The sequence below is a fragment of the Fundulus heteroclitus genome, chromosome 22 (genome assembly GCF_011125445.2).
Source record: "Fundulus heteroclitus isolate FHET01 chromosome 22, MU-UCD_Fhet_4.1, whole genome shotgun sequence".
Classification (NCBI taxonomy): Eukaryota; Metazoa; Chordata; class Actinopteri; order Cyprinodontiformes; family Fundulidae; genus Fundulus; species Fundulus heteroclitus.
Window position 1 is genome coordinate 26,823,249 of NC_046382.1, and position 72,089 is coordinate 26,895,337.

General features: G+C 39.3%; 2 protein-coding genes across 4 annotated transcripts in view; one reads left to right on the plus strand and one right to left on the minus strand.

Annotated features, from left to right (window-relative positions):
• Positions 1–6,089, plus strand: part of LOC105940229 (SH3 and PX domain-containing protein 2A) — a 121,642-nt gene extending 115,553 nt beyond the window's left edge. For all 3 annotated transcript variants that reach the window (XM_012882718.3, XM_036126096.1, XM_036126097.1), the window contains 5 exons: positions 1,764–1,881; positions 1,967–2,295; positions 2,651–2,700; positions 3,621–3,740; positions 3,905–6,089. In XM_012882718.3, coding sequence (XP_012738172.2) covers positions 1,764–1,881; positions 1,967–2,295; positions 2,651–2,700; positions 3,621–3,740; positions 3,905–5,818 — 2,531 coding nt within the window. In that variant the 3' untranslated portion in view covers positions 5,819–6,089. The remainder of the gene's footprint in view (positions 1–1,763; positions 1,882–1,966; positions 2,296–2,650; positions 2,701–3,620; positions 3,741–3,904) is intronic.
• Positions 6,090–14,732: 8,643 nt separating this feature from the next.
• LOC105940235 (E3 ubiquitin-protein ligase NEURL1) lies at positions 14,733–57,937 on the minus strand. The gene is made up of 6 exons (XM_012882724.3): positions 57,626–57,937; positions 49,880–50,121; positions 46,879–47,200; positions 26,659–27,381; positions 20,897–21,076; positions 14,733–15,955 (listed from the first exon to the last, which is right to left on the minus strand). Exons 1-6 carry the CDS (start codon positions 57,657–57,659, stop codon positions 15,711–15,713), a joined length of 1,746 nt encoding a protein of 581 aa, XP_012738178.2. The 5' UTR covers positions 57,660–57,937; the 3' UTR covers positions 14,733–15,710.
• Between the last annotated feature and the right edge of the window lie 14,152 nt (positions 57,938–72,089).

The following is a 72,089-nucleotide window of genomic DNA, read 5'->3' on the forward strand; positions in this document are numbered from 1 at the left end:
TCTTATAAATACAAACCTGAAAATTGTAGTGTAGATTTCTATTCAGCCACGTCTTCTCAAATGATTTAGTTCTGGGCTTTGACTAAGCCATTCTAAGGATGCTTTTGCTCTAAAACTGATCCATTGTCACCCTGTTTAGTGTCACCCTGCTGGAAGGTCAACTTCCACCTCAGTTTTGTGTGTTTTGCAGCCTCTTACAAGTTTTCTTCCAGGGTTCCCCTTTATTTGCAATGACTAGTACTGACCCTGTCAATCTTGTTGCCTGGGCTGAGGATCTCTGCAGCCCCTCTGGAGTTGCCCTTTAGGCTGCTTCTCTCATTAATTCTCTCCTTACAAGGGCTGCCAGTTTACATGGACAGCCAGGAACTGGTAGGACTCCAGTGCTTCTTCGTTTTCTGATGATCGATTGAACAGTGCTCAGTAAGATGTTCACACCTAGAGGTGTTGTTTTATCATATAGTCCCGCATTAAGCTGACTTCTGAAAAGAAACCGTGTGCTCTCAATTTTATTTCCTGATGTTATAGTAAAGGGGCTGAATATAAATGTGCCCCACTCTTTTCTGATTTTACTTCTCAGGAAATAAGGAAACCATGTATACTCTTTCTACCACTTCACAATTCTGCTCTGGTTTGTTTTGATCTATCACATAAATCCCAGCAAAATTCATTGAAGTTTGTGGTGTAATGTGACAAAATGTATGAATACCTGTGAGGCATCATAAGTGAACAAACAGATGAAATTAGGCTGGATCGTCAAATTATGTATTTTTTTGCGGGACGGGGACACCGGACCTTCAAGATGTAGCTAATCAGAGAACCTTTTCATTACACAGCTTTCCTTTCCACAGAAAGGAAATTTCTTGTCCACCAACCTCTCTTAATGGAGTAATAATAATAATTAAAAAAAATCTGAGAGACAGCCTGCTTTGTTTTTGCACCATTTATTTAGTTTAGCAAAAAAACAAAACAAAAAAACAACAACCCATATTTAAGCCAGTTCATCTCTCTATTCCTTCCACTGAACATTATTTTGTTGGTCAGAGCATCAGTTAGAAAACAACAAACCGTTTGAAGGGATAAATATGTTATTCCACCACCACCAACATGGTGCCTCAGCGCTCTTTATGAGTGTTAAACAACAGACTGGAGCTCAGTGTACAGTGATTACAGTCCTCATGCGGCGTGTTGTACCTATTAATTATTTTCTAATGTTATGGAAGTCATTGCTAAACTATTACCTTAATACCACAGCACACGCCATCTGTATAATGCCAGTGGACATTTTACTGCTGCAATGGCGAAACAATCTTCTTAAATGCATACATTTATAGTGTCTTGTAGTTTTTTTCTGCATTAAAAAGTCCGTTTGGCTTTATAAAAAAAACGCAATAAAAACTGACAACACGTGCCAGAGAGCATTTTGACACATGCACTAAGCACATCAATGCAACTCTCAACTAATGCCAAATTAGATTCAGTTGAAGGCGAGGCAAGGCAAGGCAAATTTATTTGTATAGCACATTTCAGTACAGCGACAATGCAAAGTGCTTTACATGATTAAAATACAGGGGGGAAAAAAAGAAGGAAAAAAAAGCAATGGATCACTGTATCCATGTTTTTTGTCATTATGCTAAAACTTGTGCAAGCATTTCACGAACACTCCCTCCTCCACTTTCTCTTTCTTTGCCAATTTCTGTATTGTTTTCAGATTTATGACATCTGCCAGATCTTTGCTATCTGTTTGTCATTCCCTTGTTTGACAGAGGAGAAGTACATCACAGTACAGCCTTACTCCAGTGAGGGTAAAGATGAAATTGCTTTTGAGAAAGGAGTCATTGTTGAGGTCCTTCAGAAGAACCTTGAAGGCTGGTGGTTCATCAGGTATGCCTCTGCTCTTTTGCTTTGGACATTTTTGCAAGCCTTTATATAGAAGCTGCCAATTTTACGGTTGTCTCGTCTCTTGCAGATACCAAGATAAAGAGGGCTGGGCTCCAGCGTCCTACCTCAAGAAAGTGAAGGATGATTTGTCTCCCCGTAAGAAGACCGTAACAGGCCCAGTGGAGATCATCGGAAATATCATGGAGATCAGCAACCTGTTAAACAAGAAGGCCTTAAGCGAGAAGAACGTGCAGACTGAAGGTGTCCCTGCGAGTCCACAGGTTGCCAGAAAGGAGATCAGCTTGCCTATCCCCTGCACTGAATCCAGCCCAGTTCATGCCCCACTGGAGGGAAAAGGCAAAATAGAGCCAGCCTCACCAGCTGTAGCCCGGATTGCCCCGCAACGTGTGGAAATAGGTCAGTAATGACAATTTTAATCCATTATTTACTTAAATAACTGGAAATTTTGTCTCTCTAATGATAAATTATGTCTTTTAAATCTGTGAAAGGTCTACAGATCACATTATTTAACACACATTACATTATATTTAAGTATTAATACATCAAATGCTTTTATACACTCTCTCTCTCTCTCTCTCTCTCACTCTCTCTCTCTCACTCACACACACACACACACACACACACACACACACACACACACACACACACACACACACACACACACACACACACACACACACACACACACACACACACATGGATGAATACAGGAACCAAATCCCTGTTTTGACTCAAATTTTTCTTTTTACAGGTTCCCCTGTTCTCAGACAAAAACCTCCCCCTCGACGAGATGCGACCCTGGTAAGAACAGTGAGCATCCCTTCGTTTCCAGTTTTTATTAGTTGGGTACTGTAAGCTCTTTCTGTTACTTTAAATTAAATAATAAAGAGGGGGAATTGACTAAGACTTCAAAAGCAAAATTGTATTCTCAAAACCGAATATCTCAGGACTTTTTTCTGCATGCTGTAAAAAATAAAAAAAAAACTGATTTTCTTTTTGTTTTTGCTTTCTGTCCTTTTTTAATGTTAAGCTCATAAAACCCCTGTATATTAAAATGCATTTTTTTAAATGATAATTTCATGTATTAAGCAAAAAAAAAAAAAAAAAAAGCTACACAAACCAAGCTGGCTGTATGTGTTAAACTGTGATCACTCCCTAAACCTAATAACTGGTTGCCCCACACTCCACCTATGTGCTAATTGATAATCAGCCTTCAATTTCCTGAGGAATTTCTTTCTGTGTTACCTCACTGAATTGTTTTCACATTGGAGAAATCTTTACAATAACATGGCCTTAATATGATTATTGTACTTAGGTTTTCAAAAAATTTGGTTTTCATTTTTTATGATATAGGATATAGGAAGTTGTGTCGAGTTGGGCCACTTTTTCGTGAATGGCCAGCTTATTTTTGGATAATTTTTTACATAATAAATGTAACCAACATTTGAAAAAGGTTTTTAATATTGCAAAAAACAAAACAAACAAAAAAAAAAAAAACATCGAAAATGTTTTAGGTCAAAAGTCCTCCAATAAAGAAGATGTAGTAAAATCAAAAACTGTAGAACAGGATAATTTCGAAATGATACAACAAGGACATATGAAAATAAAAATTAACTGTTTAAAGTTTTGAGTAAAGTAATTCTCCAAACGAACAGTAGTGTGCATGTAATAGGCCTTTCACCCATGTTGAGTAGGTTTAAAAGTCTCTTTTCATCATGTAGGGATTTCAGTTGCCCTCCCCTCCAGAGCCCCCTGCAGTTGAAGCAGAGTATTACACCATTGCAGAGTTCCAGTCTTGCATATCGGATGGCATCAGTTTTAATGGTGGACAGAAAGCTGAGGTAAGTACAAATTTAAATCTATGGAACAAGATAATCATAAATTTCACCAGCATATATGCACAAATCTTCTGCTTCATCTATTTAGATATCACATAGCTTATCATCACTTCTAGATCAGGATCACTCTACTGAAAGAGTAAACTTTGTTATCTGTGTTACTTTAGGTGATTGAAAAGAATGCTGGTGGATGGTGGTATGTCCAGATTGGCGAGAAGGAAGGCTGGGCTCCATGTTCCTACATTGACAAACGTAAAAAGCCCAACTTGAATCGAAGAACAAGCACTCTGTGTCGGCCAAAAGTTCCCCCTCCTGCTCCGCCTGTCAAAAAACAGGATTCAGTGGAGACAGGACCTCCCAGCAGCCCAGGATCAGAGGCCCCAGAGTCTCCTGTATCTCCTGGGAGGCCGGTTTATGAAGAGCCCGAATATGACGTACCTGCCATTGGAGACCTGGACATGGAGTCTGAGTTTGAGTTTCTGAGGGGGGGAAGTTCCCTGGTGGATTTAAAGAATGAAGAAACTTCCTCTGAGAAGGGATCTCATTTGTCTTCAAAGCCATCCCCTGCTTCATCTCTCCACAGTGCCTCTTTTAAATTGGGTGAATCATTTGAGGATGGCCAAGAAGCGGAAGGAGAACCTGAGGGAGAGGAGGAGTGTATCTATGAAAATGATGGCTTCCTGCCCTTCAGGGAAACCCCAGAGAGGCAGTGCAGCAGAGACTCAAACTCATCCAAGACAAGTGTGTTGTCAGAAAATGGCAAGACTGCAAACCAGGCATCAGGAGGATGGAGAACTGCCGGTAACAGGCTCAAGATTGACTTGAATGGGAGCCCACTTTCAAACAAATCTGAAGAAGCATCAAGTCCCAAATCTGCTTCGTCCGAGTCGACCCCAGATCTGTCCAGACCAAATAAGGATCACGAAGAGAGCAAGATGACATCCTTCACCAAGCCTTCCTCTAAGCTAAGGCCTGTGGTGAGACCTAAGCCACTGGTAGCCAAAGCATCTAGTGCAGAGAAGATGGACATCAGCACCTTAAGGAGACAGCTGCGGCCTACAGGTCAGCTGAAGAATGGCACAAAAAGCAAAGGTGAAGATTCTGAGACAGCTTCCGTCATTTCCTCAGAAGATTCCTTTTCCTCTCAAAGTACCTCCGACCTGTCATCCATCTACTCCAAAGGCAGTCGAGGAGAGTCTGACATGGAAGGGTGCAATCTGTATCGCACAACAGATCCCTACGAGAAAGTTCAAGACTCTGAGGTCAGCTTCCCTGCTGGGGTTGTAGTGGAAGTCCTTGAGAAGCAGGAAAGTGGCTGGTGGTATATCCGTTGGGGAGATGCAGAGGGTTGGGCTCCAACATACTTCTTGGAGCCTACCAGACAACAAGATGACATGGGAGAGTATGAATCCTATGGTACCCCAACCAAACCCGGATGCCTCAGCAAGTCCAACAGTCTAGAAAAGAATGAGCAAAGGGTGCGGGTGTTGAACAGCATCAACCAGAATCTAAAGAAGGTTGTGCCACCCATTCCTGCCAAACCTCCAGGTGGTTTGTCCAAACCTACAAGCTTGTTCAGCTCACTTAAACAAAATAGCACCAAACAACAGCAGGTTGTCAGACCTCAGTCTGTCTTCATCTCCGTGCCAATCAGAGATGCTTCCAACCCTGTTGTGTCCCTCAGGAGAAATGAGTCTCTCAACTCAACAGACAACCCACGTGTCAGCCCCACAGTCCGACGCAATGCCTCTTTTGGTGCTGTCCCTCGCAGCCTGCCGTCGAACAATAGGAACAGATCTGGTACCGGTAGCTCAGAGTCTTTGGGTCTGAGCTTTCAGAAGAATGCCCTCCCACTGTCCCCAGTGAAACCTAAACCCCACATCATCCACAATAACCTCAGGGAGGTGTACATCTCCATTGCAGATTACCACGGTGACGAGGAGACCATGGGGTTTCCTGAGGGAACAAGTCTGGAGGTTCTTGAAAGAAACCCTAATGGCTGGTGGTATTGCAAGGTTCTGGACAACGGCAGGCCAAGGAAAGGATGGGTTCCCTCTAATTACCTTGAAATGAAGCACTAAGACTTCCTCTTGGGCTGACAGTGCCATAGACATGCATGCCAAGTCTCACAGACGAATTGCTTTACTCTAAAAGGGTAATCCAATGCCTACATCAATGCAAGCATCAAGGTGAAACAGTAACCAAGGAACGGATTACATCTGGTAAAATGAGTCAACATGTTAAAGTACCTGAGACCTTGCATTAAAAACTTGGGGTTTGGTGACAAAACCAAAGAGCAGCGGATTTACTAAATATTTGCCAGCAGTTGCAGCGTCTTGCAGAAATCTTTACAGCCCAACAAAGTAGCACTCTACTTTGTTGAGTCTTTATCTGATAGACCAACACAAAATAGTGCATAGAAGTAAAGAAAATACAATGTTTTAGAGATAAAAAACAAAACAAAAAGTGCAGCTTCCATTTTTTATTCTTCTGCTTTTGTTCTGCCACCCTAAAGTAATATTAAACACAACCAGTAAGTTGTGTACTCCATATATCTGGCTTTTATGAAAGAGTTGCAAGAAGAAAGCCATTATTTAAAGAAAACACTTTTGCAGTTTGCAACAAACCATGCATTGCATCAGGGGAAATTAAAAATGACAAATGCAAGCCACACTTGTCAGATGTTTAATACACTCCCTTTCACTTCACAATTTTGCACTACTTTTTTGTTTGTTTAGTACATATAATTCTAATACGATCCACTGAAGATCGATGTTTAACATGACAATATGTGCAAAAGATCAAGTCCTGCAAATGCTTTTGCATGATGTTGTACCTTTAACTTGAAGGTTGACTTTATTTTTCTAACCCTTGAACCATTTTCTGTAACTTTTAAAAGCATTTCTTAACTCTTATTAAGAAATTAAGGCTTACTGCATGTTTAAAAGGATTCATTATATCAACCACATCTTTTACTCATTTTAAGAAAATCTGTTGTCTAAGCTGCTTTGTGTTTGGTGCTGCATGTTTTATATAAATATATATATATATACATTTATACTGTATGTCTTCCTTATGTGAAGCATTTTGTCTTTGTTTTGTAACATTGCTCCAAAGAGAAAAAAACAAATCCTGAGAGCATCTCAGATTTTCAGTATTCTGTTAAAGGCGTCTATGAATGAACTTACAACATCTCTTTTTATCTGTATTTTCTCTGCAAAAGTCAAATCTTGCATCAGTGAAAAAAATTATTTATTCATTTTTTAAACCTGTAAGAAATAAAATCACAGCTTTAAACTGCTCTATCAAAGACAATAACATTTGAATTTCTGCTGGGCAGTAAATTTGACATAACTCTTCTTTTGGGGATGCTCCTTTTTTGTTTTATGCTAAATGTGTGACCAGTTAAAATAAGTGAAGTGCCAAAAATGACGCTAATAAATGCACTTTTTAACATGTGTTTGATTTTATTTATTTATTTTTTGTTGCACAAAAGATGTGTTTTGCATAATTTAGAAACATTTAGATCACAGGTTTGGACATAGAAATTCTTTCAAAGATAACTATTTGAATGAAAAAAAAGTTAGAGCAAGTGAATTATTAGTCTTTCTTTCTTGAAAAACTTGACAAGAGGAGAACAAAAATGAATCTTTCAAAATATAATCAAAGGCAGGGATTTCATTTAGCGTAAAAATGGTGATTAAAAGAAGTAATTATCTAAAATAATTGCAAATTAATGTCCTAAATAATGAACAATATAATGGCAAGTTATTACAAGACTTAATCACTGAGATGATCAAACAACAGAGTTGTTTTGAAGCATGAAAAAGGGAAATGATTCTAATGCAGAGTGTGTTTATATAAATAATAATTGCAGCAAGATGTAGACTATTAAATACAGCAAATAATAAGATTAGATGTGTTTGTGAAACAGATCATGTTTGATTACTTGGCATATATATCCCCTGTTTTAACCCACAGCCCTTAATCGGCTTTAGATTTAGGAAAACCAGCGTGTTTTGCTTACCAAGCTTCTTAATTTATCTCCAAATGAGAAATAAACTGGTGATGTTACTAGAGTGGCATCTTTAATGCTGCATTCTGTAATACTACAACCCACAGCTATGAACAGATTAACAGGAAATGTCAACATTGGGGTAGCTTTACGGAGACAGTATTACATATTAGATTAGGTGCCCCCAGCATAATAAAACTAACTTGAAAATAGAAATATGTATATCGGTATATTAGATCACTTGTGCTCATCTTGAATTTTTCCACATAAAAATTATAATTCACCAAGAAAGAAACAGCAAAAAATGGCATGCATACAGTGTTGGAGATATACAAATCAGAAATGTGGGGAATGTTTTTCTTCTAATTGGTGAGTTTCCTGATACCAACCTGGTTTAAAAGCTATGTTGAGTAGTCAGATTTCCGATATTGTTGAGGTCAGAACCATTTCAGAAGCTAAATGATACACTAGCTAAATGATTTCTTTTCCCATTAGGTATTAGTGTGTGTATGTGTGGTTGTTTGTCCCATGTATCTCTTTTTAGCCCAGTGATGGACTGGGAACCTGTCCAGGGTGTGCCCCGTTCTTGCTCAATGCCTGCTGGAGACAGGCACTAGACACCGCGTCACTCTGCAATATTGTCCTTAAGCCACTTTATAACTAATTTTGTGTGGTATCGTTGGAGCCATTCTCTAAAGGAAGACCCATTTGTAGCCAAGCTTAAACTTCCTTGTTGGTTGTCTTAAAATGTTGCTTCAACACTCCCTTATAGTGTTCTTCTCTCATGACTTAGTTTATTTGGGAAGTGTACCAGTCATTCCTGCAGCAAAACACACCTATACAACGTGACTCTTCCAAAATCGTACTTCAAAAATAAAATGGTGTTATGGCCAAACACATGAAATTGTATTTCAACAGAAGCTAAAGTCTTTGTACCTGAGTGCACATTTATATTGTAATTGGCTTTTTATATTACCATTTGACTACTGAATTCTTCCTTGCTGAGTGGCCTTTCAGGACTTCTTTCTCTCTAAGGGTATAATTACACCAGGAAAGTCATTTTGTCCACTTGTTATGGTCCAGACCATGGGCACACTTTATTTTTGTAGTTTGGTGCTTTTAGTTTTTACATTGTACTTTTTGCAAGTGAACTACCACTCATAACAAAGCCACACGTGTGACGATTGTTGCTCCAGCTGGACAGAAATGACAAGGGTGGGACGCAGCACAGATCAGGAAATGGAGGAAAACAGTTATAGAAATACTGTGTGCAGCACCTCTGTTTTGCCTGTGTCTTTCTTTATTACAGCTCCTAAATCATTAGTAGTGTCAGCAGCAGCTCATTCAATGCAGTTTTCAGGACATTGCATTTCTAATTTTAAAACGGTGACGGAAAATGCGAGCAGAAGAGGTCCCACAGCACGCTGACAGGAGCATCTTGCGTGCTAAGAATAAGGTACCATGTTCACCGCTATGGTTGCTTGTTCAAAGTCCAAAGAGACACATGTTTTCTGTAGCTGGGTCAGATCGAGCCCGTATTACATTCACACCAGAAGCAAACCACAATGGATTCCTATTTGAAGTGGACCAAAACCATCTCAAAAAGTGGGTCTCAGTCCAGTTGTTTGGTCCAGACCTGGGTTCGATTGAGGGAATTCACACCTGCATAAAAGACCCAGATCAAAGGGGGTAAACAAACCCTGGTCCTTTTAAAGCAGGCCAAGGTCTTTTGATGTTATACCGGGGTCTCTGGGATGCAAACATTTCTATGGTGTTTTTACTTGATAATTGGTAATCATTTGAATAAATGAAAGCGAGACCTTCAGGCATCTGAACAATTTACCCAAGGATGACCAAGACTTCTGGAGGTCCACATTTCTCTTCCTGAAATTTTGGCTTATTTCCTTTTATTCCATTATGTCACACAACAAAACATTGACCGAGGTATTGACCGAAAATGCTAATATGAACAATAAAAACAAAAAAACAAGCAAAAACACAGCAGCTTAATAATACACTCCTGATCAAAATCTTAAGACCTGTTAATTTTTTTTAATTATTATTTACATTTTGCACTGCTGGATCTTAAAAAGGTTCTAAGTAGTTTCTTATTTCTGCATTTTAAAATGCAAAAAGAAGAAATGGGAGCAAGAGACCAAAAGTTGTGAGCAGGCAGTTTATTCACTCATCAGCTGATCAGACGTTTAAGACCACAAAATAAAAAAAACCTCCTAAAACAGAAATTAAAGTGTCAAAAACTGACTCAGTAATGAGTAGCTCCACCTTTATTGTTGATCATTTAACAAATTATTTTTTTCATGCTTGATGCAAGTGTTTCCAAAAGGCTAGTGGGAATGTTGCTCCAAGTGGTGAAGATGACTTCATGAAGGGCATCCACTGTCTGGAACTCAAGATTCAAGAAACTTTATTGTCATTGCATCACATTTTAGAAACATGAGATGAATGAAATAAATAATTTAAAACTTTTTGTTTAAACTTTTGATCAGCTGATGAACAGCCGAGTTGAGTTAAGTTGTTGGTTTCAATAAATTGCCTGCTCACAACTTTTGGTCTCTTGTTCCCATTTCTTCTTTTTTAATTTTGAAGCTCTACTTAGAACCTTCTAGTGATCCAACAGTGCAAAATGCAAACTTTTCAGCCAAAAGATTGGCTTCATCCAATTGTTTAAAATGTTTCACACATCTGGACGATTTAGGTCAAAGTGATCTTTTAATTTTACCAACATGTTCTTTTTTTTTTGACTTGAAGTAATATCAACATTATGGAGTGGCCAAGCAGGAGTCCTGACTTGCATCTGATAGAGGATCTGTGGAGGAAGCTGAAGATAAGGGTGAAGGTAAGGGGGCTTTACAATCTTGAAGATTTCTGAGCTGATCACCAAAGATAAGTTATCAAAATACCAGTAGGAGCACCAAAAAGCTGTCATTGAATTGTGTATCAGAGAGAGGACAATGATTTTTTTGACATCCTGTTTTTGACCAAACATAAACTGAAGCAGTGTTCTTTCTAAATTATTTTTATCCCAAGAAATTAAACATGTTTCCATTAGCAGTGAGCAGACAATTGTCATAATTAAGAGAAATAAAGGCTTGAAAAGATCAGTTTGTGTGTAACTAATCTATATGATGTGTTTTTCTAAGTGCATCGAGTTACTGAAATCAATGAACTTTTCAATAAAATTTAAATGTATTTAAAATTACTATTTTCAGACGTGCATAGTGCAGGACAAACTGTTGACCACTGGAGGGCAACATTGCACAGCACCTTGGTAGGGATTAAACACACTATCAGAGCAATTTATGGGGGAACTTCATCAACCCAGTAATTGAATAGGGTGCAAATGACAACAATCAATTGCCGCTTTTTAACATAATTATGCTTGATCTTACAGTTTGTCCCTCCGTGACATAAATCGGACAGAGGAAACGATTTTACATCCCACTCAACACCAAAGACCAACTCACTGGCACAACAAGAAGAGGAGCAAACAAACTCGGGCCCTCTGATGTCTGGTTAAAATTCAAAATCAATACTGCCTACTATTTTTTTTTTTTTTTAAATCCAAACTTAATACCTTAATAGATGGTGTTTGTGTTTGGCCAAGCAGCTGTCTGGCAAAGATAGTACAACTCAGCCTGAACGTGTCTGGCAAGCCCTTTGAGCCTTTAGAAGGCTGGCGGCCAGGTTCACTCAGAGGTCTTAGTGGAAATTCTGTGTGTACACACACACCGGCGGAATACGATGCCTTCGTGACATTTTCACAAACTTTACCTGCACAATTTTCTCTTCTCCCTGAGAATACTCAGCCACCGCTGCCCTGTTTAGTGTCTGGACGTCATGGGCTGTGTGCTGGTGCCTGTTGGATTGGGCCATAAGACAGTGCTGCGGCAGAAGCTAACAGACAGGCCCGTAAATAACAGATGATGTTCACTGCGGCCAGGTCTACATACCACCAATGTAAACACTTTGTCTGTGAGTTATGGTCGTTTACTAAAAGCTCTTGCCTTTGTTATGCGTATAGTATATGGCGCAATGTTATACAAGTACACTTGTGAGAAGAAGGATTGTGCAGAGCAGAGTGCCTTTTTGTGTCTCCAGTTCTTTCCCAACTCCTGATTTTCTGCTAAGTGTTGCCATCAAACATTTTTAATGCAGATTTAGGGAAAACATAATGACATTGATCCGGTCACATACCCTGTTGTTGCCAAATCGACTTCATATTCATGCTGTGCAGAAGAGCTGCAGTAGTGATATCACAGGTTTCCCCTGTTTATTGCAATTTAAACCAAAAGGTTGGACCTAAGTAAAGAATGACTGCTTTGGCAAGAGCTTTAGCCACATCACCAGCTGTTGTCCGTTGGGATTGCGATCACCTGCCGATGTAAGAATGCCTCTGTTTGACACAGAACTAGATGAACAGAGTAGGGTTACCCAGGCCCACTTTACAAGGAACTGATCATTGTACCGATCCGGAGGAATTTCAACCAAATCCTAAGAGAATTCTCAAAGTTGCCTGGGCACAGCCTCTTTTTATGAGGAGTTCAGACAAAACCTCGGACTCCTGTCGTCACTTAAGAATCAACTCTGACAAAGGGATATCTCTATATAATATTTCATGATGTTAATGTTATCCCACATGCCCGTAGGGCCAGATCTTCTCGATTAGTTTGGACATACTTTATCTAGTCAAAGGACCTCAGATTTACTGTGTTATGGAACAATATCTCTTAAGAGCAACCAGACATCTGCTTCTCTGGGCGAACACATCCTCCCTTTCTCCTAAGAGAAGAAAATAAGTCCATGATGAATGGACTTATTTTAATTTCTTAGGATGTATGATTAAGACACTATTTATAACATTTCTAATGCATATTTAGGAGAAAATTTAATGACATTCGTCCAATCTTTTACCCTACTGGTGCTAAATTGGCTTCATGTTGATGCTGTGCAGAAAAGTCACAGCAGTGAAATCACAACTTACCCCCTTTTATTGGAGTTTAAGCAAAATGGCTGGACCTGAGTAAAAATGACTTTCCTATGCAACAGCAAGAGCTGTAGGCTTATATACTTCTCTTGCAAATGATGTGTGATAATTTGAACAAAATTAACCGCACAAATGGCAGTGTTACAGACTTTATTTAGCAAACAGAACATAATTCATATTCAGATACCATTGCATTACTTTAACAGCTTCTAGAAATATAACAGCAGACCAAACACATTTTCTTGTCCCGCACACACTTTGTAACTTATTCGCTGGTATTTGAAGCTGAAAATATTTGGTCATATCTGCTCGATGAATCTAATTTTTAGATGTCAGATTTGGGGAAAACATGCAAAGGTTTATCCCTTAAAGTGGTGCAGCTATGGCTCATAATCCCTTAGGAGAAATGCAGATGGGGAAAAACACCTGGCTCTTTGCAAGCGAAAATTATTCACGTTACTATTTTTATTGCGATGCACATGATTCAAATCTAAATTTATATACAAAAACCGCACTATCTTACTAGAGCGTATATGCAACACTTTGAATATTTTGTATTCAGTTTTGTTAATTTTATTTATTTATCATTTACTAGTTTTATTTTTTGGTTTGTAGCCATAATAATGAAGTTGTACACTATATAGCAATATGATTTTATTACAGAGACCTGAAACAGATTATTTTTTCTGCAGGCTTTCCCTGAACTGATTGGAATTGGGAAATTTTAGTAAACTATTTCTATAACTAACAACGCTGTAGACCTGTTGTAGCATATTTCTGTTCTAAACCAAAACTTATGAAGATTTATAGATACATTTCCTAACTTAGCCACACATTATAAAACACACAGTGATGATTCTTTATAAATAGCATCCAAAAAATGAATATGCTTTCAAATGTACAAGCAAGGTTCCAATCCTAACAAGTTGTTTCTTTGACTATTACAAATACTCCACAATGTTTTATTTCTGCGCTGCTATGTTTGGTCAGGAGGGGAAAATGAACCAAAATGAAAAAGCTGAGCATCTGCTGACGTTCAGAACAGCACTTTGGCCACAACATAATGTTTATTCTCCAACAGGATTCCTACACAGACGAGGAACTCCATGCATGGATGTGTCTTTCATCTGCTATCCATCCAGTCATTCTCGATTTTTCCATGTTCCACATGTAAATACCACTGTAGAGATGTCTGCTGTAAAGTGATAATTATAGGCTGAAATTGGAGAAAAACAACTGTCCTCGAAAAGTATTGAATTTTGACAATAAAACAAGCAGGAACTCCAGATGGAGGATAAAAAACACAATGTACACCACTACCAAGGACATTCATATGTGTTCAGTTAGACATAAAACATAAATGTGTATAAATATATATATATATATATATATATATATATATATATATATATATATATATATATATATCCTGTATGTGTGTGTGTCAATCAGCTCATGTCTTGAAAGCTAGAGCCACAAAAGCCGGACTTTATGAACTGCCCAACACAAAACTCGGAAATCTAATTTGAATGTTACGCAACCTACTTGTAACAGGTAATGCTCCTCCTGCAGTGATGAGATGACAAGTTTTAAAAACACAAATCAATATCCTACATGATAAATGATGGATGTAACATTTCAGAAAGAACCAGAAAACCTTCTTACCTATTGAAATATCTGTATATATTACAAAAGTAGACATGTGAAAACAGCTTCTATATATGGAGAGCAGCACTTGGAAAATGATATGCAAATGAATTTCTCACAGTTGTTGCATCCTTTATACTGATTGCACACTTGGACCAGCTTAAAGATGAAATGCACATAAATACAACAATATGGAATCAAATATTGCTGCTTTGATCTCTCACAGGAACAAACTGATTGACCTGAAAGAAGTATAGAGGGCCACAAGCTTTTAAGTTATCCTTACAACGAAGAATAGCTTGGTTCAACACCTTCATGGAAAAACAACTCCAGCACCCACCACTCTTTATTTGGATGATGTTTTGTGCAATTACAGAATCCTGCAGAGTTACAGGACAGCCACAGAGAGGAGGGTATGACAGCTAAGAACCAGAACACGGATCTCAACACGCGAGTGATCTAACACTTTGTCTTCACCATGACAGGCTTACACAGCTAACCCCCCCCCCCCCTCTCAAACGTACACCATCATCCTTCCTCGTCAGCCTCCATCTTTACTGAGTCACATCCTCGATCCAAATCAGGCGTGACCTTTTCCAGTGACATCAGTCTCACTTTTTGCACCCTTTGGACAGTCCCGCTCTGCCTGGAGTTCAGAGAACCTCAGGAGGGGTGATATTCTGCAGAACACTTTACTTATCCCACATTACAGTTCCTTTAAGGTTCTTTGTACCTTTAAAGCTTAGGTTTTATTGTCCTATTATTGCTAAAGGAAGGTTTTCTCAGTCTTTACACTTATCTTCTTCTACTGGAATCTCAAAATAAAACTATCTTCCCTTGATTTTCCCTCCATTTTAGAAGAGAATTGATTCTTCCCTCTAAACAACTCTCTGACTCAATGCTTCCTGACAAGCAGTGGAGTAGCAGCTGGTCGAGCCACAGATTGATACTGGTTGTTGTTATCCTCGGCTCTGGACAATCGCTGTTTGGATAGAGAGATCATGAAGGGGTATTCTGCATGAAGTGGGATGTGTGCCTCTTCAGAAAGCTCTTCCTCTTCAGCAAGGAGTAAGTCGAGGTGTGCTGCCATGTTGTTTTTGCCATAACAATCACATCTTTAGCTTTTCTTGATCACACTGCCTTTCTAATGGTGGTTTTATGATTGCTCCAACTATTTGAACTAAAGGTTTTAACAAACAAGCATAAAGTCCTGCTGTAGAGTACCTGAGCCGGATTATCATTTGTGCTGTCTAATAAAAAGTTACACATGGCTTTCACGACGTCTTGAGCAATGGTTGACGTGAACCTATTTGCTTCGGTAGGTCTTGATGATGTCTTTGATTGTCCGTCGGCAAATGGGGCAGCAGGCGTTGGCCATCTTCTTGAGCTTCAGGCCGCAGGCGTAGCAGAGACACATGTGGCCGCAGGCATAGAGAACGGTGTCCACCATGTTCTCGTAGCAGATGGTGCATTCGTCACTCCACGAGCTGGAACAAGACGGGAAGGTAGGGGACTGTGGGTGGCTGGAAAACGGTGAGCTCGGGGTCGTACCTGAGAAGGGGGAGAGGAGAGAAAAAAAACGAGTTGTGATGCGAGAAACCTTCCAGCAAGTGCAGACAGAAAGGTCTAAACTGACAGATAGAGCGAGCTGTTTTCCCCCGTCTAGTTAGAACCCAGAGTGTTTCTGGGAAAACATTCTTGCTGAAGCTAAAATGCCACCTGCCACCTGCTGAGACAGTTTTGCTGATCAATGACACCCGCCACATCGCAGCAACACTTCCTGCCACTGTAAACAGCTTACACATAGCTTAGGAATGGACCACAAGAAGAAAGAACACAAAGACGAGTCTGAAATGTTCATAAACTCCCCTGGATGAAAGTCAGATGGCTCCGTTCTCACCCAAACACAAAAGAACCCCATCAGATAAACCACACAGCCTTATAGTTTATGTGGAGAGACTTGGCAGAAGATCTCTCGTTCTTTCTCCTTGACCTGACTAGTTAGGACTACTGTGATGGCAAATCTAACTGTGACCATCACATCTTTCCTGTTTTAGTGCTCCAGAGACCTAACATCTGACCTTCCTCCAAGGCCCTTCAAAATATCTTTGACATATTATAGCTCTTGTCACAACAACCTCTTATGCCAGTGGCATCCCAAAATCTGTATGTTCCCTTGTAGACTATTGCTGTGAATTCCCCTAAAACCACCCATCAGCCATGCATATGTATCCCTCATTGGGCCTTGTATTGGAAGCACATTGCAAACGTCTAGTGGTCAGATTTACGCCCGATTATGCTGAATTTGGTTAACATGGCAACTGAATTCATATCTGTTGTTCATGCTAAGTGAGCTAATATTAAATTTATTTCAGTAAAAGAAGATTACTGTGATGAAAACTGTGACTGTGGTAATGATAAGCTCTAGTTCATAAAGTCTGGTGGTATGGCTTGGACTGTTACTTATTCGATTTTTTTATTTTTTTAGAGCAGTTTTTGTGTTTGTAGGGTACTAATGTATGCAGTAAAGACTAGTAGTCAAACGATTGCAATTTTATATACGTTTATATCATTATTTCAAAAGATACTATAAATACCAAAATTCATCCATCCCTAGTATTTGCTAGGCTCAACAGAGTGTATTTTATTTAAAAAACACCTATAATATATATTTGTTAAACTATCGTAAATACATTCAGCCAGTAAGGAGTTTAAAATATAATTGTTTATATGATCTTGATAGTTTAAAAAATATATATTTTCTCAACTGACAGCAATACGCTTCCGTAGTATACCATTACAGTAAACTCGTTTTTTTATTGAATACCATTACATGTTTGAAACCTTGCATGTAGAGAATCACAGCTTGAGCCAGCAGATGGTGCTTTATCTACAATTATAACACTTTTTGGTTTCCCTCAAGTCTACACAATGTGGTCGGAAATATATGGCCGTGAACGTGATGTATCCGTCACCTTTCCTTAAATACATAACACATACAAGTCTTCTTTTTATTGGGTGATCAGTTCTCTTCACAATCGGCATCTTGACTGGTGTTGAAAGATCTGAAGGTAATCACACCCCCTGCTGGGGCCCTGCAGTTTGCTTAGCAGGCAAACAGGTTGGCAGATGTTGCAGTCAACCTGGGACCACACTTCATCCTCCTCCACTTTGACCACCAAGGGATGTACACCAGGATCTTGTTTGTGGTTTTTATATTAGCGTGCTACACCATCAGCCCAGACATCCTCCATGAGGAGGTCAACCAGCTCACAGTGCCGACTTTCACCTGTCAGTGGATCACTAGCTTCCTGACTGACCAGCAGATGCAAGTGAGGCTGGGGAGCATCTTGCCCCGCACAAGCACCATTAGCAACGGTCTTTCCTATGTTCATCCATCACTGTGTGGTTTGGCTCATCCACAAAACAGGACAAGTCCAAACTACAATAAACAATTAGGTCTGCAGAGACGTTCATTAGGGTTACCTTCCCTCCATCCAGGACCTGGACAGGTCCAGGGCTAGGAAAAGGGTAGCTAAGATCTTCACAGAGCCCACACATCCTGCATACAAACCATTTGAAGCAGTCGTCTCAAAGTCCAGTCCTCGAGGGCCAGTGTCCTGCAACTTTTAGATGTGTCTCTGCTTCAAAACACCTGACTCCAATATGAGCTCATTAGCAGAGCTCTGCAGAGCTTGACTCCGCCACTAGTTTAGTGGTTTAGTGTGTAGGGAAGGTATATCTTATATCTAAACGCTGCAGGACACCGGCCTTGAGGATTTGAGTTTGAGACCACTGGATTAGATCTTTATCTTCAGGTCTCCACTATAAAACGCTCTTTGCAAAAAACAGCTGCCACAGACACAGTTACTTGCTCCAGGCTGTCAATCTGATGAACAAAAAGGAAAACTTACAGACTGAGCAGTCAGCTAACCAGCTGTGAAATAAAATAAGCATATTTGCAGGACCACAACCTGCCTTTTCTTTATACATAAGAAATGTCTGTACATACACACACATGTACATGCTGCTGCTTTTATTCTTATGTTTATTTTCTTCAAAATATATATACTGACACTTATATGCTGTAAAAGCTTAAAAAATGAAATCAAATTTCTTGTTTTTGCACACAGTCTTGGCCAATAAAGCTGATTCTAAATATTTCCTGGACGTTCCAGCTCCCAGAGAACAACTGGAGTTCAGAGACAAAACCCAGAACCATTAAAACCAGCAACGTGTGCTCAACCGGATCAAAGAGAAGGTTGATCTGCTTTTTGAGATTTGTGTATAATAAATATTTTTGTTAACCTTGAATACAAGCTGACTTCTCATGGTACTTGCGCGTTCTCAAACACACGAGAATCCATCTTGTCCCACTGCCGTTTCAACCGTTCGGGACAGAACCAAAAACGGTTCAAGCCAATCATGTTGCAGTATTATACCAGCTGTGATGAAAGCAACAGGTGCCAACACCAAAACAAATGGAGTGCACATCTGTTTTGTCAGAATCCATGATTGTCACGAGTATCACATCCCAATAAGCACGCCTTGACCAGAGCAACTTGTTGTGGTTTCTCACGGCGTCCGCTGCTTACGACATATGCATTTAGCACCGTGATTGGCTAAAACAAACCTTTGGTAGGCGGGCACTAAGTGTTACTTCAGCCAATCAGCTCGGAAAGTTCTGCTGGATGTCTGTCCTTTCCCCGAACAAATTAGATGAGAGCAGACCCAGATTGATAATGTGCAGAACGTAGAGTGCTACAAATTAACAATCTGGCTTGCCAGGCTATATTTTTGGCATGCATTGCAAAAAAAAAAGAAAAAAGAAAAAAAAGATATGATATTAGCAATACTTTTATTTAACCTGTGAGCGAAGCTGCTGCAAAGATCTTTGTTGTGTTTTTTCTATGAGCTTGGGTATACACATTACATGGTCCTGAATCCAGACACTTAAAAATGGATGTCCAAATCCAGGAAAGTTGAAATCCCTTCAGCGAACTGACAGAGTTGGCATGACCTCTAAGCTGACACGCACATTCAGATAAATATGCAATAAATGTGCCGTGTTTTAAGTAACTAAAAAAGCACTAAGACAGTTGATTGCAGAAGCACTAAGGTTGCCCAGATGTGTCACATTTTTTGTCATTTCGCCTTGCTCCTGAGACAACAAAGACACCACAGACGACTACATCATATCACCAGGGCAAATATTTCTAAAACATGCCTGTTCTCTTTTTGCTGCTCAGTTCCAGTTCAGTTAGTTTTATTGTGCTCCTGAACACCACTGCCTGTTAATATATATATATATTTTACATGACCAAACAAATTACACAATTGTTGAAAAAACATGGGGGCAAAAATGAGAAGACTGTACAGTGCCTTGCAAAAGTATTCATACTTGTTTACGTGGCAACAAGAAACCACATGTCATTTATGGTAATTTAGATTATGTTGACACAAAGCAGTGCGTAATTATGAAGAGGAGACAAAGTTGTGGTTTTGCTGTGGGATATTTTTACAAATAAAAATGTAAACATTATTTTTTTTTTTTTGGGCTACGTCTCCCTAAAGTATGGACATCCAGCTCAAGTTATGCAAAACAACTCGGGTTTGATCGGACTATGGAGTCTGAGCATCTTTGAACTGCATTTCTCAAGTCTTGCCACACCTTTTTAATTGGATTTTGGGGAAGACTTTGACTTGGCCTTTGTAACAAATTAACATGCTTTGAAGAAACACCTTCACAACACCTTTGTAACTATGGCTTTGTATTTAGTTTGTGAAACGTATTTTCCTAACTGAGCTGTGAATCTCTGCAGCCTCTCCAGAGTCACCTTGGGTCTCTGTTTCTGTGATAAATGCTCTTGTTGTCTGACCTGTCAGTTTATGTCCAGGATCATGTCCTGGAAGTTATTCAGCTGGACCAGACTTTTTCTGTTCTGGTTATAGATGCAGTTTGCTCAGAAATATTCACAATTTTTTTATGAGCGCTTTACAAGAAAGCCACATTCATTTCAGAATAAATTAATCACATGTGTAATATATTTACTAAATCGGTGCCTTGAGGCAATTGGTTGTATTGCACTGTATTTTCCCTTCTCTTCGTGTTGGTGTGTCACAAAAAATCTTATAAAATGCAGGTTTATGCTTCTAATGTGGCAAAATATAAAAAAATCTCAATGGTTATGAATACTTAAAGCTTGAACTAATGAGACAATCAGAGCAAGAAAAATCTTTTATATAAAAATGTCTGTTACTGTGAAAAAAAATCAAATTTATTTAGTTACTGGAGCAATTTTAGTTTTGACAGTTTCACAAGAAGAGGAAGCAGAGAACATAAAATTATCTCTGAAACTGTTTTTGGATTTTTGAACCGACTTGCATGAAGGGTTTTAAGGAGATGTTCAGATTTGGAGCTAAAACTTGGACAATTGGACATTAAAAAGAGACCCAAAGAGAATTATGCATTCCAGAGAACCTTGGACCAACCTGTGGAAGTAGAAAATAGTGTGTGATAGTTGGAGTTAAGGCTTGAATTCAGACTGATGTTCAGTGTGGTGTTGAGGTTCATCCCAGAGTGGCCACTGAAGAGCATTGTTGGGGAGCCGGGTGTGCACGATGGGGAGCTGGGCACAGATTGGCCTTGATAGTCTGGAGGCAAAGATGAGCCTGGGGAAAGAGAGAAGTCACCCGAGTTAACAGCTGCTTACAAATAACCCGTCAAAATAACAGTTTTGGAGGCACTAAATGCAGCGGATTAACAGACATACAGGCAAATGTAGCAGCCGCGTTTTGTTTATCTAACTGCCTCGTACTGTCCTCCTATTTCTTTCACGCACATTAACTCGGCTCTATCACCAAGCAGATGACTAGTGAGTCCACAGTGTATGTGTGTGGGTGTAAAAGAGTGAGTCACGAGCTCACATGGCCCCCTCCCTTCCTTCCTCCTTCACGAACCCATGATCCCTCTGGGTGAGGTACAAAACAACTTCCACAGACTATCTGTTGTCTGATCCATACAATCCATCCCCATCTGCACCCCGTAACCACGGGCGCTGGCGTCGCTTCTCATCCTGGCATATCATCTCTCCTCAAACACGAAAATATTGACCCAGTTCTCCCATTGTCTTTCAGCCGACCACGGCTGACACACACCGTCACACCCTGACTGATCGTTTAAATGGCACCGCAGCCATGAAAGTGATGCCTTACCTCTTTGCAAACATTTTGTTTATTCTAAGTGTTCACATGCACGTTCCCATGTGCTTATGGCGAGAAACCACGGGAGGAAAAAAACTACATGAGGCTTAAAGTTTTATACGCGGTCTCTCAATGCTTTCTGCAGGCTCTGATGTATCGCTCTGAACTCTTGTGCCTTTTCTTTAGTCAATTTTTTACGCTGCTCTCTCGGTTCGAGCTTGCATAAACAAATTATGGTCGGTTTTTATGCAACAACCAGTTCGTTGCTTAAAAAGGTCAGCGCTGAAAGACAACAGGAACATAAGTCTTTCAGTAATTTCTTTGTCTTTGGGGTCAGATTGATGATTGCACCAATTTGCTGACACGCCATCTTTTAGGATCGTATATTGATTATATTGTATTCCACAGGGGACAGAGGTGCACACGTGTTTGCAGAACGCTTACATTGCCGCCTTAAACTGACCTTTTGAACGCTAATACGGTAAGAATGGATAACCTTCATGTCTATTCGCGCACCCTCTCATCAAGGGTACCTTTCATCTTCACTTGGATGAATTTAATGCGGGTGTCGCTGGCATTCGTTGGCTGTAGCTGTCGGAGGTTTCAAGGAGACGTATTCGTGTCTGAGCTTTTTGTGCTTAGTGGCTTCAAGCTGTTGTTTATTAAAAACGCAGCAACATATCATATTGTCAGCTTATATGGCAAACTGCTTGTCTACACATTGAGTAGTTATAGTGCACGTCTGGCGCTGGTAAATTGGACATTTACCCTCTTGCTGCCCGTAGCCAGCTTCTGGAAGACAGATGTTGCATAAACGCATAAAGGTTGTCTTAAGAAGTCCCCAGCGTAGCAAATAACAATAAAAATGCGGACATTCTCTGAAGGCCAAAAGAAATTTGTTAGAGAACATTAGAGATAGATCTTGGGAAAGTTGAAAGAATAAAACAAATTATGCAAATTAGCCGGAAAATACCCTCTCCACAATGAAATAAGCTGGTGACAGCATCATGGCAGCATCTGGGGGAGGCTTTTCTTCAGTACCTGGGAAGCCGGTCAGAGTGGAACTAAATACTGGGCAGTACTGGACGACTATCGGTTATAAACTCGACTTGATTAAGAAAGACTTGATAATTGATGTCCACAGACCCTCTTCATCAAATCTTATTCAAAAACTTGCCATTTAGCAGAAATGAGTGGGTAGTGAACTCAAACTCTTAAAGTCCAAAGATCTTCCCAAAGCACTTGCAGCTGTAATTGTACTGAAAGGTGTTTCTATATGGTCTCATCTCTGGGTGGCCTGAATACATAAACACTCTTTTCAGATTTTGATCTGTAAACAAATTTCATATCATGTACAATTTTACTTTCATACAACCATACACTTCTTTGTGTTTGTCTGTCACAAAATCACGATAAGATACGCACTTTGGAGGTTACACCTGTAACATGACAACATGTTGGAAAGATCATATGGGTATGAAAGATTTTTGCAAGCGACTGTAAATAGTGGCCTGGTAATGCAAAACTTTAGTCTTTTTACTCGCAAATCAAATTTTCATTTCAATTATTTGGAGAGATTTTCTGCAGCTGATTGGAGTCTTTTGCTTCACATCCAGGGGTACGGGGAGATCCAGAGAGCGGCACAGAGAAGGCTGCACAGCTTAAGGTATCCCACTTTATGCAGGTCCTGGATATCAGGTTATTAAGCATCTCCACCGTGTCACTGGAAGGTTTGGCACTTTGCATCATCAACACATGTTGCTAATGCTACCATTAAATGATAAAAGCCAAGTGAAGACCTCAGGCTCTGTAGGGTTCTTTGTTTTTTCTCCCCAAAGACTTTTCTGGAACCCCGTTTTTATTCTTCAGAGACAAGTGTGCTACTTTACGGGCCGGTATTGCCCTGCAGGGGGGGTGATTGGTCTTTTTAAATGCTTAGTTTGATGGCAGGTGTCTAAGAAACAGCCCCATGAATGCCAGAATGTTGCTTTTTCTCGGTACAGCCAAATACTGTGTCAAGATCAGTGTTATGTGTTACCTATCTGTGTCGCTAACAATTGCATTGCGATACATAAATACATATCATAGCAGCTTCGAGATAGCGCCTGAGCTGAAAAATGAGGGAGCCAGACTAAGTCATGGTGATGGGAACACATGACAACACTAGGCCATTACAGATTTTAAATGTCTAACATAAACTAGTTAAATCTTAGTTTCTAAGATAAAACAGAAAGTGACCATGTGACAGCAGCAGACTCCCATCTGTTCCACCTCACAGGCTTGACAGCACCCAGCCATGACAAACTGTCACTTGCCTCAGTGGCTAGATGTCTCCATGGTAACTTATAGCCTGCAACTGCAGTGGGTGTGGGTGAGTTTAGACATCCCGTCACAAATGCATCACCCCCCAAACGAGTGGAGTGGGTAACGACTCGAGGAACGTACCCCCAGAGAATCAAAATAGGATGGTTTGGTGGTGGTGGTGGTGGTGGGGGGGGGGGGGGTGCAAAATAAAATGCAAAAGAGGAAAAGAGGGAGTACAGATGTGAAACTAGTGTCAGTGGAAGTGGCTGTGGGTGGGAAACCCAGCACGGCAAATCTCTATGCAATTACATTTTAATAATGCATCAGGAGGGCATCATAAGAAGCTATCAGAGGCTCCCTACTGCTACATAACGCTGGCTGCTGGGAGCCCACGCAGGACAGAAATAACCTCCCCACTTCTCGGTCTGGCTGACTACATAGCAGAGTGGAGAGGAGAGCAGAGTACCCATGGGTTGTTTGTAGAAGAAAATTAGGAGAAATGATCAATTTTTAGTACACTTTAACTTTCAGTAAAAGGTCATCTCCAATTATTGATTTCCTGTGAGGAGATGCCTGTTCTGTTCAGATGCATACATTACCCGTTTACAACCCAAGCAAGCAACAGGGCAATATGGGCAATATGGGGCTTCAACAAATATATATATATATATATATATATATATATAAATATATTACCAGCAATGGCAATAAACAAATTGAAAAAGCCCACATTTGTTCTTGCATCAGTATCTAGATTGCTACACACCATTGAAAAGGTAGAAATAGCAGAGAATTTTCCATATCTGCATAATAAATAAATAATAATTTTTTTTCAGAATTCATCTTCTTTTTTTCGTTGTCTAAAAGACAAAAATCTTATAATGCCTTATGCATGAAACAGTTTTGGATTTACAAACCATGCCTCATGTTTGATTTGCCACACTATTTCTTACATGTTGAACATCAGTTGTTTTAGTTTTTGCCGTATTGACTCATACTCAAAAGCAAAATAGTGATTTGACTTTATAAACCTAGGTTGAACTGAGCCTGTTCTTTAAACACCTGGCATGGTTAAAACTCTAAACGAAGCACTAAAACTTATATATTTTCCTTTGAGAATCCTTTCAACTAGAACATAGACAAATTCAGCAAAATTCAACAAAATTCAGCAAATTCAGCAACAAAATTCAGCAAATATGATACATTCTGTACTTCAATCTTTTCAGAAGTCCAGAAGGTGTAGCTTTTGAAATGTAGCTGACCTAAACGAGTCCAACAAAGCAGCCAACTGTCCCTTTAGTGCACTGAACATAAAAAATCAATTTCAACATTGTAGTTTCTAGGTTCATAGACCAGTGAAGACCTGACACAATGGAAGGGTAGACTTTAGGGGTCTTAAACAGTTGTGGTTATTAACAATTATTTCCATGTGTAATACTTTTTCAGGAGGGATTAAGTGTACTTAAACTAAATGTTATATGTTATCATTTTTAATTGTGACAATTTGCTACTCTCATTAAATCTGAGGCTTTTACACATCATTGACAGAGGTCCCAGTAATTGTGGAGGGTGTGACCAAATTCAAAATATCTACAAAACCCTGGACAAGTAACTTTATTGAAAAATGCTTGGAGAGAGAACAAAGTGCCTCTGTTTATTCAGTTTGCAGTACCAGGTGTAGGAGAAGAGACCCAGAACAGAAAATACAATGTGCCTTCATGTAAAGCCTAACTCAATATGTGAGATCGGCTGGAATAAAACAAAACTGTTTAACGGATGGCTCCAAGCTGACAGTGATATTCAAATTACTTTAACTCCATTCAAATTACTTGGTGATTTTTGGGTTGATAAAACGTCACAGTGCAGCCCAGCCAACAAAAGATGAGGAACCATTTTTTTTTATGATTTGAAAAGGGCAGGAATTAGGCCTCCTAAAGGTCACCTAACAGTCTCCGAGTGCATTAACTTCGAAATGAAAAACTGTAAATGACATCCTTTGTAGATCTTTGGAAGACAGCAGAGGAATTAAAAGCTAGCCTGTTGATAAAACCACAACTTACCGTTCAAGTCAAATCTTTTTGACTGAAATCCAATTATACCTTTTTCACCCCACGGCAAGCAGGTTTGCTCTTAAATCTTCGTTTTTAAGCTTCTCCTCTCAGAGTGTACGGACACCAGGAGTGTCACGTGTGACTATAGTGTATGTAAGTTGAAACTATAAAACCTTTAAGTGTGATACAAGTCACAGCGCTTGGCTTAACGCCTAGATCAGATAATTTTCTGAAAGACTGTTGATTACTTTCTCATTTTTACTTAATGAACTGAGCTCATTAAAACATTGACTCTTGTTATTATGGGTTCAGAATACCATATCATATCAGTGATACTACTACCTTCAATAAAATGTCATTACTAGTAAAAGTATTTGTAGTAGTTGTAGGTGTATTATTAGTATTATTATTAATAATCTGTTACAAACTACAAGTTTGGTTTTGACTTCAAGTAAGTTCCTGAAACCCTGAGTTACTTTAAATCAAGGTTAAACGCCTACTTGTTTAGAGTCGCCTTTGGATGTTAATGTTGAAGTCCAACTTGTCTTATAGCTTGTCCTGCAGCTACTATACCACTGTATCGTACTTTCTTCTGTAATGTTCTCTTGTCATATGTTCTGTTCATGTACAGTACTATAGTTTAAACAGCATAACTAACTAAATGATAAGCATGAAAACAAGGGAAGATGACTGTACCTAAAATTCTGAGTTGTGTGATGGAGCCATGCAGACCGTAGAACATCCAGAGAGGCCTTGAGTTATCAACACACAGCTGCATTCCTGCACTGTTCCCATTATGGCTCATCATAAGCTCCCCCTCTGAATTCACCACGAAGCTCAAAATATCCCCGCTGTGGAGCTGGACAGCCGCCCTGCACACGGCCCAGAATTCCTTGCGATCAACCAGGGACTCGGGGTTTGACGGCAGGTCACTGGGCCTGAGGGCGGCCGGGTCGCAGGATGTCACGCCGTAGGAAAGTGACCCCGCCCGGACGGCTCCTGCCTTCACCTTCACGAACACAGTCTCTGAACAGTGCATGGGGCGGCTGGTGAACACCAGCGTCCTCTCGTCGCCGCGGTGATCTGGCCGGGCCACCGTGTGTTTATCCAGCGCGGTGACGTGGAGGCCGTGGACCGTGTGGAACTGCAGATCGGTGTCCAGGTGGCTGGGCAGCAGCGAGCACTGCTGCGAGTTCTGAGAGTTCTGGGGAACGTGGCACGAGGTGGAGCTTAAGGGCTGGAGTCGCTCCTCTTCCTCCCCCTCGTCCTCTTCCTCCAGCTGCATCTCTTGATGCTGCAGGCTCAGGTCACACAGACTAATGGTGAGGCGAGGGTCGTGACTGTTTCGCCGAACTGAAGACCGATGGGTGGCAGCAAAGGAGCGAGGACGCAGGCAGTCCAAGGGGACCATCTCACTGTCTGTTAAAATATAAAACACACACACACACACACACACAGCGTTATGTAATCATCTTTGTGGCCTTTACAAGTAAAACACTCATTTGGTTTTTACCTGTTTTAAAACTTTATTAGACAAGATCATAGTTTAATCTGCATTTTGGCTACAAGAAAAATAACCACTTTTTGCAAATATTTATTTTAAATTAGAATGAAAAAAATTGAGTAATTTATTCAAATCATGCTCCCAGTTAGTTTTATGCAGATTCTCATATAGTAAAACAGTTTAGCTGTCTATTCTCTGTACGCTGCTCATTCCTCATACCTGCCTTTGTAAACATGTTGCTTCCAGCCTCTGCGTTTTATAACATATTCATTCTGAGGCACCCTCTGCAGCAAAGATTAAAACCCAGCCAGACAAAAAAAAATTAAATAAAAAAATGCATCAGCGTTTACATGCTTAGAAACACATCAGGACTTTAAGTGGGGGCCAACTGTAGCTGCAGGCCCAGCACTGCATGGTAAGAATAATAAAAAGACGTAACAGGTTTATGTAACAAAGAATAAAAGATTCTGCTTTTCAGTCCACCTCTCCTGTCTGTACCGCAGGGTCCTGTTGTTAAACTATATAAAACATGTTCAAGCCTACAGTGCCTCACCAAAGTATTCATGCCCCTTAAAACTTTTACATTTTGGATGAAATTTTAATGCATTTTATTCCGTGTGCAGAGTGAACAAAGGTTGTGAACATAGTTGTGAAGTAAAAGAAAAATGGCACATGTAAAAATGCTGTAAATACTATGAGCGCCCATGAATTAAAGGGTCGGTTCGGATCTTTTTAGGTGACGTTCTGTGAAGTTATTATTGGTAATACGTGTGTGCGTCAGTGTGCTGTAGCTTCACCAAGAATGCAGTAAACCTTTAGATTTTATGTCAGATGTGCAGTAGCATCAAAGATTGCATGATAATATGACATCTCTTTACTTCAGCCATTGGATCTAAAAACTTCACAGAACCTCACTTCAAATATGAACTAAGCTGCTGTAGAACCACCTTTCACTAGCATTGCGATTACTATGCCAATATAACATAGTAGTTAGAGTTACAACGATATTTTCACATCTCATTCCTCAAACAAAAACAGTTTACAAGGTATGTTTATACACTGCTTGGTGAGTTTTGTACTAAGCTCTCCAAGCAGCTGTGACTTTATGTAACCCTTTGCAATTTTATGATCTCTAGTTATGCGTCCAGATGCTAAAGTCACCTATTCTCTGATGATCTAAAGGGAACGGCACTCTAAAAACTGCATCTATGCTGTGTGACCCCCTGCAGACACTCATCCCTATGGTAATCCAGATGGGTGTAAAATAGAAGCCACATGGGAACGTCTGTGCCAAAGGAAAACAGGGAGGCAACGTGATTTCTACGCACACGGCCAGTTCAAGCAGATCCACACAGTGGCACGCTTAGAAACTCTACGCCAAACCTACGGCCGGCTAAAATTAGTCCAATTGGACATCTGAGGAGAGTGGGGAAGGGGTGAGGCTGAGGGTGACTGACACGAAGGCTCTCAGCCTCGACCCGCTTTGGGCTTCCCCTGTGTGGAGTGAAAGAAGAACAAGTGAAAGTCAGGGGGAGATTAGATGAAAAATAGCGTTGGGTGGACACTTGAGAGAAAGGGCATACCTCACCACAACTCCTCTTTATCACTCCAAAGAGAGCAAATCTCCAGCCGACCACTGATAAACTGCTGGAACTTAATTACTTCCTCTGTCAAGAGTGAGCACAAGCAGCTATGGGGCTCTTATTATTAGCAGCCTTATCATCTTCAAGGCAAAGCTTGTCGACGATGGAAGGCAAGAGATCATTTCTATTCTTGTACTGACGGTTTCCTACAGTTCATGGTTTCTGTGTTTTGTGAGAGTGGTGAAGGGGAATAGTGAATTTACAAAGGCATATCAATCCGCTGTGTAGAGAAAGGCAATCATATAATGAGACTAAACAAAAAGAAAAAAGCTGAGTGTCACATAAAAATGTTTGGTTTAGTCTCAGACGGTAATAATTCACGCACTTTTTGCATTTGGAAATGCATAAAAAGTCAATAATGTTGTTTTTACTGCCAACAGTCGTGTCTAAAATTTCTACTCATGGCACGTTAAGATTTAAAAGTATTCTTTTAGTTTTACCAACTTTTTTTCTTCTGACTGGAATATTAAAGTGTTACCGTAGCCTGGCTAGAGACCAACCTTTAATCTAATTTATCATTCAGACGGGTGTAAATCACTTTTCACATACCATTTCTTAAATAAAATGTAAATTAAAAAATCTATTGTTCATTTTTCAAAACTGATACTACCTTTAGATTGTTTTGTTGTCTTTTGAGAGATGGCAATCTAGCTTCCTATTAAAAACAAATTTTTTGGTTGAATAAAGATTATTTGAAATCCATACCAGCTAGGGGTGTAACAAATTTTGTCCTTAACTGTATATAAAGTTGAAAAACAAATGTTAACATAGTTACACTATATACATACATAATGTTTAACCTTTTTTCCTCAATGTCTGGCATAAAAAAACTTTTTAAAATTTAATTTTACATGCGAATGTGAATTAGGCATGCTTCCACTGACTGCTTTGGAGTGAATTAACCAGGCTATACAAAGTGCAATTTTGACAAAAGTTGATGTTCCGTTATAATAAACAGGAAGTAGAGGTTGCAAACTAGCATTGGCCACACATCAGAGGTAAAAGGAGAGAGGTTTTTAAGAATGTGTTGCTATCGGGCAAGTTGTAATTGTTCTGTCATGTCAACTAGTCAAGCGATGTTACATGCAGTCCGGAGATGTAGAGAAAGAAGCGCAACACTATGCGTGTTATGGGAATATCCGGCAAGACGGCAACAGTGGAAACAGCTGATTGATCATGTGAGGTAAATGTTCACTACATCAGAACTTACTTAGCAAATGTGTTTCCATCTCTTGTTTTGCGCATTAACTATTTTTCCAAAAAGCCAAAAACCACCTCAAGCAAATGTCACATCTGACCTTTCAACCACATGTGCCTTCAAAATATTCAGGCCCTTAAATTAAAAAGAACACAGAAAATCTGAAAATTCAGACTTGACAAACATTTGCAGCAACAACTACATTGGTATGATGGCTAATGGTCTTGAAAATTGGCTTGCCCTGATTTGGTTTTAAACTTGATCTTGCTTCCCATAAAGCTATTCTCTAGACTGGGTCTCTGATTAGGTGGACCTGACAACAGCACTACCTTTAAAGTCAGCCATAATCACCACTTTTCTTTTATTCAGCAGTAACCTAGAATCTTCAAAATGTGACGTTTTCTAAATCCCTGCCAATACTCAAAGTTTCTTTAATACAAATGATCTTGTTCTGTTAATTTAGGAATTCTGATTCTTTTACTATAATCCATAATAAGTTAACGTTAAAATAAAATCTCTCTCTCTGCACCCAAATCCCATACCTGGAACTGAAATGAGACATGTTGAGTTACAATATACACACTTGGTGTAGGGTGCAGGATACCGATGATTTAATGGCGAATCGGCCCCAAAAATTAAGCAAATGGGTAAAATTAGGATATTCTGTCACTAGGCGAGTTTTTAACACAGCCAAAACTAGACCTAGTGTAATGCATTTACTTTTGACTGGAGACTGTAGACATTACACTTAGCAGTTTAGTTTTATGCCAGGATTGTTTGTGTGAGGTTTAAAAAGTGGTAATGTTCTACATTTTTCAGTTGGTAACCAACACCAACAGTGCAGCATTGTCAGTCTCTAGATGAAAACAAACACCGCTTTCTGGCAACAGACCAACACTCTGTATAGTATATCTGTGTGAGTGTTTGTGTGTGTAGGGTAGACATTACACATCCGTCTCCTTCTCATACCATCACTGGTTGATGTCTGAGACTCCTACCCAAACATTCCAGCCCAAAATGAATGTCCCAGTTTTTGACTCTTTGTTATTGTACTTAACAAACAGCAATTTGCGCAATTTACTTTCTCAATGAAAAGCCAGAGACCCAAGCACGCACGCAAGTATGCACGTACGCAGGTTTGGACTTTTTTTTTTTTGTTCTCTTTAACGACGTTAGAAAATTAAAGAATGTTGGCATGTAGATTTCACAGCAGATTCTCATCACACATCTTTAGAGCTTCAAGGATTGGGAACAACCCAGCTTTTTAATAACATTTTCTAAACATATTAGTAATTATATTTTACTTTGACATTTTAAAGTTCATGTCCTTGAAGCTTTACAAATAACAACCTGAATATATTTTTTTCCCTTCTAGGGTTTAAAACAATACTTATGTGATTAAGTGCACTGTTGAAATTGCCCTGCTAACATTAAGTGGTCCTTAAACAGCTCCAGCCACTCATTCTCAAGAGAAAAAATATTGAAATAGAGGAACGCATACCAGACTGACACTTGCAGGGTCAAAGACTGCCTGTTTGGCTTTGGCTCTTAATATTACCTTTTCTGAAAGGCAGTCTGAAACCGGACCCTTTGTAGACACTGTGGGGAAATGTTTTCAGTTCAGTGAAGGAAGAACATACAAACTGCAGGAGCAAGAACAGAGACAAACATTCATACACCTGCTTTGGTTCCCCAACCCTAACAAACAAGTCCCTGCCTCTGGGACACAGGAACTCCTCCAATAATCTGGAAAGACCAGTTCCAGGAAAGTCAAAGGGCGACGACAGATAGAACCTGGGAACCTGTTTTAAAGTGAGCGTGTGCCAAGATCAACTGCTGCAGTTTAGAAACACATTTTTAAACACCGCCAAGACATTCAATCCAACTCCATCCGGAGCACCAAACAGACACCAGTATGTCTAATGGCGTCAACAACAGTACCGCAGAAAGAGGTTACTCTTTATCCCTTATCCCCAGAGGACCAGGATTAAGAGGCATTTGGGAGTTTAATAGTGCTACAATCTCTATACAAGGTCAACTACGATGACTGTCTGCATGAGCATGTTGTATATGCGAGTTTGGGGATTGGTCCTCCTAAGTATAGATAAGGAGGAGGTGGGGGTGTCCAGAGCGCTGTCTGAACTGAAAGAGTGAAGTCATCTGTCATGTGAGAGACAACTCTGGGGGTTATGTGATGATCCCTAAAGGACAGCATAGGCTTTTGTTCGCAGACAAAGACAAAGAAGATGGACAAAGCATTGAAACTCCAGAAAACAACTATCAAATAAAAAAATAAATGCGTGAGTGTGGAGTTAGTGAACGTAAATGACTAAATAAGGCTGGTTCAGTGCCTGGTGCAGAGCAGTTGTGTTGTTTTCGATAGACCAGGTCAAAGAGGTGTTGGGGGGGGGGGGGGGGTGCTGCTGCTTGTTTTCTAATTACGGATGGAAAAGTGGGAAGATGTTATTATTTTTTTTATTTTTTTTGCATATCGCAGTACAGAAAGTGACATTCAGATGTAATAATGGGCTTAATTACAGGTCAACACCATGCAACGGTTTAAAAAAATAAGAGTAATGCACAGAGTAATTCAGTGCTACCCCCTTCTTACATGTCGGTGAGCACTGCTGATCAGCTGGCCGAAAGGAGGTAACTACACTTTTACCCTTCGAACTGACTCTTCAATCATATTTCTTGGCGTTAAAAACACAGACCCTTATGGTATAAAAACTACAGTCGCACCACTCAGCAATTATATGCACGCGGGGTCATTTATCAGCCAAGCAATTTGGTTAAATGACCAGCAAATTTCATGTTGTTACATTTTCTATAAGGACTAGAACATTTGAAAAGAAAAAAAAATAGTATACGCAAGAGGCATTTGAAAACTGCTAATACATTTAGGAAGTATTGCTTTTATGTTTAGATAAGGGTAATAACATATACATTGCTGTTTTAAATCTTTGTGTTGGCACTGCAAAACTAGCATTTTACTGTAGAATATAAGGGCAGCCAGTGCCTTCTGAGATCTAGGAAAGCCTTTTTTGTCAGTCAGTTCCAACCTGAGTGCCTCAACATGCACTTTCACACATCCATTCTTGCTTTCAGCAATCCTAGAATGAGTTCGATGGTTGATGTAGCATCTAAACCTGATCTCAATTTAAAACATATTTCTCCCATTATAATGCAGCATTCATCTGAGCGTTCTGGTGAAAGTTATATCGGTGAAAACTTCACAGATGGACATTTTTGCTTACTCACATACATTCTCCGCTTTCTCTTGGAGCGGAGTCCGTTCATCTGAAAGTGATTAGCCCTCTCTCCGTAGGGTTCCCCCTGACCGCTGCAGCTCCCAGGATCCAAACCTGACAGGCTCCATTACCATTTCTATTTTGATTTTCTGCAAATCTGTTTGATTCCACGAGGGCCGATTAAATTCCAGCTGAGCCACAATAGCCTGCCCGGCCGCTTTTATTTTTGTTCCGCAAATCAATTGAATTCCAAGCCCTGAGATCACTAGAGACAGAACGCTCATAAATCCAAGGACTTATCATGTGTGCATGGTTTCAGATGTTTGCTCTGTGGACAGTCTTCCAATATCTTGCTCATATAGGGTGTCTCGCTTTATTTCAGCCAACCGTCTGACAGACTCAATTTTATTCGGCTTAAAAGGAGGGCAAAAAAGCCCCCCAAAACTGATTAGCGAGGTTAGTTCTGTATAAAGTAGAGACTTTTGGCACCTTTCTTACGACTGTGTTATGTGACGAGGAGAAGGATATTCTGCCTTAATGCAATTTCAATGTGCCTCATAGTAAAGTACAGCTCTGTCTGTCTCTTTAGGAGCGTGGATATACGTCCATACTTCAGTGTTATGTGATCCTCAAGTGTGCTGCATATCTTAAGGATGAATTTGACTCTTCCCTGCATGTATCTAACCTTTAGGTCTCGTAATGCCACTCAACATGCAACCCTTACTATGCATTGCACTTTACATGCCACATAGCAATGCGCTTTCTGATATAAAATCCATTTTTTGTGCGTAAAAAAGTCTGACTGAGTTTTAAGATGAATAAAATTGCAATAGTCGGCTGCAGACAATATGGTGCAATGTTAATTATGTGTCTTAAAAGTAATCACTTGAAGACACATGGCAATAAAAGAAAAAGTAATTAAGAAAATACTTCAGAGGTACTGTGCAGAAACATTTCTGAGATAAGGTGGAAGAAAGTGTTTTGGTCAGATGAGAAAATGATTGCCCTGCAAAATTCAGTGGAATTAGTAAAATAATACAGCACAACATCCAGAGTACACTATGCCCAGAGCGAAACATGGTGATGGTTTTCTTTAGCAGAAAGTTGCTCAGAACTAATGGGTAGCTGGATGGAGCTGAATGCGGTCCAATCCTGGAAGAAAACCTTTTACAAGCTGCTAAAGACTTGAGACTGGGACGAAAGTTAGACTTCCGGCAGGACGACGACCCCAAACATACAGCCAGAGCTACAATAAAGTGTTTTCTAGAAAAGCCTAGACACTTGTTACAATGGCTCAAACTAAATCCAAAGTTACACCAGACTTGAGCACGGAAGTGCATAGTAGCTGTCTATGCAACCTCTCTATTATTTACTCAAAGATGAACGGGGAAAATGTTTTGTTGTTTGATGTGCAAAACTGGGAGGGACATTCCCCAAAAGACGAGCGAAAGGTTCTACAAAGTATTGATTCAGGGGATCTGAATACAGATTCATTGCCATACTTTTTAGATCGTATTCATGTGCAAAACGTTTTGAAACATATGCAAAACCATTGTGAGCTACCCTGAACATTTCTATTACACGCTATCCTGTTGAAATACATAGAAGTGTTCCAGCTTGTTGTCAGTGAGATTTTAGTTGCATTTCATCAAAGTGAAACTAAAACCTACCCTATTAAATCATGAATAAAATATATATAAAAAATAAAAACAACGGAAAGAGAATAGCCATGCAGCACTTGGAAAAGTGCTGCAAGCACAACTGGAAAGGTTTCTAGATGCTCAGCTGCAGCTATTGCACCAATACTTCTAAGGTTAGAAATATTATAAATATTAGTAAAGAAAAAAAAAAAAAAAAACATTTTACCCCAGACTTTCCACACTATCCTCTAGCTTTATAATTTTCAGGCCAAGTGGTTGTACATGGAAATAGCTTGTCGTCTTGACCTGGACTGAAGCTACAAGCTGCAGTACTTTCCATAATTGGAAAATGTGGGACAGGGCAGAGCATATTCTTGACTGTAATCAGGTTTAATAGCAAGTCCCTTAAAACAGGATCATTTGCATGATTTATTGGTGTTATCATTAAACGGAGAGAGGAAAGGTTAACGTAAAACAGGGAGCGAAACAGGGAAAATGGTGAAAGGCTGCAGTATGATACATGGTTTTAGGCTTTTTGTGCCAAAAGATTTCAGTGAAAGGAAATTACTAAATGTTTATAGTGCGGAGACGTTTAGCATTTCTCTCTGCCTCTCTCTCTCTCTCTCTCTCTCTCTCTATCCCTCTGTTTGCCTTTGGCTCCAAACAGACTTTTGATGAATGATTTTGCATATTGTGATTACTGAGCCGAATTTTCAGTATATTGTTTTTGGAGGATTTGGCAAACTCCTCAGGCCTATCGCATGACTTCATTCATCAAAATTAACCGAGTTTTGCTCGCCTCGAACATGAAGCCCAGAAAAATAGGTAAATCCTGCATCTACATGGTGTGATACACTTATTACAATCTGACTTCTAATATAAGTCTGAATTTTAAGTTTTTCTCCTCCAGCATTTTGTTTTAATCCACTTTCAGCACTGCCTAGGGCTTTCTATTGTATGTGGCCTCTATTTTTATCTTTAAATAAAACCTTTAAATCCACAAATCAAACCTGGTGAGAGGCCACCTAATCTATGCTGACAAGTGAAACAATAAGTGTCGTAGCAAGTGGTATGAGTGTTTGGCACACAAAGACAAAGGACAAAAATAGACACAATGAGAGGAAACAAGAACAGTCAGGTTTGAACGGTACTAAACAGGTGCACAGCAATTAACTTTTTGTCATTTATTCAAATTTTTATCTGGACAAAAAACAGGTATGAGGCATGGGAAACGAACACAGACATCAACAGTTTCAGTTCTCGGTTGAGTTAGATCAGATTCTTGCAATTACAATGGTGCAAGAAGATTTCAGATGAAAAGAACGCACATTCAAAGAGGGTGAATTCATCGGGAACATGCCTCAACCAGTCTAAACATGTTGCGTGGTTGTTTGAAGAAGTGGGTCAGACCCAGGCGCGGAGCCAGTGTTACATTACAGAGGGGGCGGGGACTTGTAGTGTGGGCCCTTATAGCTTTATGACTATTTCACTTGTTAACAATTCACATTATGTGAATTAGCTGGTACTTTCCACGCAAAAGCTGGGATCTATAAAAAAAAAAAAAAAGTAAAATGTAGATGGGGAAATTGCCGACGTAGATGGTAAAGTGGTGAATCGCAGTCAAACTGCTTCATGGTTCTTTTCAAACTTCAATTTCACTCCATGTCAGGCTTTGATCATAGACTGACTTCATCATAAGTATTCAAAAATGCAGGTTTATTCATGCTGGCGCTGGTGACACATAACTATACAAAATGACCTTTCAAATAAATAAAAGTCCATAAGCCATCTTGAATCTTAAAAGTCCATACAACATTATATCGGGGTTTTCTACCGTAATGTCTTCCGGTAATCACCAGGGTGACGTGTTCCAGAGATTAACAGATTATTGTGACAAGGTGTGAGACGATTACTTTATCTGCTGTAAATGGCCAAATCCACTCGTGCGTAATGCTGCGCGGTGGAAGCATTGGCACTGTTGGAAGACCTTGTAATGGAGAATTAGCAGGAACACAGTTTCAGTGATCAAATATTTCTTGGCCAATGATGATGACTGGCCGATATGTTGCTTTAGACTCCAAGCATTGCATTCTGCTGTAACCTGTAGGGAAGACTGGCTACACCTCCCTCTCAGGTGCTGAAAGGCTGCTCTCCAACCCCCAGAGCGCATGTGGGCCTACATTCACACCCATACAGCTCTCAGCGACCATCAGCTTCATGAAATGTTTTTTTGCAGGTTTTTTTTTCTTTTGGTGGTGGGGAAATCCTAGATAAAATACGTTTGCTCGTACAGCTTGTGGCGTCCAGTCAACAGCAATCACACCACACACGAACAGATTTCACTTAGGATCATTTTGATGTCAGACGGGAAGTCCTTCGAATCTTCTCAAGATTAAACGTGAGTTCAGAGTAAATAAACATGGATGACGGGGAAGAACAATGGCAATAGTTGGTAGACTGATTTTAAAACACATCACAAAAAGAAAAGGGCGACGTCGAAAATGAGTGAACAGGGGATCTTCGATTGATGCACTGTGAGCTGTGAGTTTTTTTTTTTCTCCCAACACAGATTGAATGTGCAATAGCTGGTTACCATGGACATTGAATGTGGCCTGATGAACGGCAGTTTGTTCTTATAATTATCTAAATGAATACTCTGTGTCATCAATATCCTCCAGAAGAGGACAGTATATATTCTGATGTGTGTAATACTGTATATTATTTAGGAGTGAAATAGTACCACTGGCTCTCTTTGGTGAGTGCTCTTTACCATGGAGACTGAATGCAGGCCAGAGAAGACATATTGCTAACCAAGGTGTCGCAACACCTCTTAGTCAAGTTCTCCTGCTGCTCTGACTGCTTCCTTAAAAAGGTTGTCTGATCTTCAATGTCTGAAGAGAAACACTACATTGTAGTCCTCCACCAAAACTATATACTTTTGATATATGAAATAAAAAAAATTTATATTTTTAAGTTGCTTTTTACATTTAGTCTGGTATTTTTTTAATCTACCTGGCAATACCTGTAAAATGAAACATATGATAATATTTCTGCCATTGGAGACTATTGCACACGATTTCTGGAAACAGCAGAAGACTTCTATATACTGGAAAGACTTCTATATACCGTGTGTTATCTGTGTTTCTTTCATTTCACCTAAAATCTGTTCACGCTGAACGCGGATGGGATAAATAAAATTGGTGATTTACTTGTTATCTCTATGGAAAGGCACGTTCAGGAGCAAATTAATGATCCGCGATGCTAAGATCAAACTAAGTGTTTTGAGCGAAGTAAATAGGAAAGCAAATCTACACATAGAGCAAAGCAAAAATTTGCTTGATTTCAAGGATGGATTTCCTGACTGATGACGTCTGTAGTTTTACGGAGGGATCTGCACCCCTGCGCAGGCCAAAGTTCCTCATACCTGAAAAGACAGAAGTACCACTGGATGTGACCATCATTCAGACGCAACTACAGGTGGTGGTACTCGGCTAGCTGGTGTGTCTCTGGTAGACCCAGGGATGCCGACGCTGTTGTTTGGCTTTCCACATTACATAAAGTGACTCACTTAGTAAAATCAAGTGAAAAATTCTCCTTGATCGCGTTCGGTGTTAACATACCATTATACTTTCTTTTCTTAACCTTTAATTGCCAGTGTCACGTTCAATCAAATTGAGAATTTCTTTTGTTGGAGAAAAATATGGAATCAGTAAAACAAGTTCCAAAAGGGCTCAATTTTGACCAAATATTAAAAAAGAGAAGAATTAGTGGTTTGAAAAATCCATCAACAAATCCATTCAATGATTCCAAAAAAGCTCAAAACCATCCATTGGAAATGTACATATAAGAGCCTTCCCTCTTTATCTCTGACCCTCAGAACGGTGATAAACATGAAAAGCGTAAAGCGAGAGATTTTTCCCCCTGCTGATGCTCTACAGGTCTATTGCAAAGGGAATGTAGATGATTTATGTTGAAGCCCGTCTCTTAATCACTTGAAAGCGACACGGCTTTGTGACACTCTGGCAGATATTTTGGATTTCTCTTTAATGACTAGAGAGACAAGTTGCAGATGATTCCAGCAGACACCGTCTTACGGATCACTACAGTTCTGTCAGTGATTAAATGACTCATCTACCCCTGGTAAACAAAGCCCCAGTAGAGCATCTTGCATCCATAAAAAAAAAAATGTCTTTGAATTTCTGGACCAAGAAGAAATCTATCATACCTGTAAGAAACGTAGGAGGCTGTCTGGTCTCTGTGCAAACCGTCGCAGCATGTTCGTCCAGGAGAAGTGAAGGCTAAATCTGCTAGATTTCCTCACGTAGAAAACTTTTTTTGCCAATCTGCCTGATATGATTAGATATAATTGACTTTCTGAAGTGCTTTTGAGTTGACATGTGTTGTGAATTTGTGCAATTGAATTGAAACCTAAATACATACAGTCATGGAAAAAATTAGAATACCACCCCATGTTTTCTTTAATTTCTTGTTCATTTTAATGTCCTGTACAACTGCAGGTACATTTGTTTGGACATATATAATGATAACAACAAACATATCAGAAGAGTTTATTTTCAAAGCTGATGTCTAGCCATTTCCCCTGTTTCTTGATAAAAACCAGAATCACCTTAATTCATACATCAATAGCTATGGCATTCTACTGCCCAAAATAGTCATTTTAGGCAATGTATGTTTTCTTTTTGGACTGTTTTAGTACTTGATTGCGTAACCATTGTTTTTGATACCTGCAGACCGGAAATTGAACAAAACAAGTGTGGACTAACCATTTTTGTCATGACGGTATATATTCAGCAGCCATTTTACTAGGTACACTTGTTTAAGTGTTTGTTAACACAAACTGCGAATCACATGGTAGCAACTTCACAATTTTAATCATCTAAAAGTGGTGGTGAAGATAACTTGCAGGAGTTTAAACTACTACTGCAATTTCCTCTCAGGTGCAATTCTCTCAGGTTCACAGAGAATGTTCCGATAAACAAGAACGTCAGATGTCAGAGTTCGAAGGGGAATGGGTAGACTGCTTTGAGATGACAAGCATCAGTAGGTAATAAAAAAAAAAAACCTTGTTACAGCAGTAACAACGTGTAATTGGAATACCGTCTCTGAATGCACAACTTGTCCAATCTTGAAGTCGATGAGCAACAGCAGCTGCTGGTTGCCACTCCTGGCTGTGAAGTACAGGAAACTCAGACTAAAGGTGTTCATTCTGGCAGGACAGTATCAAATTGGAGAAACATTGCCTGGTCCAATGAGTCATTCAGATGGTAGGGTCTGAATAGAGTAAACAGCATAAAAGAATGGATACATCCTGCTTTGCATCAATAATTCTGAGTGCTGTGGCGTAAGGGTGTGGTAGAAACTTTCTTGGTACATTTGAGACATTGTTTATAAACCAAAAGCCTGCAAAAGTATTGCTACTGAGCATATTTATCCTTTTATGTTGTCCTGTTACGTGTCCTCTTTTTTGCACTTCCAAACACACACACAAAAAAAATGCAACAGATGCAAACGCTCAAATCATTTAACACTGGTTTCTTAAACATGACAATGAGTTCCCTTGTACTCAAGCCACCTCCACAGTCAACAGATTTCAATCTAATAGAGTCCTTTTGTGATGTGCTGGAATGAATGATTTGCATTATGGGTGTGCAGATAAATGTGCAGCAACAGCCTGATGTTGGCATGTTAAATACGTTCCTAAACCTTGGAGGAATGTTTCCGATAACTGGAGGAATCTCTGCCTTGAACAAAGGTCTGAAAGCGAAACTAATCAAGTGTCCAGTAAGCGCATAAAAAAACCCAAATACTTCCGATTTCCAGTTTGTTTTTGACTGCATGCTGTAAGCGTCAGACACCAGTGAGTTTGTTTTGCTGAACCTACTTCCTGGAGATCATTTTCTCATAAAGCTGAAATATATCCACATCACCAAGAACAACATATAAAAACCGGAAAGATTTAGGTGAAGGAAACAGCCTTGAAAAACATAGTAAACTGAGACATCTGTAAAACACAGTTGACAAAGTATGCCGAGATAACAGTTTTGCAGCAAGAGACTCATCATACACTTGAGGAAACCCTTTATCAGTCGCTCTGTGGCCTAATGTGTTTCAGCGCGGTGCCGGGAATTCTTCACAGCAGCAGCCTTAAAAAAGGCACTTCAGTCTGTATTGATAGTTGCGTGAGCACAGTGACTGCGGTGATGTAACGAATCTTCACGAAATTGCATGGGCAGCATTGTTGCCGTGGACAACCCCCGAGGCTCAGTTTGATTTCAGCAGATTAATTTAGCTTCCTCTCTTACGCAACGCCATCTCAGCTTTCAAGCAGTCTTACTGATCCCGGGGTCACCTTTGGCTCCTTGCATGGGTGGCTAGCTACTGAGCTGCTCTCCTTCAGCAGCAGCACGGAGAAACACAACAGTGTACCAAAAGAAAAAAAATTTCTTTAAAGATCAGATGGAGACCTGATAGCGGCAAACCTGTTTGGCACAAGGGCAAATTCTGAAAAGCGAAACAGAACTGATGGCCGTCAGCTTCCGTGAATCGCGCAACACGCAAGATTAAAAGAGATGAAACCGACACAATGACCTGAGAAGAGAACACCGTGGAACAGGCATTCGGTCCGGATAAACCACAGGCTAAAACAAGACCAGCAACAAAAACACAAACAACAAACTTGAGATTCCACCCAGCAGGTCCCTGCTGCCAAATCAATCCCGTAAGTAACATCACTGAGACAGAAATATTTCAGTGAACAATGAAACCACTTTAGGTGGATCACAGAAAGCGCAGCAGACAAACGTTCCAGGGAGATGTTTATGTAACAACAGCCCTGACACATTTCAGAGGCTTATACTAAGGTGGCGTTTCTCAGAAACACCGACACGGTTAAAGCGATGAGTCTGCTCACGTGAGCCGGGGTGGTATAACAATTATTGACGCTTCTCACTTGAAGGGTAGAAGGATGGAACCCTTCCTCCTCACGTGTGTGAAAATAAAACAGGAATGCGGGTTTAGTTTGAGGGATCCGTCGACTGTTTCAGATTAAGGCAGAGGTCATGACACGGGAAAGGTTCAGAGCAGCAGTTAAATGTTGAAATCGAAGCACATCGGGTTTGTAACAAGACCCGATGACACAAGAGCTCGCAATATTAAAATGGCTTGACAGGCCGGTCTAAGAGAGGAGTGTCTCATTACCCTTATTGTAAATGTGAAAATAAATAAAGACAATTGAATCACCTCAAGATTACACTGGCATGGAAAATCCCAACACCTGAACTAGTTAGTCTAGTCCATACTTTGCATATTCAGCACCAATGATGGTGAAAGAGAGAGGCTGACAAGACACACGTGATTTGTCAGAACTGTGAGAACTCTGTGGCTAGCTAATCATTAGCCGGTAACAGCACTTAAGTCAGTGTTTGCTTTGTGGCTCTTTATAGCACTAGAAGACTATTTCACAGCTTTTTTAAAATGCACCTAGACTGTTTCATTTTCTCAATTTTAAAATCTCAAGTGTTTAGACTAATCAAACCTAAACGGTATGATTTTACAGTTACATTCATTCCAATAAAATGTGTGCATTTAACCCATTCCTCGGGGAGCGGTGAATGTTTGAAACCGATTTTGTAATTTGTGAAACGTTTACTTTAAAAACAGAAGACGCATGTTGTTTTTCCCTGAAATGTTGCTGAAATCTCAGTCTCATCAACCCGCATCACCATGCCTTGTGATCTGATTACACGGCCAAAGCACATATTGTATTCTTACAGACAAAATATTTTCTAACAGTGTTTTGGAAAGTGAAACTTTATTCAATTTCAGTGATTAAACAGAGCATATTTTCCATTCATACATTACTGGTAAAGCCCTTAACCGTTAACCTCAAACATCTACACCTTGTGATCGGGAACAGGACTTGCAACCTGCTCCATTATTGTGCCTTGATGAAAAAGAAAGGAAGCCTAAGCCTGCCCAATTGCTTTCACTGAAACTGGGTCTGAACTCTCTCTCAAACTCTCTGAAAATGTGCTTTAATGCTACATTAACCATTACAAGCACACTAAAACTGTGTGGAAACAATCGTCTTTTTGTTCTAACCTGGCAAAATTCTCTCATGAAACTCCCCTGCTGAAGCAGGAGGAAGATTTTTGGAAATAAGTACGCAGTTTTGCCCTAGCAGAATTCCTGGCAGTGTCTTTAATAGTCTTAAACATCCTAAAGAAAGTTATATCACTTACTCAGCAGTACATATAGCGGGGTTGTCTCATTCCAAAATTTTACGTTATTTTTTACCATCTTGCACATTTATCTCAAAAGCCAAACCGAGGTCACACAGCCAAGTCATTCTGCACATGGCTGCATTTTCACATCTTCACGCTCCATTTGTAACTAAAGAAAATAAAAATAAAAACCTGCCAGAGATCTACAACTTCCCCCTGGAAAAGCTTGTCTGATAATACGCCAGCAACAGGTGAAATTTCACTCAACTTAACATCTGTTTCAGCTTACATTTCAGAATCTACTGTAAGCATCATTAAGGATCATAAAGCAATCTGCTGTTAAGTGAAAATACGTGCTGGTTTGCAACACCCGACTTTGAACTGTCCGCCCTTATTTCAGAGGCTAAGTGTTTGCTGAACAGGTGCCAAGTCCTAGGACAGCACAGGGCTCTTTGAGATACGAAAGTGATGAATAGAAATGCTCTCAGAATACAAGCAAGGCTGATAGCCAATTGATCCTTAAACTGACTGAGGACTTAAGCTTCTCAGCTTATGCCATCAGTGTGTGGATAAAGGCGATTAATGTGGGAAAATCACTATAGTAACAATAGGATTTTAATTGATGACCTGATTCACATGGAGGTTGCATGGAGTGCATGTATACATTTAAAAAAACTTCCAGCTGATCTGTGAAACTGAAAAAATCGTGTAGTTATAGCGAAGGGTGTAATAAGACTCCATTGCACAAAACCCCACAACTAGGGCATCTGCTGGTTAATGGGATCAAGGTAAACCGAGGTTTTAGAAACTTCCACTGAAATCATGTTTCATATCATTCTTATGAACGCAGCATCATGTATTATCTCATTCTGTGAGATGAATGCACACCTCCAGTTATAGTGGTGTACAGACATGGGAGTTGCTTCTAAGTTTATGCCAACTCAGGTCCCCAAGAGCTGCTGTCCTCCATGTTTTAGATGTTCTTTGTTATTTGTTCAATACACCTGAAATAAAGGAAAGAATAGCTGATTTCTGCTCATTTTCAGAACTTGACAACACCCTGGTGATGTAATGTAGAGATAAATTCAGATATGTTGGAGTGGGAATACACCTAGGACACTAGCTTCTAAGGACTGAAGTTGGACATTTGCAAATAATTTGGGAAAAAAACTGTATAAAAAACAATAGGATTAAAGCTTCTGGTCAAACTCATGTGGATACCGCACAAAGTGCAAGTAAACACTGTAGAAACCTCTGGCTAAACTGTAAGAATGGATAAATTGCCTCATTATACCTAAGGGTGTAACGAGATATCATGGCCATGATATTTCTTACCAAAGGGAAGTCTGTCTCATAAATTGTTGTAGAGTTGACATCAGCTATGATAAAAGCATTGGTCTAAGCTTTTATCAGGTGCACTGTATATGAATGTGACTGTTTCAATCTTGACAAATTGCTGTATTTATGTTGGAGACTCTTATTATGAAGTAAGAAAGGAAGTAGTTCCTGAGTTGCCCTGTAGTGGTGACTGCTCATCAGGTCCTTTTGGTCCAAAGCTGTGAAACAATAGCGAACTTTCTTTGGAGTCAGAAGTTGTATTTTCCAGGGTCTGAGTTGGAAATTCAACAGGGAAACCTCGCTAAGCAGCCCTGGTGGCTCTGCATGCCTGCACACATATAGGATGCAGTAAAAAGTACAAAGGTTTAAAGAATTTCCTATCACTTCCAGAGGTTTGTATCTTATTAAATTGGTGTCACACTGTACAATATCTGTTTGTGAGTATGTTCCTTTAATGTTTGGACCCAGGTAATACACTGAAATACATTATCATTGGCTTGGATTGCTAGAATAAGTAATCACCGCAAGAACTAGCAGCTCTCGCTGGGTTTACAACTTGCAACAAGACAACAGACATTGGTTCATACATCAATCCCTGAGCTGAGCTTGGACTTCTAAGACAAATCAAACTCACCATGGGCACTGAGGAAGTTCCCACCCCTCTCAAATATTTTATGCCCCCCACCCCCAAGATTTTTTTCTTTTTACAGATTATCAGACAACAGATGAATGGATTGTTTGTAAGCACTGCAAAGAAATATTACACCCCAGAGGAAGCTCCTGCTGCTGCTAAAGGAAAGGACTTAAAACTTTCTGTAAGATTTACTGACACCCACGAAATGCTGCTAAACTCTCCCTTTGCCTCGTTTTCATGAACCCAGTATTGCCTTGACTTGAAAGACAAATGTACCCCCCCCCCTTGTTATAGCACATCATTTGATGAACAAGACTCTCTTTCAAACACATGATGTAAATCACATGTCGTACAAAGTTGTTTTGAAACTTGGACCCAAGGAGCGAGGCATTCCAGCGGCCTGATGTCGCTCCGAAAGCATGGCACACATGTCATAACCTGACATCATCTCTTTTCTCGACTGTCCTCTTGGAAGAACAAATATGCTGCTCTTGTTCTTTTACAACAGCTATTTGCCGGGCAGCACCACGAGGCCAGCGAACCCGAGATAGTCGCACTCCAGCGGCAGATACCAAACAGCCCATTATGAGATAGCGCGCTTCCCGCTGTCAACCACACTACGGGAAATGAGGTTAAACAGCACTATCGCGCGATCCTGGAGCCTCTTCTATTTTTATTAATGGTGCTGACAGAGTCTTAACTTTAAAGAGAAGCAGAGCCATTTTTTTTTAGAAAGGATTTTAAATAATTACAGATATATCCTAAAAGGATTATGATTAGCCTTTTTTGCCTACTTTTGGATATATAATAAAAAAAATGAGAAATGATCCATGTACGTCATAAACACATCCAAATCTACAATTACACACATACTTTAGACCGTTTGGTACGGTCAACAACTGCTGTTAATCATTGAGAAGGACCTGTTAGCCTTTAATTTCTTTGATGTAATGACCCTTTAACGGCACTTGCTAGAATAGATTTTAAGCATTCAGAAATTCCTCCCTCGGGGAAATTACTCTGAAACCAACAACCGTGGTAACTAAACAATCTAGCTTATCTTCCGCCATCTTTTTCCATTGGGTCATTTTAGTGGTGTGGGGGAAAAAAAAAAAGACCTGCGTGGTTTAATGTAACATCATCTTTCAATCTCTCACGGTATTAAAAAACATGAGTTGTGGAAAAGGTTTTGAGAGGTAACAGAGGTTCATTGCCATGCTACCAGCTCAGTGAGGATGAAGACGGGCTAGGGGCTAAATTCCTGCTGATCTTCTGCCGCATTATATTGCCGTGTTTACGGGTGTATTACTAGCCCCAAATTCACCTCAGAATAAAGCGCTCTGCTATAGAAACACTGTACATGTAAGGCTTGTTTTTAATTCCACATGTAAACAAGAGAATACCAATAATAAAAAAAAAAAAACATTTCCCATAGAAATTAGTTGGGTCTCAATATATGACTTACCAAGCAGCTGGACTCCTCTGGTTAGGCCGTAGACATCGATGAGAGCCCAAAGAGGTTCAGCGACAGGCACGCCACTGAAGAACAGCATGGGATTGGAGTTGTTGATACGGTAAAAGACTCTGCCCTTCTTATCGACCCAGAAAGATATGACGTTCCCCTCGTTAGATAGTTCCTCTGGCAAGGCTTTTGCCCAGAAGCCACTCTGGGCGACGAGGTCAGGGCAGGCGTACTTGGGTAAGTTGTCTGGATTTATCCTTGACGGGTCTTTAGATGTAAAACCCAGACGCAGCGCTCCGCTCCAACAGCACTGCTTTTTAGTTATCTGGAGAGTAGATGGTTTTGGATTAATAGACACTCAAATTATGATGAAACCGCACATTTCAATGCACCATTTGATCATCCCCTGCTTTCATTGTGGCTTTTCCTCACTCGTTCCCCCCATTGATGGGATTACATACTATGGTTTTGTGGGAACAGCTGGCGCTACCAACAACAAGGTAAAATTAAGGATAATTTGCTCAAGCAAGGTAAATGTAGTGAAACTCTTTTCCTCCAGCTTAAAGTACTGCGAAACACTGGAATGACCTGAATTTGTGCATTTTAAATTCCCAGATGACTATTCCCCTAAAATTAACCTGTGAGAGGCTGGAACTAAAATGTAAAACATAAATGGTAGTTTTGCTGAGGTGTTAAACCAATGTTTCTCCACTGCCTTCCAGCTACATTAAAGTAACCTTAAGTTTAGCTGTCGTCGTATGATACAACAGCCATTGGGAGTGCGCACAAATCTGGCAAGCTAGCCGATGCACCGGGAAGTCGTGGTCATCGCCCACTCAGATGATGACTGATATGAATATAAAAGATTTTTAGAAATGTTCCAAAACAAAATATCTTAAACAATGCATGCAATCAATGTTACTAAAATGCAGTAATTTCATAGCCACACATTAAATACAGGAATACGATCCTCAGTCGTTACTGCACATTCACATTTCTAGCGAATAATGGTGTAGGGAACTTCAATCATTCTGATAGGCTGTCTCTGGTTTCGTCCTGCCAACAAGTGCTCTTGAACTGCTCCCAGTTCACCCAGTGAACACCAACTCGGAAACAGCATGGGCTAAGACATAAGACGTTAACGCTGGCAAAGCATTTCTATCATTAAGTCAGTTTATAAGAAATGAGAGAAATGCTAAAGGGCTTGGACTTGTATAGCAGTCAATAATTCATCCATTCACACACACCTAGCCACAGCTGCCCTGGGGCAGACTGACAGAAGCATGGCTGCCATACATCGGCTCCATCGCCCCAAAAGAAATGTTCACTTGGTTAATGATGTTGTTCCTGCTTGGTTATGGTTGGACTGTTCACTTAATCATGATAAATAAAAGGTCGTATTGTGTTGTAACAGATACGGTTTTGTGTCTTATTTCTTGTGTTTGTTGTTTCCTTTGTCCCCTTGGCTCTCTTTGAAGACAGAATTTTATCTAAATGAGAAATTTTTAAAATAAATAAATAAAGGTTTTACCCCAATAAATGAAGGATCTAATAAAAAACTGACTGCTATTAGTGACCAGGAAATCTAGATTTTCATTATATTACTATAATCTAGATATTCTATAATCCATTGTGGTTTCAGAATTACAGATATTGTATCTCAAACCTCACATACAATAAAATTCATTTTTTTCCCCCATTTAGAAACCAGAGAGACCAAAGTTTTATCCTGACTTATGGAGCATAAAGTAGCACAAATCCACCACTGTTGCTGTGAACTGCTGGTCAGCTGGCTGAACAAATAGTAGAACATATATTAAACCCTAATTTCTTCATACTCCTGGCATGTTAAAATTATGAAAATTATTTTCATTTAACCAAAAAAGGAACTATTAGGAAAAATGAGACAGGGATCTTTCCAAAGACAAGAAAATGATGCAAGATTTTTTATTTACATTTTACTAAGAAAATTACATGTCAAAAATGATTAGCATCCTTTTTCATCATCAGTGGCAAAATATGTGTTGGGATATGACTAAGTTTGGACTTTACTCTAGACAAATATATAATATCCTCCTAAGCTAGCTTGTTAAACCTCCAGTCCTTCTCCCCAAAGAACAGAATGACAAAAAGATGCCTATTATAATCGTAGAAGTTGAAATATTGGTTTGATTTCTGTTTTAGATAATAGCCATTAGATCATGCATTACATTTATGTTGTCAATTTTGCAGAAATATTGTGAAACCACATGTTGTTTTTTCTTATAGTTGGTGCTGTTTTAACCATGTAGCTCAGCCTTCATTTGTCATCATACAACCTTTCAACATCAGTCCCAATATTTCAGAATCATATTCTTCGAAAAATTACATCTAATCACAAAATGGCCAAATAATAACTGTTATTAGGAATGAAATAGTCAGAATGGGATGTAAGATGCATTGTTAGCTATGTTTTTAACTTAATTGTATTTTAAACACACTTCCTGGATATTAGAACAAGGAAGAGGATAACATTCACATCCTGGGAGCCAAGCCTCAAGCATTGCTTGTTTCAAACGTACTAAGACCGGTTATGTTGGTATGTTTATCACCTGCAAACAATTTCTGTCTTTCTTCGACCCTCTATTTACTTAGAATGTACGGCTCAAGATAACAGTGTTCCTCATATGGCAGCGCTTGCCCTGCTCTCTCGCTTTTGAGACATAGATGGCCTGATAGGTGAAGTGGAAACTTGTTCTAAGCTGCCGCTGCTTTGGCCCACACAAGAGCAGCAGGGAGAGAGGAAAAAAAGAGAGAATCAAAACAGGAGAGCAAAGCCTGGAGATGAGGAGAAAGCGAAGAAACAACAGGATCTTACAGGCAGAATGAGGGGGAGATGAGAAGATTTTACTTTCCTCACTAATTAATTGTCAAAACTGTATCACAAAAGAACATGGCATGCTAAAGACATTGCGAAATCCTAAGATTAGTATACAGAACGGGCAATTATGAGCAACACAATTACCTTCAGCCGAACCTGCTCGTAAACAGCGATGGGCCTGTTGCTGAAGGTGATACCGTTGCAGAAGCTGGCCTGTCTCTTGACGGTTCTCTGTGACAGGTCCATGATAATCTGCGAACCTTTGGTGCTGGGGTGGAAGAGCAGAGGGAAGGAGGACAAATTTCCACATGGCTGGATGGGCAGATAGCGCTGCGGCTTGTGATGAAATCGGTGCGATGGTGCAGGAAACGGCCCGTTTAGAGAATCTGCATGACAAAGAAAAAGTTAGTTCAACAGGTGTGTGTGTGTGTGTGTGTGTTTGGGAGGAGGGGGGGGGGACTAAATCCCTCTACAGGCATAGTTTAGAGCAAAACAACCAAATGTTAGATAAGGATATTGAATTATAGACTTTCTTCACTGCAGACCGTTTCACATTAATAAAAACTGACAGCTGCTGTCACATGCCATCTTCTCTAGGAACAAGTCAGCTTCTGCAACACGCAGCTTGGTAAAAAAAAAAAGACTTCACTTTAAAATAATTTACTGTTTTGTATATGTGAAGAATGTGTTAGGTAAAATTACAAGCTGATTGTTCTTTGATGGAAGAAAATAGAAAAAAAGGAAAGGATAAAAATATGTCCCACAGTCTGAAAATATGGAAAACAATGCTTTAAAATTATTTCCTTTTAAATAATTACCAATGCTTACCAGTTTCTTTTAACACATGTTATCTACTTTCTTAACTGCTGCTCTTTTACTCTTTAAATTATTTTTTGTTGTTGTTTTTGTTATTTAAAGCAATTGTCTGTAGCACAGAGCAGAATTTAGCACTGGAAGCACTGAAGGAAATAGAATAAAAGGTTTGCAATCAATTCCACAACTGGCTTAGCAGGAGCTTATATGAGTTTCAACTGGATGATAGTCAATGTTCATGGTCACAATAATAATAGTGAAGTATGAACGTTAACATGTTTCTTTGTGGCTCATGTTTGATTGAGTGAACATCAGTCACTTGAGAGATATAGTGGAAAGGAAGTACAACAAAAGTACAAAAAAAATCAACATCCTGGTTGTAGTTTGCCATAAGGCAAATGGAGGATGTAACAAAAAGGTGCATCCATATTTTTTTGGTTTTGGTTTTTGGTCTACATGCAAAACTGCTGCTTTAATGTAAAAAAAAAAAAAACTGTAAATACTAAGTCTGTGTGTCATGTTATCCATGTACATCCTAAGCCGGCGTTTGCCTCAGAGGAAATTTCACCATGTTAACACGTGTTGACAATAAAGATTCTTGATTCTTAGTTCTCGAAAGCGGATGTGCAGCAGAAAATATTATTATTCACACAGAATCTGTCTGACCAGAAGGGAAAGAGAACATAGAAAAATATCTGCTGATTAAAACATTTGTTGAGTCAGTGGAAGTGGCAAAGTAAGACAAACTAGTAAACGGTGAACAATATTATGAGGTTAGTGTATTTTTGTTTTTTCTCCGTGTGAAAATTGTTTCAAATCTGACCTCTAAAGGGTTCCCAAAGATAAAGGATTGGTTCACAGGCATCATAAGGTAGTTTTCACAGAGATTTGCTTTCATTTTTAATCACATCTCCCTTTTCTTGTTTCCACATTCCTTTTAAAAATGCAACACCAAGGTCATCGTGCTTTAGTGGAGGAGGCGCTTTCTCACAGACTTGAGACTCTCATTAATTGTAAAAGTTGAAATGTTTTGGATTTGACTGAAACAAAAGGAATCAAATCTCCTCATTTGATCTGATTAGATACAGTTTCCCTGCCGCAGGCCCTGAGTTGTCTCCGCCCGTCACATAAAAAAGGTTTTAAAGTATTGCGAAATCCAGACGGCCTGCCAAGGCTGGAAACGAATAATTTAAAGCTAATTAACACCTCTTCATACTTGGGAACAGATTGCATTTTCACACCTAAACTTGAGAAACTGTGGAGGAGTTGCTGGTGTTCATCTATGAGAGGAACAAATATCCACAGCCGCTATTCTTACTTTGCTTTGATTGACTTTATGTAAAGGTTAAGACTGGAAAATATTGCATAATCATTTAACCATCCATATGCACCTCATGTCAATTCTATACAAAAATAATGACCTGACAGATGTAAAAAAAAAACAAAAAACACAAAAACAATCAGAATAAACTGAACAAGGCCGGAAAGTGAGTTTCTGCTAACATACTTATGCAGACTCTTTCTCTTCGAATCACAATAAGGTGAAAATCTGCCAAGGGTTCTGGGTTCAGAACGGTCTATTTGTTAAACTCTTTGCAAGCTCTTGTCATTGCAGAACAATGCGGGATTATGCTTTGTGCACAACAGTGGTCTTAAATGAAGTCATAACAAATCCCCAACCATATTGTAGTCATGATGTCAAGTCAGACGTGATGTCTTGAGAAAAACACAATAGGCCTGTGGTGTACTCCCCCAATAACAAAGCCTATGACAGAATGGAGCATTTCCTGTGAGATTTAAAAGCTGAAACTTTTCGGTTCCCTGCAGACGACGCGCAGATTCATGCTAAAACGTCCAAACAGAGATGACTGTTTTTCCTCTCCTTTTCAGTATATTATTTCCAGTGTGGTGAAAAAACATTTGTCCCATTACATGTTACATTTCATTTTGCCTTTGTGTCGCAGTTAAACGTTTAAGATAATGAAACCAATTTTAATATCCGACACAGATAACCCGAGTAAACCCAAAAAGCTGTTTTTAAATAGGGATTTGATTTAATATTTTGGTTAAATAATGAACTAACTGATTATCCACTTTTTTATTTTACTAGCAACACTCTGATCTGATTACAGGCAGAATTGTAAGATCAACAAAGCTTATGAATAGAACCTGTCTGACAACATCAATTAGTTTAAAGTGCTCTAAAAGACCCACACCGTGCCTGGATCTTCAGAAATTAATGAACATACTAGAAATAAAGTCTGGAGAGAGCGATAACGCCATTTTCGAAGGCTTTGGGACTCCTCCACACAACAGTGAGAGCCATTAGTCATAAACAGAGAAAACATGGCTTGGTGGTAAATTGGGGTGGGTGATGTGGACTTTGAAATTTGTCATGATATATTCTGGTTCTATTGTGATAACAATAAAAGTGATGATAAAAGACTATTTACATCTTCTTGCAATCTTTTTTCTAGGTAACTGTAAGGCTGCGACTACATGTCATTTATAGCCCCATTGACACAAATACTTTCCTTAAGAAGCATTTAGTAATATAACAGATAACATATTAAAACAAATATTGAGATATGTTTCATCAGGACACCGGCTACATAGAGTAGAGTGATTTTCCTATCACTAAAATGCACATGGTTCAATAACTGCATTTAATTATATTTTTGAATTTATTGATATTTATTGACACTCTCAAGAAACCAACAGCAGGGAAAATAGCAAAAATAACAATCCTGGCAATACTGGGAGTTTGTTTGTTGTTGGTTTTTTTTCCAGACATCCCTAATTGTAATATATTGTTGTCTCGATAAACCCACATTTTTATCATGATAAGAAATATTTACGATAGCAACATGATAAATCCCCACCACTAGTGGTGAACCTTCACAGCTAAAATTACTCTAAGAGTGCATTGATGACTCCTCAAGGGGTTCACATAAGACCTAGATTAACATCTAAAGCCCTGCAGGCCTTTCTTGCTTTAGTTCAGGTGAGTGTTGCTGATATTATCACCCGTAAGCAAGAGACTCAGCACAAATGACATTAAGGGAGGTTTCAAGGTGAAAATCTCTGCTGGCCAAAAACAAAAACACAGATTTTCCAAAACACTTTTTAATGATTAGAAGAGTTTAAGAAAGATATTTCGTTGACTGATGAAACGAAACATTTTGGAAGGTTTTTGGATTACATCTGGTGTAAAAACTAACAGCATTTCAGAAAAATAACTTTACACATAAAGTGGTGGTAGTGTGTTATTCAAGGGCTGCTTTTTAGCTTCAGGACCCGGAAAACTAGCTGTGTTTGAGTGAATCATGAATTATATCCTCTAAAAGCAAATCCTGAAGGATAATGTCCACCCACCCATTCCTACTCATCAGTGACCCAGTCAGAGTATGGACCATTCAGATACAGCAGCTTGGCCTAAAACAAGCTGTTCACGCCTGAAAACCCTCCATTATGGCTGAATTTAAACAATTCTGCAAAGAAGAGTAGGACCTCCATATTGCCAGCCACTGTTATTTATTGACGGCAGCTGTTGCTGCCAAGGGCGGCACAAACTGTTTTTAGGTTTAGAGAAAAATTCATTTTTTGCATATATCCAGGTTGATATGGAAAGCTTTTGCCCAGTAATACGTTTTCATTTACCTGGGTTATCTCTAACTGATAATAACATCAAAACAGAAAAAAATCTGTAATCAGATGCTGTACAGTGTGCCGCATTACTTTTATGAACTATAATTAAACTTTATTTCCCTCCAGGGACAGTATTTTGCAAATAAAATGGCAAATATATTTCTTGTAAATGACAGACCTTTCATCCTGAAGTTAATCAAACAGTGTCCCCATTAAAGCCATATAACCTGAATGACACATCAGGGTAAATGGTGACAAAGGCGTTGGCACGATAGTTGAGGCATGTCATGACAATGATTTGGTAAGAATCCTTAAGATGGATAAGGTCACACACAACTTGACTGTCTGTGCTGTCATTAACTGAAGATGATGGTACAGAGACAGTAAGCAGTCGTGGTGTGTGTCATTTGGCCTTCTGCTCTCTCTGCATTTTATTCCAAGGCTGGAGCTCTTCACAGAAGCCTTAACAGATGTCCTCGCAACGTCTGACGTTAGTATCGAGGCCCACGAGACAAACATTGAAAGAGATGCACAAGAGCCAGAAGGCATGTATATTTTTTACTTTCTGCAAATACGTCATAGCTTGAGGAGCTTTTCCAACGAGGTGGGCAGGTGTGACGCTTAACGCTTCAAGAGATTTCTCTGAACTTTTTTTTTCAGCCTGGGTCTGTTAAGTCATCCAGAAAGGTGAAGAAATCCTCAGAAACAACAAATCGTGTCGATTCATGAAATTTCCTTGGCCTTGGGTGCCGGTCGTATCTATAGCATTGAAAATGGTACATTCCTGAGATTTAGTGCTTTGAAATGATCCTGGTGGACTGATGACCAGCTCATCCACCCAATATGATGGATTGATACAGCTAGCAGCCCTGGCCAGTGTAATTTCGTACAACAACAGGGATCCGCTTAGGTGCACGGAACAACAGGGACGTTGTTCAGCTAATGATACGGCAACAAGTTACAACACAGTCTCTTGGGAAAGCGTAGACAGTTAATATCTGGCAATAAATTGTTTTGACCCAGGGGTATAAAATATTTTTTAGTTTGAGCTGTGGTTTGAATTTTTGGCATGCTTGTAGCAGTTTGACGTATCAATTGTGAATCAACAATATGTTGCATAAGTCTGAGTGCGACAAGAGTGGAGTAAAAAACTGAAATGAAGATGTGGTTTACTGTTGTTCCAACAAACTAACAATCAGCTGATTGCCTGAATGGATGGATGGATGAGGTATTCAGGCAAACTGATACAGCCAGTGTAACACGGATGTTGTTCATCTGAGATAACAACTACAAACATAACAGTTGCTTCTAGAGAACGCGTGGGAGGTTATAATTTGCAAATACAGCCTTGCATTGAATATTGGATACAAAGATTTTCAGTTTTGATAGTTTTTAATGGACAATATCCGCCAAAATGGAGGCCCCTGTCCGATTCTCACCACTTTTAAGATTCATCACTTTTCTACAAACTGACCACAACATTTTATCTTTCTACTAAAGTTTAGGGAACAGACTCTCACTTCAAAAAATATCACGAAATATATCCTTTTCAAGACATCAAACACAAAGGAAAGGATGGCGAGCTCTGGAACTCTTTTTCCATAGATCAATAAGGATTCTAACACAATTCAGTCTAAAATTTATTTTGGTTGAATTTAAACTTAAGGGAATGTGGTAATATTTAGTTTTAGATTGACAGACGTAAGGCACAAACAATGTGGAAGTCTCATGTTTCTGAGTCAAATTTAAATCTTCTCTGTATGCCCATGTGAGTTATTTACACCTTTTTTCAATGGCCAAACTTTTGGCAACAGAAAGATTAAACAGAATACTCCAAGGATTATGAAATTTTGATTTTAAAGTATGTGAGCAGAAAAAAAGTGCAAACTTTCAGAGCAGAGTACCAACCTCCTATGGTATCACTTGAAAACCAAGTATATTGGAACCATTCTTTAAGTAAAACAAAATAAGCGTTTAAACTTTCAGGGACAAGTCAGATATACAAAAACAACTTAGCTTTGTTGTCTTTAGGTAGTGATAGGGCAATACTTTTAATCTAGTTCTGTGAACTAGTATAATGTGATATGTTTCACCAGAGATAAAACATAGTTTGGTCAAACAAATTTGCTCACGTCAATAGGAATGCGATAAAATATTACATTTATGTTTGGTTGGTCCAAACATAATGCCAAAGACCAGACTTATTTAATAGATGGAAACAGATTAGAATATTAAACATGAAAGAAAATAGAAGCAAAAGTTAAAGTAAACGCTTGAAATGTCACATCTTACTGGTGAGCTTATCCACCTGTAGGTATTATGTAAAAACAGAAAGCAAAACCTATTTTGCCACACAAGAAAACTCAGGTGATACATTTCTCTGACAGGTGGAGTGAATGCTGCTTGACCAGACGCAATTCAATCTGCAGGGTTTCTTTAGTTAGGAAACTTTTGGACCAATCTGTCTGTACAACACCTAAACGTCAGCCAAACAGTCAAATGGTTGTCCCAAAGGAGGAGAGAGGAAGGGATTTACAGATGTTTGAATTTTCAGGGCCCCGACAAAGCTCTTCTCATAGGGCCCAAAAATAACATCCTTGTCTCCACCTGTATTGCTATTTCAACCAATGAAAAAAACTGAACTGAAGAGTTGGCCCTTGTCCATCCACTCAGGCAGAAATTACCTCCTTTTAGTTGCATGTCCCTGTCTGGTGTATCGGGTAACATTTAGTCACCTTTTAATGCCTTGAGTTTAGAAACCTGGGAGCGTACTAACTCACAATGGGGAAAAAAAAACTTGCTAATCATACATTAAATTACTTTTAATAAGGATTTCAAACTGTTCTTATAGACTGATAGTGACCGATTAACATGAGCTTTTTCTATGCTGATTATTCATCTATTAATTCAAACACGACCTTTATTTAACTAAAATTAACCAGCAAGAATACAAAAAAAACACCAAATCTTTATTGTAAAAGCAGCTTTATTCCCTGACTGAATGTTATTTGTACCACAGTAATTAACGTTTTTCAAGAAACCTGCAGACGTTTTGCTTTCATCAAAGGGATTTAAAGTAGTTCAGCAACTTGGATTTCTTGTGTGTCATATAACTGCTGCCCAAACTTTGGAAAATATATTCAAAGCCAAACTTTCCATATTACCTGCGCAGTTAATACCAGAGAAGACATATATATATATATATATATATATATATATATATATATATATATATATATATATATATATATATATATATATATATATATATATATATATATAAACTTGCCCTTTCCAGACTTTATTTCGGACTGAGAAACGCCTACAAGTTTTCCCTCATTCTGCACTGAGGCGCGCTTTAAGCCCAAATAAGTGATATATTACAGCTTTAACGAATACCTCCAGCACCGTGATGCGAGATCTCCTTACCGTACAAGGTATTCCTGGTGATCTGACCTCCCATGGCTGGATGCAAGGTGCTTTCACCCTCTCTGCAAGCTGGATCCACGGTCCTTAACTCAGCTGCGCGTCCTCAGCCGCGGCATTATAATGAAAAGACGCTTCAAAGCACGGAAACAAAGCCCCCCCGGTGCTAAGGAGAGGTTGAACGCGGAGTCTTTTCTATGCCTCATCGATATTAAGCCGCAGACTGACGGATCCGGAGCGCTGTGTGTCACTCCGTGGACAGATCACGCTGAAATTAACGCAGAAGGTGGTTGTGGAGGTGGAGCTTCTCAGGGCTGTTAACGCTGTAGACACGAGCGGTCCAAGAGTCCTTGCTCTGCTTACATTAAATGCGATCTGGTGGGGCAAACTGAAAGTAGAGCTGCGGCAGAAATCCTACACACATTCTTGCACTTTCGTTTAAATTCTCCCTCAGCTTCTTATTTCATGGAGAATGTTGTTGTTTTGTTTTGACACCTGTTGAGTCACCTGCGCACTGTTACGCCTTTTCACAGCGGATTAACATGTATTAAATATATTTTTTTAAAGTTTCCTTTGTCCTCAAAGGAAGGAACAATAGAGCTTTGGGCAGCAAACGGTGCTATATAAAAGTACTTCTTCCTCACCCCTCTTTGGGTTGCACTCAATTATTTCAGATCATCAAACAAATGTTAATAAGATAACCTTTGCCACATCATACTTAAGGAGTTCCCAAAGGATTGTTTAATTTATTAAAAGGGAAACTCCATCCAAGTTAACCTGGCTCCTACATGCTAAAAAGTAATTGCACTAATTTGAGCATGAGAAGCCTGTCTAAAGGATTTAAAGGGACAGTGTGTAACATATTTGGCGTTTAATTAGCAAAAATCATGTACTGCTTTTATAAATACATAAGTCTAATAACATCACATCAAAAATGAAACTAACTTAGAATTAGTTGTTTATAAATACATAAGAGTTGGTGCAGCCACTGGGAGGCGCCATGTTGCCTCGCCATTTCTGATTTCAGTAGCCAAAACGGTCCAAACTTGTCAACCATACGCGTTTTCCCCTATATGTCTGAAGACGTACTGTGAGCGGAGTATAAAACAAAGACGACCGTAGACCATTCTATTTGTTGTTTTCTGTTGAAATGGATGACCATCCATGCTCTCGGCTTTCTGCTGGACAGGTAAGTTAAGTCAATATTACAGTGAAGTTTATTTTGGCTTTATGTTAGAAACATGGCAGTGTGGTCAAGCAACTAGTCTGTCAAGGGTCCTTTTTTCATCTCGCTCTCTATGTATGTACATGGAGATGCGAAGAGATATTTCAGACGGCGGGTTCATGCTTTCTGTTGTACAACAGCAGATTAGTCATAATAGTCATTCATTTTAGAGCCCAAATAAACGACTGCATGTTCAGAAAACAAGCCCGAAAAACCGTGAATTTACAAGCAACTTTAGAAAGAAAAAAACATGCGGAATTGGCTATTAGCTATTAGCAGTAGATAATACACAGAGGGCATGTTTACATCGTCACATTTATGATACTCTGTGGCTCCTGTATTAGTTATTATGACGAGGTTGTTTGTAGTTCATTTAGGGCACCACTTGATGGCGCGCCTGTGTAAAAATCTTACAAACTGAGGCTTTACAGCAGCACTGTGTAGCTTTTCGCCACTAGGTGAGATAGACTTGTAACTTCCAGGTTTAGTGTCCCTGAAGGCCACAGGAAAGACTGCACTGCTGCTATATTAAACAGTCTCCCTCAATGTTTTGGAATCTGATAGCAGACCTCTTTGGACCAGCAGATTGCGAGCTCACTTGTAAAGACAAGGACACATACACCCCTCTCGAATAATTTCTACATCAGAGAACCAAAAATATATCAGATACTATGTTTTGTTTTGTTGTTACAACATTCTCCTAGAGTGGGTTGTGTGACCTAGAGTGCGCTGAATGACCCATTCAGCGATAGATCTGACCCCCTCAATTTACATATGTGAGTCTTTGAGAAGGGCAGCACGCACAGAGGTTAGATATGCGAGAATTGTTGTATATTGACTTTAAAAATCTTTTCAAAATAAAAGTCACAGCGACAACTTTTTCATTAAAATTATTAATTTTTTAAAAATAACACATCCACAGAACGTCTAGAGTGGTGCATATGAAAAAATACAAATTTTAATTAAAATACATACATAGTATATTAATAATTGTTTGATAAATTTTGATGAGTCCAAAATATACAAATATTTCCTTCTTGTTACCATGCCAACAACAACACAAAATTATTCTGCACCAATAAGAATAGCGGATTGTGTCATAGTCCTGGACTTTCTGAACTTTCTTAGCTCTGTTTACTCCTCTGCCATCATTAGCTCAGACCAGTTCCACCTGCTGCCACTAATCAGTTCCTACTCTGCTCACCTGTTTTCCAGCATTCATATACCTGCCCCCCTCACCCACTGTCTGCCAGATCGTCTGTCACCTCACTTGTGCTCTGCTGCCTTGCCACTCCCAGTCGTTGTGTACTTAGCCTGCTTCTGGTCAAGTCTGGTTCTACCTGCAACTCCTGGTCCGTCAGCATTCAACATTTTCAGTAAACCTTTCTTAACGTACTCTGTGTTGACTAGTTTCTGGTTCACACCCCAAACCTGACAGATTGAATTCACGTGAGAATGGAGCTTAGTTGTTGCCAGATCATGGTAGCGCTGAGAAATGGCTTTTTATTAGTGTTACATTTCTCAGAATCAAGCGGACCAAAAAGAAGCAAAATGAAGATCAACATCGGTCAAGCTTTTGAGTGTTGGTGCCGATTTAAGGAAGCAAAGGGACTCAAAACGACACTGGTTGCTGCTTTCCTTCTGGACAGGTAAGTTAAATGTTGCTAATGTTAACCAAATGGCCTGGCAACTGGGTAGAAAACAGTACAACTGAAGGCTTGAACAAGAGCGGGAGAGCACACCACCTACTGGTGGGAAGGAGTTAAACTTGTAGCTATCACCTTTAAAGGTAGAGTTGGTGCAGGAATGCAAGAAAGAAACATAAGTCCCCTTTTGAATAACTACACATGCACAAGACTGTCTTATCTGCTCTTCCGCTCCTCAAGGGGATCTAGAGAAAAAATCTCCCAAATCCACTCTGGTGTTATTTGTTTCTACTGAGGCCTTCCTCTTCTTCTCTCAAACCTGTTTGCTGTTTGCTTCTTGTGACTCTCAGCCATTTTCAAAGTATACGGTGAGAGGAGCAGAGCTGCAATAAATGGCTAACACTAAAGCTAACTGGATACATAACCACTAGTAGTGCCTGTGCACAACCAGCAAGCAGAAATTAACAAAGAACGTGGACGCACAGTGGCGTTACGTGAGCGCATCAGAAAGATTGGCATGTGGGACAACCAATAGTATAGGGCGATACCCCCAGAACCTGAGGGACAGAGGGGTGTGTGGGAAGCATGAGATTTGATGGCATCTGATTGGTTCTTTCCATTCTGAGTTTTTACAGGCACACAGCTCTCCCAGAGATCTATTTTTTAATCTCCGTTACGCAATACAAAATGTATTGACTACCATCTGGATGGAACGATCACTTCACCCAGGATAACAAAAAGTGTTTCTGAACAAGATTAACAACTATGGCTTTAAGCTAATACTTTGGTTCAAACATACACTGTGCTGCTTTAAGTCTGGATTTTGGCAAATCCACTGTATTTTGCCTTTTATTTCCATTTTTTAGAGGTGGTCTTTGGATCATTGTCCTCTTGCATAGCCCAAGTTTGGTTGAGTTTAAGAAACTCGGCTGGACTTTCTCCATTTGGATTTTTCTGTTAGTGAGCAGATGTCATGTTATAGTGCCATCTATTATGGCTGGTCTTAAAACTAGGGTTGTAATGGTACATATGGGTGTATTGAATTGTTTTGGTACAGCATGTTCAGTTCGGTCCATGTGCGTACCATTTCAGTTATTTTTACTCATTAAATTATTTTATTTTAAGCACGAAATAAAGTGCAGGGAAGCAAAGGCTTGCTATTAATCACGTCCACACTTCAGCTATAAATTTGTACCAGCACTTTATGAAAATAATTTTAAGTCTTTATTTTCTGACATTTTTGTAGCAAACATTTACGAAACAGAGTCCTCCTTGAAACCAAACCAAGTCAAAATGTGATTTCAGCATATTGTTGCACTCCTACATAAAACAGCAAAGCAGCCCCAAACCATCACACTGTATCCATGTTTCCATCCAATTGTCATACGAAGTTTGAGCAAACATTTAAAATGTCACAAAAGAAAAGGCAAATCAGGCATGTTTCCATCTACTGGTTTGGGGCGAATTAATCAGACTACGCAAATAATAATTTCATCAGAAGTTGACATTACGCATGGCTGTAATAAACAGGAAGTAAAAGTTGCAAACTAGCATGGACCACATGTCTGAAAGGCTTTTTTAACTGCTTGTTTAGCTTTTTGATAAACTGGGAGAAATTTCTGATTGGTATTTCCATATCCAGACCAAGATGTAAAAGACAAAGACAAATTAATTTCCCATATAAAAAATAGAATCAGGGGTCACAATCTTCTTGAAACTGAAAGCTACTTATCTGGTACTGTGTCATGACCTTTGAACTAGAAGAGTCAGAGTTCACCTTACCTTTTATGTAAAATAAACAGATTTTGAGGCCCTTTTTAGATCTTGTCATTTTTAAGCTATATAAATGCAAGTGTGATTAAAAAGGAATTGAATGGAATAAAATACATTTTAGATGCAGATCAGTGGAGGGTTGTGCTATTTTTGGAACTGGCTCGTTGGCACCAGATGTGGTCCATAGGGGCTACCTGGTGCTCATGGGCACTGAATTGGTGACCCTTGTTGAAGATTATGAAGAAAAAAAATCTCCTAGAACAAACACAGAAGTCATGGAAAGCAGCATAGTCCTACTGTAATGTGGGTTTAACCAAGGATGACTTTCAACATGTTTGTTCTGGTCCAATTTAAAGGGCTAAAAAACTTACATTTTCACACATCTTTCTGGTTTTCATAGATTTTGCCAACTGGAAATAGCCATTATTAGATATCCATGAATGTTCAATATTTATTTGGAGGGATGTTGTTTCTGTGTCCCCCCCCCCCCCCCCCCATTTATTTAATCTAGTTGTTTTTGTTTTTCTGTGGCTATACTTAAAAAGCAGGGAGCATCATTAGTCAACAGGATTTTAAAGAATCCCTTTATTAATTAATTCTAATGAGTATGAACACATTGGCTGGTCCTGACATTGGAGATGTCATATTGAGGAATGTGGTAAAATAATTAAAACGTTGTCCAGCAAAGGCTGATGACGTTACAGCATTGACATAAAACAGCTCATCTTTTTGAACTAAGTTTGGAGCTCTTAGTTCAAGGTTGTGCTACATTTCAATGGTTACAATCTCTTAATTTTTTTAGGATATCCAAATCAACTTGAACAGTAGACCTTTAATAAAGTTAGTTTTTAGTGTTCTTAAATATTCCTTTGAAGTATAGGGACCAACTTGTTGCACAGTTGCCCCTGAAGGGTCTTGCTTTAGTGGTATCCAATTGGGTGCTTTCTCTGCAGTGGGGCACTTCTCACAGTATGCCTTGTCCCCCTAAGCATTAACATAACTTGTATTGGCAGCCAGGCCTGTGAGACACTGTATTGGCTTCTTAGCATGGGCTACATGATGTTTATACAAACTGATTGCGGTTGACTCGCTTGTCTGTAAGCAATTTTCAAATAGGGTAAGGCCATATGACTGCGGGTTTTTCCTGCAGCAGTCTGTGTTGTGAATTCATCGGGAAGTGGGGGAACTGGTTTTGATTAGTAACAAGAAATTCAGATGAATTAATGCAAGAGGTGTGAACTGAACTTTTTCACAATTTATAGCATGGACCCTGTAGTCATCCCAGTCAGACCTAATCAAGAATGACATGCCACCTGATCACTGGGCTGTCAAAAACTGACTGGCTGCTCAGTAATACAGGAAGAAGTGTCGTACACTGTGAAATGATGAAACATGATCCCTTGTGTCCCACGGTCATAACAAAGCTGCATGCCGTGGATCATGTATCGAGGAATGTTGTTAAAAGCATTGAACGTTGTTGCAATATACCTATCGCAAAATTGTAGATCATCTTCGGACTTGAATTAATATATCCTTATGTGCTACTAGGCCAACATCGATTTTTGTTATTTGAAATATAGTTGCACAAATTGGACATTACCCATTATGCACATAGGCACAAAAGAGTATCACTGTTTAGATCATGGGTATGTTTACAAGGTGTCTGTTTAAGTCCAAATCACTGTGACATGCTGCCACAGGATATTATTTTCCACAATCACTTAATCCTATTTACATACAGTAAACTCTGCACACTGATTATATAGTGCACTGATTTAAAAACTAAATCTGGCAAAGTATACAAAGCAAGTGCCAAATCAATGAGATTTGGTTTTACAATTATTTTCATTCAACCAAGTTGTTTCTGATAGAAAATTAGAAATGGATGTCCTAAAAGATAATAAAACAATGAAAAAGGAGTATCTACAGTGGGGCAAAAAGTATTTTTCCAGCCACTGATTGTGCAAGTTCTCCTACTTGGAAAAATTAGGTCTCTATTTTATCATAGAAACACTTCAACTATGAGAGACAAATCATTTTGCTTGATTTTTAAAGAATTTATTTGTAATTGTTGGTGGAAAAATAAGTATTTGGTCAATAAGAGAAGTTCAGCACAATACTTTGTAGCATTTACTTTGTTGGCAATTGCAGAGGTAAATTCTTTTCCTGCAAGTCTTCACCAGGTCTGCACCACTGTAGCTGGTACGTTGGCCCATTCCTCCATGCAGATCTCCTCTAGAGCAGTGATGGTTTGGGGCTGTCACTGGGCAATACATACTTTCAACTACCTCCACAAATCTTCTATGGTGCTGAGGTCTGGAGACTGGCTGGGCTACTCCAGGACCTTGAAATGCTTTTTATGGAGCCACTCCTTCGTTGCCTGAGTGGTGTGTTTGGGATCATTGCCATGCTGGAAGACCCAGCCACATTTCATCTTCAATGCTCTCACTGAAGGAAGCAGGTTTTGGCTTAAAATCTCAAGATACGTGGCCCTGTTCATGCTTCCCTTAACACGGATCATTGGTCCTGTCCCCATTTCAGACAAACAGCCCCAAACCATGATGTTTCCACCCTCATGCTTCACAGTAGGTATGGTGTTCTTTTGTAACTCAGCATTTTTCTTCCTCCAAACACGAAAATTTGAGTTTGTGCCAAAAAAGTTCTATTTTGGTTTAATCTGACCACATGATATTCTCCCAATCCTCTCTTGGATCATTTATATGCTCTCTGGCAAACTTCAGACCGGCCTGGACATGCACTAGCTATTGAGTGGAGAACAAACAAGCTTCTTAAAGAAGAAGTTATAGGTCTGTTAACAAATAAATTATTTAAAAAAATCCAATAAAGTCATCTCCTGTTTTTTTTTATCATTTTGTCTTTCTTTAAGTGTATCTATGACGAAAACTACACACCTTTTTCAACCTTCTAAGTAGGAGAACTTGCACAATCAGTGGCTGACTAAATATTTTTTTTTACCCCACTGTATTTTGAAAAAAAAAGTAATCATGTTCTGATTTATTTACATTTCGATAAAGAATGGCATGTTGAAAATTATTTACATCCTTCCCAGTAATCAGTGGAAATATCTTTGATGGCAGTACAGCAATCAAGTCCTGCTTATAATTTTTGCACGTTTCCACGGATCTTTGGAGATGTGCTCCAAGTTGTTATGGTTAGAGGGTTTCCAAACCATCACGCCAATCTTTAGCTCCCTCCACAGATTCTCTATCAGATTCAAGTTGGGACTGTGGCTGGGCTGCTCCAAAACATTATTCCTTCCTGCCAGAAGAAACATGTGGATAAATGTAACAATTTCGTTAAATAGAAATCTGCCTGTGGTGTAACTCATGCTGGGTGCATCTGTACATGGAGATGCAAAGGAGTGTATGTAAATGGTGCATAGCAGGTAAGAGGACACCCATAGATTTTTTTCTTTTGTCCCTCAAAATTGTTGCTGAAGGGAAACAAAATATAAAGCCGGTAAAGAAGTGAAATAATCAACCTTAGTGGCTGTAATTTGTGGTTTGCACATATTCACTGTTAGAATGCTTACTAACAATATCCCTTTAGTATTTATTTGTTTAAGATGGTGAGTGATATTTTCATTGTTGTCATGTACATTTCTTGTGATTGACTTATAAAATTAATGTTTCTAAATGCTGTTTTTCATCTTTCTGTAACCTTTTCTTTTTGCTGTTCTTCCCTTTATAGGTATTTTGTCTTAAGACTTTGATATGTAAAATTGTGTTGTGCTTTTGCAACCGTTTCCTATTTTTTCTCTGTTTTCATTTGCATGTGTTAGCTGTCATTTGAAATCTCTTTGTCATCATATTTTGCTAAACAGAATTGCTAAGTGGTCGTTAGCATAAATACATCTTCAATTTGCATATCATTGGGGCTGTGTTTTTTTCTAAGTAGTCATTTCCATGTCTTTGAAGTTGCTTTTGATCTTTTCTTTCATTTTTTATGTATTTGTACCGTATTTGTTTTTGTTATTTTATCTTAGCAGTTGATCAGGTTCTGATTGTTTTTGCTTTTTTTATAAAGTGGCTTTGTTGTTGTTCACTTCTTTTTTACTCTTCATAATCTTAATAAAAAATATATATTTTTTGGGAACCAGTTCTGTAAACAAATTAAACAAAAAATAATTTTAACCCTGTAAAAATGATTCCTGTTACCAATGTATGTGCAATAGCATTTCAGCTTTCACTCAGAGTGTGTCTATATATACTGGACACTGAAGATTTCAGTGTTTTCTGGCAAACACCAGTCGAGCTCCGCGGTGCAGTGAGCACAGTGCCAGCTAGAAGACGTCAGACTATTAGTTTGGTCAGAAATATTGACGCCAGTGGCCCACTGACTGTGACCCTCAAAATAACAGTGCCAGAGACTGGTGACTCCCTTTTGGCAAAGATGGCTCATTTCTTTTTTTTTTTTTTTTTTTTTTTTTTGGAAATTATGAGGAAGAAGTAATACAGTTATGAGATTAAAGTAGTAATTTTATGAGAATTCAAAAAAAAAATAAAAATAAAAAAAAGCCACAGTCTTCCTCCTGTGTTAAAATGAGGAATGTCGACTATCTTGTAAAGTTATCAGGAAAAAAAAATGTCAGCACATCACCATCAAGTTATTATTAGTATTAGGATTTTGAAACAATTGCACAATTGATTGTGTGACCTTATTCTCATAATATTACAACTTTCAGTTCTGGTAATTTTATGGTTTTATTCTCGTATACAACCATATTCTTAAAACATTCTTTATTCTTGTACACCAATATTTATACTGTATTCTTGTAATTTCCTCCCCAAAAATGGAGTAGGGTCATATTTGCGGGGAAAAAATGGGAGGTTTGTTGATGTCAAAAACTTGTAAATCTTTGCGAAATAATCATTTTTCACGATCAAAGGGTTGCATTTGCATCTCACTGCCTCCTGATCCCCTCTTTGGAAACCCCTGCACTAGAAGGGACTTTGTAGGACTCCGGCAGAACTCATCTCGCTCCTTCGTACCTCAAGGAGCAGCTACAGGTCCTGCTTAGGGGTTACAGATCTGTGAGGACCTTGTCCGACTCTCTAAGAATCTCCTCCATTCTCCTGAGACTGTGCTGGGAGAAACAGGAAACCTTCTGTTATTGGTGGAGTTGGACTGCCGGTGTAACCTTTGCATCATCTACCTGCTGCACCGAGTTCTGGCCCACCTGGGGAATCCTGGATGCACGGTGATGATCATGTTCTTTGATTTCTTCAGTGCATTCAACACTATCCACCCATGGCTCCTGAAGGACAAGCTGGAGCGGTCAGCAGTGGACCCCCCCACCTGTTCCACTGGATACTGGATTACCTCACTGGTTGACTGCAGTATGTGAGGAGACGAGAGTGTGTCTCTCACAAGGTGATCTGCAGTATAGGAGCACAGCAGGGAACTGTGCTTGTACCATTTTTGTTCACCCTGCAGGATGCCACCTTCAGAAGTTCTCTGATGATGCCGCTATAGTTGGTCTCATTACAGATGAAGACAAGTCCGGGTACAGACAGGGGATAGAGAGCTTTGTAGACTGGTGCCAGCAGAACCACGTTGTGCTAAATGCCGGGAAAACAAATCAGTTGGTGTTGGACTTTCGCTGATGCAGACCCACCTTAATGACACGGGTGACACTGTATTTTGCAAGGGGGCGCTCCTGGTGACCTTCTTTAACTCTGTGGTGGCATCATCCATCTTCTATGGTGTCGTCTGTTGGAGCAGCGGCCTATCTGTAGCTCAGAAGAAGAGGCCGGATAAACACTTTTATAGGGACCAGCTCTGTCCTGGGATGCCCCCTGGACCCAGTGCCGGTGGTTGGAGAGAAAAGGACTGTAAAAAAAATAAATAAATAACATCACTGATGGCCAATGCTCAATTGCAGACATAGAGAGCTCTTTTAGTGACACACTGCTGCATCCCAGAGGCTCTAAGGCATGTTTCCACAGGTCATTCGTCCCAGCTGCAGTCAGAGACTTAATAATCTCTGCTGCTCACAACAGAATCAATAATTGTTTACATCATGCTAATGGTTGCACACGGTTCTGATCCGATCATTAATCATTTAAACTATTTCCTAGATGCTAAGGTAACTTGCACATGCCTTAGCTAGGTCGGGATGCTGCTGTAAAATCGTGCACATCACATACTGTATTATTGTGTGTCTGTAAGTAGGCTGGAGTCTTTTCTACTGCTCTGTGTAATATCTACTCTGGTATTAACTTATTAACTATCTGGTATTAGCTATCTTCTATTCTTGGCAGTTCTTCAGAGGTAAATTTTAGATTGGACTAGTTTGTTGTTTATTCTTCTTTTTATGGCATTGTTAATATTGTGTTTAACTGCCTATGTCTTTGCCACTGTCACACCAGAGTTTCCCCATTGCTGGACAATCAAGGAATTCTTACCTTATCTTGTCTAATCATATCTATCTATCTATCTATCTATCTATCTATCTATCTATCTATCTATCTATCTATCTATCTATCTATCTATCTATCTATCTATCTATCTATCTATCTATCTATCTATCTATCTATATATATATATATATATATATATATATATATATATATATATATATATATATATATATATTTAATGTGTGTATGTATGTATATGCACAGAGTATATGCCGAAAGAGAGGACTGACACCTCCTCCCACCAAATATTATTTGTGGAAGGATGCTTGACAGGCAACAGCTGCCTGGTGGGGTGCCCAGGCGTAGAGCCGGTCTGGACATCTTGACAACCTTGGTATGAGACAGCCAACACACTCTTGTTCCCTTCTTGAATGAACCATATTGAACAAAAACACCATTCAACTCAAAGCTTGAATCCTTGCCCAGGAGCCATGTGCAAAATATTACAAAGCAACACAAGAGCATCATATGATCCTCAACTGGGAGACGTCAGCAGGAGAAAAGGAGCCCCACCCAGCAGGCATGCATGTGAGGAGGAAATCAAATTGTTACATACTGTATCTCTGCAAAGCAGCCCTGACATGTAGGTCTATAGCACATCTGATACGGAGAGGCCCTCTTCGGGTTCTCACAGCCACGATCTGACATATTCAAAGATTCATGAAATAAGCCGTAAACATTCAGCTTTGTTTTAATGTCCCAGATGACTGTGTGCTACATTATATTTTATCATGTCACACTAATCCTCCTTTTCTGCCCCACATATTTCTCCAGAGGGTTCATTTGTTTTTGAGAAATAAATTGGAGATCTAACGAGCAGAAAATCATAGCTTATGAGCTTGGCTTTAGATTTCATTATATCAGAATAGAGATATCCTGACACTTTGAAATTTGAGGATCTTCGCTTTGCTCGGAATGTGCTTTAAATCCTTGTAGGACTTTATATTCAGTCATAAGGAAGCAATAATTATATTAGATACTTTTAAATTAAAGCTCCACTTTCTTAAATAACGCACCAATTAGGATAATACTGCAAGCTAAAGCTGCTTTAGCTATTGCACAATCTGTTCCTCCCTGCAGCAAATTATTATCTTAGTTTAGGCAGGATATCCTCAAGGAGTTTATTAAATTTATGTTTGCAAATGATCAAAGTGTGTAATATAATAAATGCCCAACAGCACATTCTTACTAAAACTCTCTGGTCAGAAGACATTTTTTCCACTTCACTGAAAGCTTCTGTGTAGATAGCCTAAAACAAAATTGTGCTGCCAACACAAATTATGAAGGTGTTTATTGACTAAGTTACGTTCTTCTATTTACCTAATTTCAGAGTCTCAAACTTCAGCAAACATGTCCCAAACTGTAGAAATGTCAACAGTACAAATCTGCCACCAAGCGATTGAAGTTCCTTTAGTTTTAGTACAGAGCGCTGCAATCATCTCTTAAACATTTTCCACATTATGTCACAATACAATCACAAACTACAAAATCAAACATTTTGATTGTTGTTCAGATGGACCTCTTCTGAGGTGGACAGATACCAAAAAAAGGCCCTAAATGGGTCTCAGCATTTGAAATTATCAGTTAGAGCAAATCAAAGATATTCCAGACAAACTAACCTTCTAGTTCTGTGAATGAGAAAATGCTGATCACTGCCTTTTACAGCTAGGTTTTATGACACTGTTTCAACTCATGAGCAAGACAAAAACAAATAAATAAATGAATGAATAACAACAACAACAACAACAACAACAACAACAACAACAACAACAACAATAATAATAATAATAATAATAATAATAATAATAATAATAATAATGATAATAATAATAATAATAATAATGCTATCGAGGGGTAAAATGCAGAACCGTATTTATACCAGCCAGATTTGCCCCACACGGCTTAGTGTCAAGTAAGTCCCCTTGTCAGAGTACAATAAGCAGATGGGTTCAGTATTAAATAAAAATAACAGTAAGTCAAATAACCACTTGTTAGAACCAAAGTGTGTGGAACATATCTCTGAATGCTTTAAACCTTGAAGTAGATGGGCTACAGCAGCAGAAGATCCCACTGAGTACCTATACAGCATTGTTGGATCACATTTTGATTGATGCAATTTTGCTATTCACTTGTGTTAGGAAAGCATCTATGGATTGTCTCTGACTCACCCAGAATGTTGTGTCTAGGCTACTACCAAGATCTGGTAAATTTGGTCACACAAGTCTTGTCTTGGTGTCCATACACTGGCTTCCAGTCAGTTTCAGGGTCCATCATAAAGTTCCCTAACCTGGCTTAGTTAATCACCATCATATCCTACTTCAACCACAAAGACCTGGTAGGTCCCTGAGGTAAGCTCATCAGGCTTTACTCGTCCCTCGCTTCACATTTTAACCTAAAAGCGATGGCGCCTTTAAATGTGTTACTGTTTACTAGCTTCAACCACTTCTGACATTTATAAGACACAGTTGAAGGTACTTGTTTGTTGACCCAGGAGCAAGAACCATTTTAACACCCGTATGGGGCTTCCAAAAAATAAAGTAAAATAAAATAAAATAGAAGTACTACCTGGAAAAAAACAAACAAATAAAAAAATCTGGTTGTCAGTATCGGACTGAAAACATTTCAGTTCTAGCAGTATACTTGTAACAGTACACAGAGACTCCAACTATTGTCTTTACACGCCTATACCTGCACCGTCACTGGTGCCTATCTCAACCTGGCAAGAGGCGAGGTACCGGTCACCAGTGTAGTGCAGGCCAACGTAGAAACACACAGGACAAACAACAATGTACAAACATTTATATCTAAGGTAGGAAATTAATCAAGTTTTTGGATCCCTGCACTAACTACTGTCACCTTGCAGCACCACACAAAGTCTGCTGAGTTATAGCACAGTGTTTTGGACAGTAAAAGAGTGCTGCCATATGATTATAAATAAACAGGTACGATTGTTTCAGAGATTTTGCTGGATTCTCTGAAAGATTGCCTTTTATCGCTTTTATTACTGTAGGGAATCCAGATGATTACAATTGATCCTCCTCCAGAGAGAATAAAAATCCAGGCCGCGGGGAAAATAAATAAATAAAACCGAACGGCTGAAACTGTAGGGTGACTGCATCCTGAAGTGATATTTAGTCTAGTTTTTCCACACGAATCTGAAACAAACATGAAAGGCAAAATCCAGCAGAACAAAACGTGTCCTGACCCAGAAAATATGCGCATTAAAATGAGAACTAATACGATGGGAGGTCTCGGCAGGCGTTCCCGAAGAGCGTAGTGTTAACTAATTAGTGGGGAGCTTGTTTTCCAGCATCCAGGATTTCTGCTTCGGTTGTAGACGAAATCAAACGGCATCCATCCCATGAATGTTCTAGTCTGCG

Coding starts and splice junctions, on each gene's coding strand:
- LOC105940235 (XM_012882724.3), bottom strand. CDS start 57,659: ATGGGAGGTCAGATCACCAGGAATACCTTGTACG. Junction 47,201..49,879: donor ACGAGCAGGTTCGGCTGAAG/GTAATTGTGTTG, acceptor TCTACTCTCCAG/ATAACTAAAAAGCAGTGCTG. Junction 15,956..20,896: donor ACTATTTTCTACTTCCACAG/GTTGGTCCAAGG, acceptor CCCCCTTCTCAG/GTACGACCCCGAGCTCACCG.